This window comes from Colias philodice, chromosome 20 (assembly GCF_061535455.1).
Source record: "Colias philodice isolate Cphi_HAF_F1 chromosome 20, ilColPhil1 Martin Lab GWU primary, whole genome shotgun sequence".
Taxonomy (NCBI): Eukaryota; Metazoa; Arthropoda; class Insecta; order Lepidoptera; family Pieridae; genus Colias; species Colias philodice.
Window position 1 is genome coordinate 7,924,148 of NC_143105.1, and position 72,089 is coordinate 7,996,236.

A 72,089-nucleotide genomic window follows, 5' to 3' on the forward strand; every position below is an offset into this window, starting at 1 on the left:
TGTTTGAACGCGCTAATCTCGGGAACTACTAGTCCGATTTGAAAAATTAATTCGGTGTTAGATAGCACATTTATCAAGGTAGGCTATATTATAATATATATCATTACGCTAAGACCAACAGGAGTGGAGCAATGCGGGTGAAACCGCGGGGAACAGCTAGTTAAAGATAACCAGTCAAATCAAGATCAATTGAACAGTACAAAAACAACAAATCGCATTGGACAGTAATTAGAAAGTAGATACATTTTAATATTACACCGATTGTACGATATCGATATACGATTATCAGAAATCAGTCTCCTGGCAGGAAAGGGACACACACTGCTTATCATTAGATCAATCAATCATTACGATTAGATCTATTATTGATCATCAATATCTGGATTCATATGAATGATACGAAAAATATTATATACCTATCTAATTAAAGCATTGGTAAAATAATACTAAGGAAAATGTAAAACAAATTGGTATAAAATTTACTCCAAAATATACTTTTATGTTGGCACTATTATAACAATGAACTACACTTCATTCTTTTGCTCCAATTAATTAAAATGTGTCATAATTCATATTAATAATATTAACAATTAAAACAAAATTTCCAAGTTAACCCTTCCAGCGCTGTACCCCACCCGTCGGGTCGGATTTACCCGTCGCAAAGCCGAAGTACGGATCAGGCAAGCTTTGCGAACGCCGTCGCGTAACATTTACACTAATTGCGATACGATACATCGAACGAGGATTTGCCTATCTGACGCTAAGTCCCGGGTTTGAAATTAGCGTTTATTATTCAGTGGTAATTTAGAGCTATTTGGTATGTAAACAGTGATGCCGTGACAGCTGTAGCGCGGCTGTTGTAGTTAGTTTTAGTGGATATAAATTAAATTATTTTTAAATACATATGATTATGTTCAAATAAATAATTTATGATTTGATGTCTCACGGTATTCTCTATCATATTCTATATCAGGTTATTTTATCGATACGAATTTATTTCATTTCAATTATAGGTTCACATGTTTTTGTGGCAATAAAGATGTTTATTATGCTGAAACTACTTAGCAATTTAAAACAAATTTTTGTATAGGTAACGTATAGTATCAATTGATTCAACGTGAAAAATTATTGAACAAACCTAAACCAAAACTTTATCTAAATCTCAATCACTTCAACAATTTTCATCTGTTACAAGAAAAGAAATAACCCGCAATTAATCACGCATAACCTAAAACAATTTCCACCATCGCCCGGTCTATTAGACCGACTCCGTACATCTATCAATGTCGCAACTAATTCTCGGACACGATAAAGTTAAACACGGTGAACGTGACATCGAATGTTTTTCCCGCTGCGAATTATTTGGGATTGGACAAATAGTTCTCGAGTGGACGTGAGAGGGTTAGATAGCTTGCGGTTAATGCGATGAAATGGATTTTTTGTACCATGTTTACTGAGGGTTAAGTACTTTTTGTGATGTTTAATTTACGATCGGACATTGTAATAGGTTTATACTTACTTGTACTTTGTGTATTGTAATTTGTAAACACGGAACTTGAAGAAGATATTATTTAGTTTAGTTTTAAGTACCTATACAGGGTGTCCCACTGTTGGTATACTAAGCTCAAAGGAGGTTATAGTTTTGCATACGCTGAGTACGTAAAAAATACTTATAAAATTCCAGACACAGTTTTTTTTCAAATAGATGAATTCTTAAAACTCTATGTGTACACCCATAACAAGCAACCCGCCCAGCTTTGCTACCAGCACGTGACCTATCGATTAACATTATGTTCTCATAGACAAAATGCTCACATTAGCGAAGCGGTATATGCCGGCTGCGCGAAGCTAGAGAAGAAAACATGGATTTTCAGGAAAATATTAACAAAAATTTTTTGATGTAATTTTGTTGTTTAAGTATTTTTTACGTGATCAGTGTATGCAAAACTACAAGTCCCTTCGCGCTTAGTATACCAATAGTGGGACACCCTGTATATTTAACAATACGAACGCAAGTTATTAATGTTCATTCATCATCATCATTCTTCAAAAAGTAAATATATGGTCGAATCCATTCCATTTCATTTTCGAGTAGCAAATACTTCTCATAATTTTTATTGAAATTATAAAAGGGTCACAGTATTTCGAACAGTTTTACAATGAAAGCAATAATTCAACTTCAACTGATTTATGCCAAAATTGAAACGTTCTCAAACTAAATCAATGATTCCCATATTAACACGTGTATTAGCACATTAAATCCAAGATTCTCACACTTAAATCACTATAAGTACTCAAAATCGCATTTTAAAAGTACCAGCACGCGTGTTAAGCTCTTGTAATCATGCGTGATCAATTGAGTGTTATAGAAACCATTAAACATCGCTAAATACAAGTCAACACGCCCTGTAGTTTATATTTCAATTTGATTTTATAATTCCTCACTTTATACTAAAACCACCTCTATTCATATCTACCATAGGGTGTAAAATCCTATAGCTGAAATGGATATTTTCTTTATAACGACACGCGTCTTCACAGCTGAGTAGATTTGTGTCGTTTGTCATATTTATTGCAGCGTGAGAATAGGGTTGATAGTCGATCTCATAGCGCTTCTTTAATTATACAGGGTGATATTTGCATACGTGGGTTGGTAAGGCGTTTTGTTTGTGCTGTTGTTTACTGTGTGTTTTATTTATGTATGGTATTAGGGCGATATTGGAAACCGAATTGTGACTTCATTTGTGTAAAATTAATTTGAATGAAATTATTATCTAATGAACAGTGTTATTTGTTTATAATGTAGGTAGTATCTTAGGTAATCATGAATAAAATAAAATCAGAATTGGCAAATTTGAATCTGGACAATACCTAATATACGCTAGGAAGAACGCTACAGGCTACAGCTACAGACTATACGTTTGCACTTTGCAGATTCAGTAACATCGTATAGTTATACAGATTACAGTCATATATTTAAACAGTACCTACATAGTAAAACATCTATAAAAAAATATGTATATTCAATGTTTATAATTTTTAAATGCCATTTTAGTGTTTTGAAGCACTTTTCGTATCAATAAAAATTGCAATCCAACTTAATTCTTCTTTACCCGCGTAAATTCTACCTAAACATACCAACAATGCCTTTACAACACGATTATTTTCTAAATAATATCGTCACTCCCCCAGGGTATCGATTGTAACGGGTCACTGTCCGATGTCAGGATATTGAACTAATATTGCAGTTGAATAATCCAATTAGCGGAATGTCTGTCCTTTGATCTTGTCTTTGAATACAACCCTGATGTTGTAATTGTTTTATGTAATATGGGTGTAAATGTAGTAGAGTAATGTACAGTTATGGGCATAATTAAGAAGCTCTTGTGACTCGAATGATATGATTTATGACAATTGGATTAGTAAGTGTGTGTACTATTAATTATTAGTAAATAAGTAGTGGAGGTACTTTGCCAGCGTGATTGATTATGGCCTGTTACCTCATAGAGGCTCGTGTCCCAGCAGGAGGATCATATAATATGGGCTGATGATGAAGTAAGTAGCATTATTAAGCTGACACCAAATACTGGGCACTTTCTTGGTAGAGATGCTCCAACTTAGGACGCGTTGTCACTTACGATCAGGTTCACCTGATCGTAAGTGACAGCGGCCAAATATTAACCTATCTATAAATAAACAAAAATAAGTAGTATTATAATTGAAGACTTTTACAATACTTAACTTGGCAATTAATACGACCAACTTAATGGTGAAATAGTTGATTTTGGAAAATAAATAAGGATTGGCGAATCACCCTGCAAAAAATATATTTGACGCGCAAATTTTTCGGGCAAAAAAACATCACAGATTACTAACTCTAAAACTCATACAAAATACATAGTTCCATTAATGTTTCCTACATCCAAAGCTTTGGACATCATTAATCTTGGTGTATGTAAATTTCGACACAACGGGTCGAAACTGGTCATCCATTATTGTGTCTCCGGTCATCGCTCATGGAAACTTTGCACTTTTTAAACGTCACGTTAAGATTAAACTTTGTTATCGTTACTCTATTCTATTCGGATACATGACAAAACAGTTGAATATTTGCTGCAGTTTTTTTTTCTGGGCAGTTACTAATGTACAGATCGTTACTTTCTAATGCTTTAGGAGGAAAGATGCGTATAGGCCATCGTGGAATTTTAGCGATTGCAGTTGAAAATGTAATCTAAATACTTGCGCTTATACATACTGTGCAGTGCTAATATTGTAAAGTTTTAAGAACTATCAAAGGAATAGCCGCATAAAAAAAAAACGTTAAATGTTATAACATTTCAATAAAAAAGGAGTCTAGGTCTTAATAAGCAACAATAGAAGTCTCCGTATTATTGAATCATCTCATTCATACGATTGAAAATGCAAGAACACGTAAAGAAATCTCTGAATGGCCATTACTCTCGTAAATCGTCATGATATAAAACGCTTCGTCCGTTCCCTATTCCACAAAACGCTTGTCCATCCTGATGGATGCCCGCACGTTCAAAAACGCTCAAAAGATTCCACACAAATGAATATAGCGTAAATTTAAACCTTAGTACTACAATTTTAAAGTTTAAAGTCGTGTGCATCACATGAACAGTGAAACAGCAATCTTCGTGGTGAAAAATCAGATAAAGTTGTTAAAAAACGACAGCAATTACTTCAGAGCTATCTATTGGATTTTCGAGATAAAACAAGGATTTTATTTGTAATTCGAAAGCGTCAGATGTCAGGGTAATCCGCCAATTAAAATGGAATTCTATACGTCATTAAAATGCGGAAAAATTTAACAAAATTTGAGCCTAATTATGGGGTGTTTACCACAAATGATGTATGGATTACAGAGTTGTTTTGTTAGAATTTGAAATGTACTTTAATGTATTAAATTCAGATTTATGTGAATATCCTTATGGTATTCCTTCGGGACAAACTATCTGAGCAAGTTACGTTTTATGAGCGTAGAGATGTGACTAGCAATAACAATTTTTAAATATATTATACCCATATTGGTATTATATCAATAACAACTGTAGAGTGCGAATAAGAAAATGCAAATATGTACATATTTAATATTGAAAATATCAGTCTTTTTATTATATGAACAAGCTGTTATTTTTATTTAACGTTCTATTTTGACAATATACTCTAACCTATATGCAAATAATTATAAAAGATTTAATAGAGATTCTTAATGTTCTATCTGTGTAATATAACTTAGGTGATGGTTAATATTGAAATATTTATTTATCGAATCAAAAGTGATTCTTAAGGAAGTCTTATTGAACGTTGAAATATATTTTGAATATACGTTTGAATTTCTACAACTTTCGCAACAAGATAAGACCATGATAAATCACTACATAATATTATTATAAAACCAATTCGCTTTCACTGTCCCCGTGGATATAATATTATGTACATGCTTAATTATATTGCAGATATAGTGAGAGTATACAGAATGTACATATACGTACACGCATATCAAATAATGTAAAATATCTCACGCTACATAATATATTCGTATGAATTATGTACGTTAGCACTTTGAGAGCAATTACCAGGTTTCCATTACATAACTCAACGATCATTTCACTGAAGGTATGGTTGCTTAACATGGATTGAGTTGGGTATAATTTAATTTATTTAAAATTAAATTGTGAAATAAAGAGCAACTTGCTCTATGATATTTAGTAGACCAGATAATACGTAAAAGCGTGTTTACATGTTCAAGATGCTTTTGATACATTCAAATGTTTGTTCAATGATGTGGTTTACGAATCCACTTTTAGTACATTACATAATAATTGTCTGCTATCGGTATCGATATAATTAATTAATTTTATTAATCTCTGGTTTGTATGAAAGAAACAATTACATTTAGCTCAATATTTCACCCTGAACAGATATTATACAATTAAATTAAATTGTAATTCGATATAATAAACTTCAATGTATTTAATGCATGTCTCTATATGAATGAAAAATGAATACCTATATTTCCCTTGGTCATGGCATCACGCGTGAACGGGTGGACCGATTTCGATATTTTTTTTTAATTATATTCCTTGAAGTACGAGGATGGAGAAAGTTACATAAATTTTCTCTCTTATGGAGAGAAAACGTAAATATGTACCACGGGCGAAGCCGGGGTGGACCGCTAGTGATAAAAGAAGATAAATTGATAAAGCCCCTTCCACACTAACTTACCCGAATCTCTGTCCACTAACAACGGTCTACTGAATAATAATCAAAATCACATAAAATTTCAATAATGGCCGCGCTAACTGCGCTTACATGCAAATGAAACACGGTTACTTAGTGAAGTAAGTTTTAATTGTACTTGGGGTAAGAATGTATAAGGTTTTCATTGTGAGTTTAATGGGATTTTGAGTGGGGAAAATTCGTGCTATTTAACAGTTGTGCGTGATTTTTTGTTAAACTTTAGTACGTTACAATAACTTGAGGAATAGATTTTAATTAAAAAGAAAAATCAGTTGTAGTTAAATGTTGTTTTTAGTGGTATTTATTGTAAATTCATTATAATTATCGTAAAATGTTTTTTTTTTAATATGTATTACATGTTTTCTTCGAACAGGCTTTAAAATTCTAAGTAGTGACAGAATATAGATACCACTAGTAAACTTTAGAATAGTTATATTATATTGTAGGATTTATCCATGTAAATTGTAAACGCTTTATGGTAAAATAATATACAATGTAGTCAGATTTTACGGTTCGCGATAGTGAACTTAATCTAAGACAAACCACACGATCATAAAACTGAAATTATGTTCAGTGGCTGGAAACTATACTGAAATTAACTTACGAACTTTATATTAGTATTTTTAAATGTTATTAGTATCTAGAAAAGCAACATAGATAGATTATTTCCGTATAAGTAATATTTAATTTAAGAAAATTTTCTCAAAATTACAATTCTTACCTTAAAGTATTATTAATTGTCTACGAGACAAGTAAAGCCACAGACAATTGACCGCTATACAAGAATATTAATTCCATAACTGACGGTCCAATCTCAAAAACAGCATGTCCTATAATTATGGCCGTATTTAATCAAAGCTCTCAGCATACAAAGAGACATTCCTTAAGCTCATTCCAACTGTCATAGCGAAGTAATCCATTCATATATCCATAGCAAATCTGCTTTGCCGTCTGAAACAAAGCGAGCCTTCAGAATTCAGCCTAACTATTGTCCACTTAGCCGGAGGCAACAATAACTTGACCACCTATATCTGACCCCTGTCATTCAATTTATTACCTTCAGTAGTGTTACGTTCGCTCCGTAAAGTCCGGACCGGCTCATACCAGATTAGACTGGTTATATCCGCTCCGTACCAGATGTAAGGGGAATGTACCGGTTATATTATAGGGAATAGGAACAGAATGTGGTTTCCGTGGATGAGACATTTGATACGTTTCTGTATGGATGCTTGCTAATTGAAGTTATAATGCGGGTAACGCAGGGATTTTATGTGCTTATATTTAACATAGATATGTGTAGGTATATGATAGTTCAATACATTTGATGATTACTTAGTCGATATAAGCAAATATATTATTTTGTTATTGATACATTTAGTAGCTTAATATTATACCTTCTTGATTTATAACTGAAAATTGTTTTCAATTAAACCTTGTTTACTTTGTATTAAGTTAAATTATATATTTATCTGCTTTTGTATAATTAATGATTTACATTACCTTATTAATTTCCATAAAATGTAATAAATTTACTAGAATACTGTACCTAAATATTTGTAACAGTTTAATCACGTATTTTGTAACAAATCCCGTTTCTACGCAACGCGTTGTCACCGTAGAGCCTTCAGGCATAGGCTTAGCTCTCATTAGATATTAGTTAGGTGGAACAAATCTAGACAGGACAATACTGCAATAGGTAGAGACATTTAATTAACGTCACGCCCGGGGTTACATTCAGTGTATCGATTTGTGGTAATGTGGGTGAAATAGGGATGGTAAATATTGGAGATTTTGTATTATGATAGGTTTTTGTACCTACCTTTTGTCATAAATTGACCATCTTACTATTAATGCTTAGTATTATGTGAACTACAGTTTCGACTATATTAATCATGGGACGGTAGTTGCCACTAGAAGAGTAATATCTGAATATATTGAAGCTGAAAAGACAATAAAGGTTCAATTGTTTTAATGCAAGAAAAGAAATGGACATTTTGATATTTTTATTATTCTTTTTCGCACTGTATTCGACATTACATCATATTAAAATTATATATTAGGTAATCTTTACCCAGAATAATTAACATATAGGTGTCAAATTACACTACCAAACCTCACATGTACACTAAACACAAATACGCATACTACTTCCATACATCAAGTAGTGTCAATAAGTGTATACCTATAAAACTACCGTTCTTGCCCACAAACCGTACAATCCCGTAATCCTACCTAAATCACTATGGCCCATGTGTCTTGCGATGACACTTTTATGACCGTTCCCCGATGCTTGACGGTGTGAACACATAAAATATTAATACACAATTTGTCCGAGTGGCCGTCTGTTAATCTACTTTTATAGCGGGATTAATTATGAGGAATTTGGCGCTTTGGGAATTATTCTTAGGAGGAAGATGTTTGAATTAATAAAATAATTAATCAGAAAGATACAATATATTTTATTCTAAAAATCGCGAATTACGTAATTAATACTAATGTATGTACATATTATTTTATTTTAATATACATACATATTTTTTTAAATTATTATTTTATTGTGGGCGGTCGTTTATGACGTGTGGCTTTGCAAGACTGCTCGCTCTATATGGATCTCCGCCTAATGAAAATTTCAAACCTATTTTTTGTGTTGGTCATTTTTATAATAAAACATTCATTTTTTTATTTTAAAATTGTATATACAATCATAGCTCAAGAGTCTAGGGCAGGTTTATGTAGAACTAGAGGTCCGCCCCGGCTTCGCCCGTGGTACATCTTTATGTTTTCTCTACATAAGAGCCATCCTGGTACTTCAAGGAATATAATAAAAAAAGAATTATCGAAATCGGTCCACCCGTTCTCGAGTTATGCGCTTACCAACACATTTTGCGATTCATTTTTATATTATACTAGCGACCCGCCCCGGCTTCGCACGGGTGCAATGCTGATACTAAATACACTACAGAAAAATTGTGAACGTTGTATAGGTATAAAAATATAGCGGCCCGCTCCGACCTCCGGCATCGCACGGGTATAAAATACATAGCCGGGCGGCCGCAAACGCTACGTCCTGCAATTTTTAAATCTGTAATATCTTCGAAAATATTCACATAAATCATACGGTGTTTTTCAATATAGATCTATATGGCCAAAGGGCCATATAGATCTATATTAAATGAACAATGTATCCATGGTATTTAATTGGTTAAGGATTAATGCTGTATTGGTTAAAATCGCTTCGAAAATTAGCCATTATTTGTCGTAAAAAGTAAATGACAAAAAAAAGTTATTGTGGGTTATCCATAAGAGATAGACATATACCATCGCGGACTTTTCTGTAGACCTTTTCAATGTGTATAATACTTAGTACATTATTTTGATAAAACTCGTAGGGTTCAGCCTGCGTTTGCAATGTAAGCGGAATAAATGTAATTTTTTACGACATCACATTAGAAACCTCAAAAATAACAGTACTTCTCCACTACTTAATGGATCTTATTATACATATAAACCTTCCTCTTGAATCACTCTATCTATTAAAAAAAACCGCATCAAAATCCGTTGCGTAGTTTCAAAGATTTAAGCGTACAAAGGGACATAGGGACATAGGGACATAGGGACAGGGAAAGCGACTTTGTTTTATACTATGTAGTGAAGATAGAGAGCTCCTACAAGAATTTCGTTACAACTTATGTAATGGCGATTGATAATAATTTACAGGTTATTTTTAACCTGTAATGTATATTAACCCGTATAAATAAGAATGAAATAGATCATCAATACCTCCAAAGGTATTTGCACGCTTGTATCATTAAACCCCTACTTTACTCTAACACCATTACGCACTATACTATACATCTATCATACGTTCATTAATAACAAAATCCTAAACACAAGTAAAACATACATATCTCTATTGATCTCATTAGTGATAACGTGACTCATTACCGCGGCAAGTATGTACTAATTCATGCTATGTGCAGTGTGATTGCATTCGATACATTATTGAATAGATGGATAATGTAGGCTTGTAAGCTTGTATTTAGGTTAAGTGAAATCACATTAGGATTTTCAGTGGAATTTTACATGTAATCGATGCTATATAAATATTAATGCAAACATTCTTCTCATACGTGATGCTTCTTCACATATTATCACGATCATAATGCATATTTTATTTTACCCACGGAAGAAACCGCGAGAAAATTATGTATATGTGTTACTCTATTAATAGGATTATAACACTATTTACGTATTAAATCTTTTATCAGATGTGTTGAATGATAGTCATAGCGATAAGTGCACTTCTTAATTTTGCAGTGGACCGCCCGCGCCGGTAAGAGTTATTAATGTTAAAAATAAAATTTCTGTTATAAATTCAATAAACAGAATGCATTGTATTATGAAATAATAAATAAATAAAGCAAAAGTATCTCTTCTGTTGTTCTTAACAGTTCGTAATTCGTATCTTCAGACAAAACAATATTTCATGAAAGGATGTAGGTATATATGAAAAGGTATTGATTATTTTATCAGACCATAAAAAAATGCTATATCCATTGATAGCCTCAACAATCCTAAGCTTTTGTGTTAAAATGAGATTCAATCAAACACACGTGTAAACAGCAAACACCACTAATGAAATAGATTAGTTTCACCGATCGCATAGCAATTTGACGCGAATGCCGGCGGTGCAATTAGCATCGACATCTGCACGCATCGGTGACACAAGTAAAATTGTAACGCGGCTTTTGTTCTCATCTATACAATATTATAAAGGTGAAGAGTTTGTTTGTTTAAACGCGCTAATCTCGGGAACTACTGGTCCGATTTGAAAAATTATTTCGGTGTTGGATAGCCCATTTATCGAGGAATGCTATATATCATCACGCTAATACTAACAGGAGCGAAGCACTGCGGGTAAAACCAATGAGCACAGCTAGTCCAAAATAAAAAATACAAGAGCCGTTCCTAACACAAATGATAATATCTACGTTTATTCCATCAAGATCTTTCCAAAGGCCAGATAAAATTTTGCTACAAAACATTTACTTGGACTAAAAATTCAAAAATTTATAGATGCATTAATAGCATGCTAATCGTTTTATCAAGTTTTACATGTGCCATCAAAACACTGAGCGTAGGTACAATTTACATAAAATTATTCGAAACGACACTGGATTTGATGCGATGATTTAGTTAATCATTCGTTTTATAATTCCATAGAATTATAAAAGATAGGTCATATTATAGTATTTTAAATTGCATAGTAATGATAAAAAATTTACTATCTCTCACCTGCTTTACATAATTTGCACGGTTGTAGTAAAAAAAGCCTGAAATTCATGAAAATCTGGTCAATCCAAACAGTAATAATTATGCTAATTAATATAATTTTTACACACAATATGTTGCTATGTATGAAGAAAAATATTATTTTAGAGCAAAGAGTATGAATCTTAATATTATGTAATTAATTGTATCTATTTTCATATTCTCGGATAGAAAAACTCTTAATTCACCGCCCAATAATTTCAACATTCTAAAGTGTATTAAAACGATTTAAAGATTCAAAAATGCCACATCAGGGAGTCGTAGATCTCCAGCGGAACGAGTGGTGTGCGGTGTTTGCAGCAAATTTACAATGCTTTTAGTCACGGTACACTTGTTTAAGTCACACATTTGTAGATAATATTATGTAGACATGGTGTATTACATTATGTAGATATGTATAAATAAATAAGTATAGTTAACTTATATAAGTATGATTATATGAGGCAACTGCAGCCTTTTTTTATTTTTCCCGGCGTTATATTAATGGAAATCAGATGAAAAGATGTATACGTATTAGACGATAAGAAGAAAAATATTTAGACTTCTTCTAGAATCACTTTTAAAACAAACAAAAAAACTTTTGAAACATCATTACATATTTTTAACATTTACCATCGATTTGGAAAACAGTATCTACGGAGAAGAATCGGCAAAAAATATGAAATCAATTGTAGAGCTAGATTAAGTTAGACATACGATTATGAATTAACTAGCATTCCGTCCGCGACTTCGCCCGCATTTTTAAAGAAAAACCCGCATAGTTCTCGTTCCCGTGAGATTTTCGGGATAAAACCTATCCTATGTGTTAATCCAAGTTAGCCTCTATATGTGTGCTAAATTTCATTGTAATCGGTTCAGTAGTATTTGCGTGAAAGAGTTACAAACATACACATACACATCCATCCTCACAAACTTTCGCATTTATAATATTAGTAGGATAGGATATGATGCTCAGATTTTTTAACAAAGGCAACACAATTTTTATTTTTACAATTCAAACATACTTCGTAAAGATGTTTAACTTTATTCTAAAGAGATGTTAAAGCATTGAGAATTCAAATAAAATGCCGTTTATTCGTAACACATTAACTGCCATATCCAAAAAGCGTATTTCTCTTCAATTGAACGTAAGGAAAGGGGAAGTCTTAGATTTTCTTCTGCCATTAACATGTATATTGTCCTTAATTTATGGGACAAACCTATTTCATAGCTTGGAGAGCGTTTATTTGACATTTGTTTAGAAATATCTCGTAACACTTTCAATAAAGTGCGTTAAATTGTTTGCTAAATTTAAGTCAATGTAACTTTAGAGGGTGGTCTTATCAACATAATTTAAATAAAAATAGTCAATACTACAGTGTGACAATGTTTTTGTTTCGATTACCTACGCCAGTAAAAAACTGGACTGAGTGGTAATAGTGCAGATTGCCGAAAATATTTAAGATTTGTAATTGCGATTGATTAATTAATACATTTAATTGGGAAAATATACTGATTTCAATTCTAATACTGTGCATGGTTATAATATTACTTAAAAAAACGTTTTATTATATTCAGGAGCATTATTATCGCATGACTAACCACGAATAAGTAATTTGGCGTATTGAAAAAAATCACAAGAATTTTCCAAATATTTTGACATAGCATAAGGGACAAACAGGAAAAAGCTCGCGGCATCGCATTACCATCGCCAGCGAACCGTGCCGCACCCCCAAGCGCCCGCATGTAAATGGTATCGCGAATTTATTGTTATAACTCCAAGCTAAGTGATATCCAAGATTTCCTACCGAATATGCTTCAAGCGTTTTCCTTATAAAACTTCACCAGTGTCAAAGACCCGTGATAAACGATAAACCCCTACGAATCACGTAAGAAAGCAAGTGTCGAGAGCTCAAGTTAAAATGGCCGTTGTTATTACTTCTCAGACGTATTTTCCTCTGATTGCTTTTCATTTGGAAATTGAAGGTAATGTATTACTAAATGAAAACTGATTGCAAATGAAAGGAAATGAGCTGTGCTGAAGTTGATTTGGACTCTAGCTTTGTTAGTTTTAAGTAGGGAATTCAACAATTGAACTTGGTGCGAAAGAATATATTTATAGTAAGAGAGATGGAGAAAAAATTATTTATACATCCGTTTTCCCTACCAGTTTGGAGTTTATAAAATCGTATTTTAAATAGCTTCCAAATCCAGAAAAAAATTTCATCTACACTCATAAAAGAGCTTTTACAGATCGTATTGAGTTTGATACAATTAAAACAGTTATTAAGATGTAGTATTAATACATTATTTATTGTGTTACAATTAAAATTCAAGCCAGAAAAAAACAGATAACAGACTAATAGTCACCTTCTAACAATCAAAATACTCTATGGAACAATAAAACAGCTTTTCTTTAGTTACTATTTCAGTTGTTACCTCTCGGACTATAAAGTAAATTGACAAAATGCAATGCAAGACTGGCGCATAAGAAACAAAGGCTAATGATGATTTATGAAAGGGTCTGGCTGTTTCATATTGTTTTCTTATGATGAAGTGGCTTGAAAATGCATTATTCTTAAAACAATGAAGACAAATAATAAAATATCATATTTCCTTGGATACTTGCGTATTCACTTAGAATGGAAAGTTAGTTTATTTTTCATAAGTTGTTGTAAATAATAATTATACAATGTTAGCTTAATGTTTAAAAGACAAATTGTATTGAATTTTGTCTCAAAACCAAAAGCTTCTTATCACCGTAATTTAGACGTTTTTTGCTTATGAAGAGGAAATTCACCGTAAATACTCAGACTCGATTAGCTAAGAAATAATTATGTTCTGGTTGTAGGAATCACTGAAGGCAGATCAACAAAATAAAATAATGTGATAACAACGCGAGCGTAAGCTAGAGCAAAACACAATAAATAGAACACAATCAGTCCACAGTCGAAGTAATTTAATTTACACCCCTAATATAAAACATCTTCTCGATGACTTATCACTCGCACAAAACTCGAACGCGAATGAATATAAATGATATGAACATCCGAACCGCAGCCGGAAATGACCAAGGATTTGTCACTGTCAAATTTGAATACAGCGGATGGGAGAAAAACGAACGTCATCTGTTCTTGTGTGCAGATTTGTTGTGAATTGTGTTGAATTCGAGAAATGAGGGTAGATGCAATTGGAACTAGATGTAAGGCGTGATTAATTTTACAGTATTCAATGGAGTTGACAGCATTTATTTGCTGAGCAAAGTTCAACTGGCAAAATCCAGTAAGGTCTAAATCTAACTTTAAGAAAGACTTATTTTCTGTAGATAAGAAAATAATTAAAAAGTGCTTCTGATATATAAATAATAAAAATCGAATTAAAAATAATCTAGTTTAGTAAGATTAAAGATAGAGTTTCAGTGTAATTTAATCTATAATACAGGATGGCATTATGTAGAAAAATCTTCGTGTGTTTGTTGGTTGTTGTCTCAAACACAGCTTATAAAGCCTAAATTTATATAAACAAATATATCTTATCACGGCAAACAATACATTACCCGATTTTCCTTCATTTCAATACATTACCAAAAACACTATTTCATATCGATTTGAATTATAGCGTGTCTGAATAATTCGTACGATGTTAAAACGCATCTATTATTTAGCGAGCGAAGGCTTAGCGATAGATTTATGGTTTCCTTTCGTAGACATGTCGAATTCGATTTTTGAGTCGTTTTCGAATTCACGTGGTTAAGGCACCTGTGTTACTTCTTCGTGTTTTTTTTTGTGATTTATTTTTCTATGCTGTGCAACAATCCTCAAAAATTAATGTAAGTGTGCAGTAAGTGTGTGAGCTTTATGTAGAGTAAGCTTCAAGTAAGTAATAATAGTTTTAGCTTAAGATTCAGAAAACCGATTCGGAAACCCATTATAATTCTAAAGCGCGTCACACACGGTGAAGATACCATAATATTTTATGTTAAGATACTCTAATATAAAACGTTATAGTATCTTCACCGTGTGTGACGCGCTTAAGCCTTGTGTTTAACTTAATGTTTTCTAGTCGTTGTCATAATTTTTATTTTTCAAAAAGGATTGTTTGTAACTTTGTTAAATTGGGTGACAATAATTCAATAATAACATATCAAGTGTTGGAAATTATTTCACTGATACAACGCTATATTATTCTTAATGGACATAATATAATATTAATGCTTATATCAACCCGGTTCGGTTCTACAAAATATAATGAACACGCTCAGCTTGATCACCTATCTGGGCGCTATCTCTGTCCTATTTCGCGGTATAATTAATCAACTATACATTAAATAAACAGAATAATCCACGGACACTACCGTATCACGTACACGCATTAATCATGCGTCGGATTTTATGTAAATTCGCTTAAGTGCTGCTGATAAATGGATGGTCAAGTTACGATGCGGGTTGAGCGCGAAAAGTTTGATCTTGGCGAATTTTTGGATAAAAGATTCTTATGATATTATGAATAATCTGATAAAGCAAAGCCTGCATATTGAAGCAAAATATGTCTCATGTCTGAATGTAAATATTGTAAAATGATATTGTAAGTAATGCTTGTAAAATATACGTGTATTATTATAATTATAATTAATTGAGTTTTCCACAACTAAACTTATAATAGTTACTTATTATCTTGAATACTTTTGCCACAAGCAAGTTAATAGAGTGGTTTTAAAACAGCCACATCAACTAAGTTTACAACAATATTTGAGTGTGATTATTGCAATAGAATTGGTATTTATGTTAGGATATCTAAAGAAGAAAAACCTGCCATGGACTATGATTAAATATCATTATATCCAAACAAACACCTACCCATCTATTATTATCGGACTAACATAACGCACCTAACAAAAATTGGCCAAGTCCAAACTTAATCCAGCACCATACGCAATGTCCACTTGATTTCATTTTTCACTCTTAAAGTGTTTTGTTTCGCTGACAGGGGTCCGTGGTATTGAAAGAGAGTTTGTTTTTGTGCTGGACCCTCTTCAATGGATGCTGGATCCCGTTTGTTACATCATTAACTTGAATTATAAGGATTTACATGGGCATTAGTGTATTACGCAGGATAACAGAATGCAAAACGAATGCTGTGTATTCGACGTTTTCACAGGAAAAATTATACACATATTATATACAGTATGTACAGACGTACTGTATAAATTATATGTGTATAATTTTTTGAATAAATTGACTAGCATGGAATAAGTTTTTTATTAACTAGATTCATTATAATTTTCTAGTTAATAAAAAGTAAGTTCACAGTTAATATTGCTTATAAATTATATAGACATAAAACAATGCCTTTTTACTTTCTTCCAGGCGATCTCCAATAATAAAAATCATCCGTTCTTTCCTACCAGATAAAGTTAATGTTAAACTCCTAGATAAACTCAAGCTACAGATAATAATCAAAACAGCGTAACACATAATATATCTGTACAATTAGTGCAAGTAATTCCAAAGCGTCATAACTCCCTTGAATTAATGAAGGCACAACTTGGTAAATGTTCGTCTATTTTGCTGACCAGTACTAATGTGGCTAGTGCAGAATCTAATGGGTGTATTTGTCTTGTCTCAATCGTGATTTTGTAGGAATTATTATAGGAATGGAAGTGTTAAAGAGATGAGAGAATATTGCTCTATCGATTTCTTCGAAATATAGAGCAATATTGCTATTAAAAAACTTTCTGTAAACGTAATAAGTATTAAAAAAAACGTTTTTTATTATGTATTTTTATTATCGCATCTATCCCGTTAATGAATCGAACAATCTTTATCATCATTATTTCTGTATCATAAGCGATAGCCGAAAGCTTTATTACTTCATTACTTTATCAGGTAGAGTTACTAGTATTAGTAACTCTACCTGATAAAGTAATGAATCTAGTATTAGATCGCTATTTTTTTAGTCTTTAAGTAAGCTATACTTTTTCCATCAAAACCAATTGTGAAAATAAATCATCATCATCATTGGCCATTTGCGTCTATTTCAGACGATTATCGTAGTCAGTAAGGAGTCTATCTATTACACTTCTTATGATGGCTATGTAGCCCAATACGCGATGCACAGGTGCGCCCACATTTGGGACACCTGTGTTCTCCAGGGAGTTGAGCGGAGACGGGTAGTTGTGAAAATAAATATGATATAGAAAATGAAGACTTCCACGAAGATTTTTACATTAAAAAGTAATAAACTAATTAATCATATCCATTGATTAAAGTAATAAACTACGAAACCTTTCTAATTTACTATTCCACCCCTCCCCTAAATATTATGACATATTTTAATTACGTACCGCGAACGCCATTTTAATTTTAAAAGTAATCCGCTTTTAACGCCGCGAATAGGGCAGTCGAATTATAGAATAGTGATGTGCCGAAATTTAATATCCATCGACGTTATAAGTGAGATATGAATAAACAAACTATACTTTGATGGAACTAGGTTTAAAAATATTGAAGTGAAACTTCTTTATCGGGGTTGGAAAAAAAATTAGTGTAACATTTTTCCGTTACGCGTGACATTTTTCCGTTACGTCTCCATCTTTTTCTTATTTTTGCTAAAAGTAGAGTAGGGGCATAAAAATATGCTAAACATTGTTCTAAAAATATGAACAGACGTAAATTATATCATGTCAAGTGAACAATGATTATATCTACTCTACGTTTTGATTATTATAGCTTTTTTTAACGGAAATCATCTACATATTATATTGATATTTAATATTATGGCCTTATTTTATCGATATTGACAGTATTCCTAGTATGTACTAAATCTATTTTAAAATAAATTGATCGAGAAAACGAAGAAGTAGAGCTCTAATTTATTAATAAACAAAAATCGCACCTCAACTCTATCGATATCGATAATTCGAGCACATCACTAGCAACCGCGTTGACAACCACAATTAAAGCTGACTAATCTCGCGACAGGTTTCTTATTAACACCATTTGTTATATGGATTACGTAAGTTATCAGCGCATCTCTATTTGTGCCCTCGCCTTTATAATCTCTGCTAAGCCTAGTAAGGATTAAAATGTAAAAGAAATTTTTAGGTTGTTAAATAAAATAATGAAATGGGTAAGTCTAGATAAATATGTTCAAAGACAAAACATTATGCCAAAGAGATGCGGTATTAGACAACCTTATTGAATTTGCTCTACTCATAAAAATAATTTACGTCGGATGTAACGAAATCAAAGAAGTTATTAAACAGTCAACATAACATTGTTTTAATTTAATTTTAAGGAAAAAATATCCAGGTTTAATCTTAACAGTATAATTTGACGAATGAATTGTTTATTGCAGATAAACAAATGCGCCAAAGGCATAGATTCTACCAAAAATTGTACCCCATTTAGATTCTATTTCCACATTATTGGACACACAAAAAGTAAAAACGCACAATATCGATCCACTCAACAGATAACATGAAATAAGCAAAAGCGACCTCATAATACCAATAAAATATGTACTCGATTTATCACTTGTAAAGAAACTAGTTACCTTGATTATTAACTTCTGCACAGTATCTCATAACACAAAGGATTAATATTTTCAACCCTAAGTACTTAGATATACCATTGAATATGCAATTAACATACTGATGACAGGAACGTCCTAACAATGGTTTATAAATTGACATCATTTATATCTGCTTTACAGGCTTTTGTTGGTCTCCAATGTTTGCATGTTAATGGGGAATGAGATATTCATATAAGTACTTGGTATCATCTATCTTTGATAAACAAGAATTTGGTATGGTTTACAACTGTATATTTAAAGTTTAAGATGTAGGTACATTCATTATGTTTAGAGATCATTTTATTCTTTATTAAAAAAATGTGTATCTAGGACAGGGTCAGGTATAGAATCAAGTATCAACACAATATGTTGATCTCATTAAATGAATCGTATCATTTAAAATAATTAAACGTAATATAACATTGCCTATCAAAATAAAAACAACGTAAGTATAAGCGACGTTTAGGAATACCAAAGTGTTATTTCGAAATATTAAATGCTTATTTTACTTTTAAATATTACCAAAACATAGCGTATATAATTTATATTCAAACGTTACTCGAAACAAAGGAAGCGAAATAAATAAAAGCAAAATTTAATCTCTTACATTAAACAGAGCCGGAGGCAATACATTTACATATATTGCAAGATGGTTTCATTAACTCAATCACACCCGTATCTCTAAGTTGACCCCTGTTAATGGAGCTGATATTAAGATAGAGCTAATCCTAACATAACTTAGGATCAAGGCAGTTACAACCCACTGACCATTGTCCTGTTTAAATTAAGGGAACGCTTCGAACGAATTGAATTTCGCACCCTGCAGTGCAAATCCGACGCGATAAATTTGCTTCGTTGCGTACGTATTGCTCGTTGTTTATTGTGAGGCGCAAAATTTTACGAAGCAAAGCCGCAATGTAAAAGCAAATTCTAGTATTGTTGTGTACCGAAATGTTGTTTCGTATATTCGTAGAGATGCTATAATGATTGTGCATAAATTTCGCAAATTTCATAATGCGCTCGTAATAAGATTTTATCAACCTTAAATCAACGAGATAGAGTTTAAAATTCTGCAAAGTCGATGTGATTGTTACCCTATTTAATTGTTTTATGTCATCGTAAGATTTTATGTTCGTCTCTCTTTATGCAAACCGCTCCTTGGGGTGATGTTTTTGGTTTTTGGGCACTATTGAAACTTGGACAGTAATTTCGTTATTTCCCTAATAATACATTAAGGATATTATGCGTTAGGATTTACGTCCGTTTTAATGATCTAGCTGTTGTTACAGTTGGTGTATTTAAATTGTATCGTAATTCGTATACGGGTAACAATGACCAGGATAATAAATTAATACATAATTAATAAATAAAACAACAGTGTTTACAAAAATATTTATTGTGTAATAGCACGTACATAATAGTAATTATTAACACTATTCTGTGGTAATAGTAAACATTAAATTATTAAAATTAAAAAAAAATAAAAATAATTCAGTTAATTTTATTCAGCGTTAAAATAAAATCAGAACAAATGGTAAAAAATGCAAAAAGCCAACATCACGCGGTGTTCCCAGGCGGTCACCCATCCAAGTACTGACCGCGCCCGACGTTGCTTAACTTCGGTGATCGGACGAGAACCGGTGTATTCAACGTGGTATGGACGTTGGCGATGTTATGTCTGAAATAACATTACATAATGTTGACAACGTATTAAACTTACGACGTTAAAATAATTTAATAATTAAAATAAATCTAAAATAAAAACTTACGTTAAATAAAAAAAATGAATATATATAATAAAAAAGGACATAAAAAATAATATTATACAATAAACAAATAAACCACAAAAACATATCTCCGCCGTAACAGTGTATAACACTGCCGTGACCAGGATTCGAACCTGGGTTACTACGGCCACAACGTAGGGTCCTAACCACTAGACGATCACGGCTATCGGAGCGTTGGGTGCAGAGTTGAAATTATAGTACAGATTCTCATGACAACATATTTATATATTTTATAGAGTTGTAATGATACATAGAGAGTATGTATACTAGCTGCTCGCCCCGGATCCACGCGGATAGTTATTTTTTTAAGTTTTTTTGCACGCCTCATAAGCGAAGCGTTGAGGTGGGTACTACAGCTGTCACTTCGCGCAAAACATCTGATTTTTCAAACTTAAAATGTCTTTATGTATCATACATTGCACTTGTAAGATAATACATACACACACATATTAAGAAAAAACACTATTTTTAACGTTCATGATATTTTTGATGTCATTTTTGTTATTAAAAAACAGTTTAAAAAAGTTCTGTCTTGGACGTCCGTGTGTCTGTATGTGCGGATCCTTTTTCTTGTTAACACGATAGCGACCGAAATACTTTACTAATCGAGTCTTTTTTTTTCTCTTACGCTTGAGTATGCTCAGGAATAGAACCCTTTCAATTTTCAGGGTCTGATTCGATGTGGTTTAATTGTTATTAAATAAACAAAAATAATAATCAATACATATAATAAAATTCTAGAAAAGTGGTGTCTGTACAATGAAAATATGTAAAAAAAAATTAGCAGGGGTTATTACTAAATCGATCCCAAACCCAAAACTGTCGTTAAAAAAATTTTTGTCTGTTTGTCTGTTTGTCTGTTTGTCTGTTTGTCTGTATGTTTGAACACGCTAATCTCAGAAACGGCTTATCCGATTTAAATGCGGTTTTCACTAATATATTTTGGTAAGCTTCATTTAACATTTAGTGTTTATTTCATGTCAATCGGTTCATAAATAAAAAAGTTATGACCATTTAAGTAATCACAGCGAACATTTGCTAAGGCATTCTATACATGAATTACTTTATTACGTAAATTATACGCTAAAGTTATTCCTTGACATGTCCAGATGATCATATCGAAAGTTCCCAAGCGTGGGGGGGGGGGTGGTTATGCTGAGGGGGTAGTAGGGGGGTCAAAGGAACTTTATTTAGATTTTTGCTCATAAGTCTAAAACCTGCACGAATATAGCATTATGGTTACTTCTAGGTAAATTTTCTATATAAAAGGTCTTTGAAATTATGTCGTAGGTATTATATTTTTAACCCCCGACGCAAAAAGAGGGGTGTTATGTCCGCTATGTGTGTATTGCGTGTCTATCTGTGCCACCGTAGCTCGCTAACGGGTAATACGAATTAGATGTGTTTTTTTGTTACATTAGTTGTTTATTATATTATTTAGGGGTAAGTGGGAATGAAAAAAACGAATGTTAGTTGTTAATGTAGGTTGTAGGTTATACCCAAGTGATATATCAAATGAAAATAGACGACATGTCAGAAACAATTAGTCAAATTTTATCAAAATCGGTTCATCCATTTATTTGATATAGGGGTAAAAGTGGGAATAAATAAATGAATTTTATCAAATATACTCAAGTGACGTATCTAATAAAAGACATGACGTGTAAAGTACAATAAGACATATTTTATCAAAATTGGTTCATCCATTTATTGGATAAAAGTGGCAATAAAAGTTGTCAAATATACCTAAGTGGCATATCAAATGAAAGGGCATGACCTGACGTGAGAAGTATAATGAGGCATAGGTATTTAATCAAAATCGGTTCATCCATTTATTATATAGTAGAGGGGTAAAAGTGGGAATGAAAAAAACGAATGTTGTCTGTTATACCCAAGTGATATATCAAATGAAAAAAGACGACCTGTCAGTAACAACAAGTCAAATTATATCAAAATCGGTTCATCAATTTATTTGATATAGGGGTTAAAGTGGGTATAAATAAATAAATTTTATCAAATATACTCAAGTGACGTATCTAATGAAAGACATGACGTGTAAAGTACAATAAGACATAATATTTTATCAAAATTGGTTCATCCATTTATTGGATATAATATGTAGGTATAAAAGTGGGAATAAAAGTTGTCGAATATACCCAAGTGGCATATCAAATGAAAGGGCATGACCTGACGTGAGAAGTATAATGAGGCATATTTAATCAAAATCGGTTCATCCAATAATTATATGTAGGGCAAAAGTGGGAATGAGAAAAACGAATGCTGTCTGTTATACCCAAGTGATATATCAAATGAAAAAAGACGACCTGTCAGAAACAATTAAGTAGTCCAATGTTATCAAAATCGGTTCATCCATTTATTTGATATAGGGGTAAAAGTGGGAATAAATAAATAAATTTTATCAAATATACTCAAGTGACTTATCTAATGAAAGACATGACGTGTAGTACAATAAGAGTACAATAAGACATATTTTATCAAAATTGGTTCATCCATTTATTGGATATAGGTATAAAAGTGGGAATAAAAGTTGTCAAATAATATACCCAAGTGGCATATCAAATGAAAGGGCATGACCTGACGTGAGAAGTATGATGAGGCAAATTCAATCAAAATCGGTTCATCCATTTATTGATTTATAGCGGTAAAAGTGGGAATGAATAATCGAATGTGGTCAAATAATATAATCAAGCGGCATATCAAATGACGTGTGAATTACAATTAGTCATGTTTTATCAAAATTGGTTAATCTGTTTATTACATATAGGGCACCTTGGGGTGATAGTGGGGATACTGTATAATCCAAATGGAGTACCAAACGAAAGGATATGACATGTACATAATATATAGGTATGATTAGACATGATTTAGAATTTAGATCAAAATCGGTTCTGCCATTTACTAGGGGTGAAAGGGAAAAGTTGAAAGTCTGTGAAAGTAGAAGGAATATGGGAGCGGGAGAATAACCACATCCTGGAAATTCTGAACTCTTCTGTACCTAAGTTTTATAGCTCAGTTTAGTAATAAATTTTACTAACAGTTCTTTTGTGTTATTATTTATTCTATTTCTTAACTTTATAATAATGTGTAAGTACTTATAATTTAGTTGTATATGATAGTACGTGTTTCAAGACGTGTTTACTTAATAATTGTGTGTTAAGTAGTAACTACTATGCAGTCACTATTCCACGCGGACGAAGTCGCGGGCACAGCTAGTTAATAAATATTTATAAAAAAAAAATTATGAGGCGTGCACTTTTGGATTTTCTTTTTTTAATTATTCAAGCGGGGACAAATCAATAAATCCGTTCAACCGTTTTAATGATTTATTTGTTCGTAGTTTTTATTATTATTATTGAGTGACTCAAATATTATCAATAGAATAAAAATAACGACAGAAATTTTTAAATATTAGGTAATTACTTAATTAAATTTACTTCCCTAATAACGAAATAATTGTAAAATAAAAAAGACGTGTGGCACTCGGGGACTACCGCGGTAAAGCTATTGCAATTTGCATGCTATGCCTTCAAGCCACACCTCCGCGCCCGTCAGAGTGGGGAGCGTGAGGTTTTTCGTTACGGAATTTCTGGATTCGGTCCCCGCGCTCAAGGCCCGCGATAGAAGCTATGCAATGGCTTAAAAAACAAATTGACAATACGTTTATTTCCATTCAATATTAAATACAAACAGAATTTTGGCGGCAAATTATTTGACACGCGACAGCACGTGCGTGCCACGAAGTGAAATTATCTTTTGGGTAATTCTATTTTCTCTACGAAATAGAATAAATAGTTTGTAATGCTGTGGCTTAATTTGGGGATTAAATTATTAACACAATGTTATTTATTTTGTTGTGTGTTGTTTTTGGTTTAATTTCGTTATTTTTAGGCACTGACTTTTAATAACTACGTTCATAAATCATAATACATATTATTGTATTGTTTCAACCATGTGCAGAATGATGTACGAAAGAGTATGAAAAACTAACAAAAATACCCGCTACGCTACCGTTGCGCATACCTTTTAAAATATGTTTAGCTAAAAATAAAAAGTATTGAGTAGACGTAGGTATAGAGTAGAGGATACTAACGAAAAAATTAATTATTCATTAAAATCGATTCTTCTCGAAAATATTAAAAACATAAAAGTAAATATTATGAAATTGTTTTCCCCATAAAAACTATCTTGCATACTCTATGTGATAAAATCGCAGGATAAATTAAAATCTTATATTTATTTACCTTTTAGGCCTAACCGATCGCGTGCGTACGGGGTAAATTGTACCCCAATTTATTTAAAGTTCGTTCATTAACAAAGAGTGTTCCCTTGTTAGGGACAATTTTATTTAGTGGGTAATTGACGATTTGATTATTACCAGTGAAATAAACATGAGGTTTGGTTGACATCAGTTGTCTGTAATTATGTAATTTTGATTATTATGATGCTTTCAAATAATTCTTGTTTTTGTTACGGGTTAAAGGTATCGTCCAATTACGGGATCGATCTACGCAACCAAATAAATTATCATTTCATTTCATTTATTGTCAACCATTATATTGGATAAAACGCTGTTTTGATGAACTTACAACATAATATAAAAAATGAAATTGTTAAAACAAAATATGCAAAAGGCCAACATCACGCGGTGTTCCCAGGCGGTCACCCATCCAAGTACTGACCGCGCCCGACGTTGCTTAATTTCGGTGATCGGACGAGAACCGATGTATTCAACGTGGTATGGACGTTGGCGAATGCAATACCATAATGTTGGGAGATAATGAGTAAAAAATAAAAATAGATTTCATAAGGAAAAAATAAGTACAGTATTGACAATACTTTATGGAAACCCATGTTGGCCCTTGGTAAATTTACATAATGTAATAATAATATAGAAAACAGAATAAAAAATATACAGTAATAATTACTTTATATTTAGCTTTATATTTATCCTTCTTATTGCTTTCATTATTATTTTCGTGTTTAAAATTTATAATATTTAAATTTTAAATATTCAATACAATAAAAATAATATAATAATCAAGCCGAAAATTTGCTTTTTAAATAACATATTCTTTTATCCTATATCACTACTATCTAAGTAATGGACTGAAATGACGCCACACCAAACTACCGCTATAAATAATACAAGAAAATTTATCGAAACCTATTGCTGTTTTATACCTATCACAGCGGGATGGTTATGGGCCAAAGTTGGGAAGTCAAAGCATAATTTACAAAAATAAACACACCTTCCACTGTCACATTCTGAACCATATCTTATACGGTAAAGATGCCAAAATTGAATAAAATATCGTCTAACTAGCGCAAGTTACGCTGGCTCCAATATAATGTGAGCCATTTATAACGTATTGTGTTTTGATTGCGCACGTCAGTTCGCAGACTAGTTGTATTCGATGGATGATACTCATACGAGAATAGGAAATGGTTATGTCTTGAGATCCGAGCTAAGTTTGAAATGTCCAAATAGCTGGCTGTTATCGTTCGCTACGTTTGCTCAGTTTATTGTCTTCAAGATGCCTTGAAGCGTAAAATCTATGGCTCATGGAGACACGAAATATTTTCAGCTGAATTTATTTGGTGGAAATCGAGGGAGTTTAGCTAGCGACGCTTTTGAGATGCTTTTATGACAGCGCAATGGAAAACTATAAACAATTTATAGATATCTATAGAAGATAAAACCTCCTTTTTAACTCTTTTTAAATCTTAATAAGGTATTTTAGAGAACATCTCTTCCTTTATTTCTCCCGCTTCATTTCAAAAATACTTTCTGTTTTTGACAGTTAATTTACAGTATACACGAAATCATCTTACAAACACAATATTAAAGATTGAGTGATAGTCCAGCTTAGCGGTCCCCTTATATTTTTTAGAACCGTATCAAATACATCATTCTGACGTCAACGGCATTATAAAACCACGGACAAAGGAGACAATTCAGTCTTGGATCTACCATATTTATTTGAGCGATTCTATTTTTGATATCGGTTGAATTTTGGCACCATGCTCTATACAAAACACCCCTCGAAGTGAGTGAGGCAAGTATCATTTTAGATCAAACACGCGATAACGGCTATAAGAACACCCCTATTATTTGATACAATAAAAGTGAAGTGTCGACATATTCCGCATTCTGCTGCGAAATTACTGCGAGAATGATTGACCAAACTGATGATTATCTTTCATTCGAAATCGACCCTTAAATGTTTGTGTGTAAGGTGTACATTACGTAAATAGTTGGCGAGATTGATGAGAGATTTTTGGGTGACAAGCTGTGAGCATGTGGCTATCGTACGCTGTGTAAAGGTCGGTAGGCAAGTAGATACGTACTAATGGTGATTGGGAAAAATATTGCTCCCGTACCAGTTCCAATGATTCGTGGTTATAACCTCATGAATATTGAAGATCTGTCTGCGATATTTTTATTTGATTACACTTTTACAGATCCACAATGCTTTGTGTTAATGGATCTCATAAAATATATACATATAGATTTCTCGGATGTTTATAGTAAATAAAATATATGATACCATTATCTTACTCGTGCCCTGAAGACAGATTCATAACAGTAATAATAAGTATAATAGAGTAAACATAAAATTTTCGAAACATATCTATATTTTACCCGTGTTAAAGCCACATTTTATCCAATGGTTAATTTAGTCACAATGACAATTCTAATATGCGCAATCCTCTTATATGACTCGAAATATTAATCGCTAAAGATTACCCCTGTAGTGAAAATTATTAATATTCAGTCGAGTAGCAGATAAGGGGTGAATACATTGAAAGAGTGTCGCGTCTCAGTCAGCAACGCGTGAACGATTCGGTAATTAATACCCCGAAATGGCTTTAGAGACCCCGCGATGCGTGGAAGGGTTAAGTTTGATTTTACAATTTATAAGCGGGCATATTTTTTATAATCTATATTTTCGTGCTATATTTTATGTTCTTTTGAATTGTTTGTGGTATATTTCTCCGTTGCCTCGTTTTTGCATCTTGTTGAATTTAATTTTTCACACAATATTTTGATAGCTTGATGATTACGTTTGTTATTAGCGATTGTTTTAAAATATAATATTGTCATCCATGAACTAAAAGGTACGTACTTAATAATTATTTATTTTTATTTTAGTTCACATATTTCAACATCTCATTAGCCATCATACTATTATCTGTATTAAGGCCCTTCGCTCATGGAGCTACTCAAAAATGAGTGAACTAATCAGTAATTACGATTACAAACCAGTTACAAATTGTATCTCGCATACAACGCTACTCAAGTTATAAGGTTTTAGTCACTTGTCAATGTTTGCTCGTTCATTTTTATCATAAAAAACAAAGAAACTCGGGAAACCAGTAGCTTGGAGACCGGCACGACGCGTCGCGCGTGATTGGTTGCTCACCAGTTAGTAACTAGTCGCGTCGTGTGCGAATCTCCATACATGTATGGGCTGTGACGCTCAGGCAATTCGTTAGTAATTTGAGTTTGTGACTAGTTCTTTTTGAGTAGCTCCATGAGCGAAGGGCCTAAGAATTTAAACCATAGATTCATTAAAAGTTAGAGCGTCCAACATATTAATTTTCCAAACCTTCAAAAAGTTTTAACAATTCAATATTTTCAACATAATATTAGTTAAAACTGAAACGTAATAAATAATCTTCCACACTTCCACACTGGAATTTGACACTACAGCACGGGGGTGAATAAATTATGGATTCCAATTCGAGTATTGTCAGAACCAATATCGTGAGCGAATGGTTTTGTAATGCTGCTGGTGATATTCTATTAAATATTGGGATAAACTTCAATTATTTATATAAATAAGCTGTAAGTATAATATTAAATTAACCTACATTTATTTAAAAAAATCTATTCAATAACTATCAGTCACTATCTATATTTTTTGCTTTTATTTTGGTAGTTTGTAATACTTGAAGCCTGAAGGAAGTAGATACCTAGGTAGGTAAATCTGTTTATATCACCTATGTTAACTAAAATACAATTATATTGTGAACTAGCTGTTGCCCGCGACTTCGTCCGCGATTAGGTCGTTTTTCGTCATTCGTCGTTTAAAAAAAATACGTGACACTTTATTTTTGAATGTTCTTAATTATTGTCTCTTATAAAATTTAACTACTTACATTAAAATTGAACACTCTGATAAGAAAATCTTAAAATCTGAAGAAAACATGAATGAATGTGATTTAAATTCTACATTACTTAGTATCAAAATATAATAATCTAAATTAAATGTAGATTAACAGTTTGAGCACACCATTATAGAATATGTACTTAAGTATTAAATTACGTTAGTTAACATAGTAACTTTACTAAAAACACGATGACTATCTTTCGCGCTCGGTACCACAAACTAAGCATGTTTGTGGTAAGTGGCCTGCGTGACGCGTCACTTGACCCCCTGCGAGTTCCCCTCCGTTGCTATGCGAAAATACATTCGTTGCTCTATTTTAGGAAAAATTTGTAATACTGTGGCCTGGGCGTTATAACACGTCCAGGGAGTTCCTGAGTGCCGATATCACCATCTTGAGGAAAAGCTTCTAATGTCGATTTAAAACTGCATACATACGAATTAACCTGTTCTAAAATTGTGAAATGAGTTCAGTTTTAAATTTGAGAAATATTGATTTCTTGTATTCCACTATTCGTTGTAGTCGAATACAAAATATACCTATTTAAACAAACTTAGGTTGGCCTACAGGCAAAAGGGATCCTATCAAATGGTAAAATTGACCTTGTATCTTAAAAGTAAGCATGAACGGACCTTCTGATAATTATTGAGCACCAAAGGATCATTTGAAACGCGCTACTATAAGAGCGAATATTGTCTAATAACAGTTTACATTGCACAGTATGTTCCTCTAAAAGTAGTGATTTCAAAGGTTCCGGTGTATCTTCAAATGAATGCCGACTCCTTACTACACTTTAAAGCATTACAAAAAGAACATACTACGCCTTTACAGAAGATGATCTGTAATCAATTGTGAGGTTATAAGCAAACCCACTTTTATATTTGTTAGATTGTTTACCTCAAGTCATTAAGACTATGACGAAATCTGTCTGCAGTAAGACGGGCCTCTCGCTATTCGTCCGTTTCCAGAGACCGAATAGTTTCAATTCTTAATCTTTCATTAAACAAACTTATTAATCGTTCTTGTCTCATATAATTGTAATATTCGCGTCCCTACTCTAGTCATTGCTTATACTCATGTTCATCTTCAAGAGATCGAATAATATTATGACGCACCCTATTATTTGTCAAACGGTCTTCATATTGAGTAAAGTTTCAGATTCTCGAGATAAAATATGACTGTCGTGAACAGTAGTGAGACGTAATTCCCTCTCAGTGAGGGTTTCGGTCTCACGGGATAGTACAATATGCCGTTTGCGATCAGCTGTGAGACGTCATACCCTCTCAGTGAAGGTTTCGGTCTCACGGGATAGTAGGGGAGACCGGGTTTGGTTGTCTCACGGGTTGGTTGTCACAGCGGTCTTAACACAAAACTGAACTATCGAATAAGTCTGTTGAACAGCGTGGCAAGAGCGATACAGTGACAACGCTGTCCCCACTTCGCGTCAGACCGCCCCGATCTGCCGTGAGGGCCTCACACGTGTTTATTGTTTTCGCACAGATTTTTTATGATATGAGGACCGAATATGCTCCTCATAACATCACTTTTTGTGAACGAAACGACAGCGCGGTTTAATTTAATGCCAACACCATTAGAAAAAAGGATTATTATTAATTGTGAAAAAATATCATGATTTAAGCGCATCACACACGGTGAAGATACTATAATATTTTATCTTAAGATACTGTTATATTTTATTACCCACAAAATTTCGCGTCATTTGTAAAAGGATGGCGGTTCTACAGGGGTCTTAGTACGCAATGACAAAAAGAAAAATGATGGTCCGAACGCTGATACCGGATGCGTTAAGATACTGTGATATAAAATATAACAGTATCTTAAGATAAAATATTATAGTATCTTCACCGTGTGTGACGCGCTTTACACTGTTAACACTCTTTTAACATAAAATATAAGTCTGTGAGTGTGTAAAAATAAATCCAGCTAATTACACATCAAACTTATGTTTATAATTAGGTATACGACATGAAAATATATTAATTACCAAGCAATAATAATACAGATAAGCAGTGGTGGCTCAGTGGTGAGACCTCGGACTTCGAATCGATAAGTCCGGGGTTCGAGACCAGGCGAGCGCGCAGGAAATAAATTGATTTTTCAATTTATCTGCGCATGTTGTAACATCACCACTGCTCGAACGGTGAAGGAAAACATCGTGAGGAAACCGACATGTCGAAGAATTAAAACAGTTCGATGACATGTGTCATCCGCCAACACGCACTTGGCCAGCGTGGTGGATTATGGCCTGTACCCTCATAGGAGGCCCGTGTCCCAGCAGTGGGAACGTATATGGGCTGATGATGATGAATAATACAGATAAATACTGAACATAAGTAGGTATAATAGATATTAAGTAGTATTAGTTAAAATATACTTTGACTGTTAGTCAAAGTTTATTTTTACTAACAACATGTAAATGAAGAAGAAATAATAATTACCAACGAACTAACCTTTTCTATAATACTTAACACGGCACATTTTTCAAATTATCTTGATCAACCCTGCTCAAAAATTTGAGGGTTTTGTTGGAACTTTAATATGTCAAAACTATGATATATCTAAACTACGATACAACTTGCTTGCGGAAATGCTCATTACAATTGTGAATCTAAAGAATAACTAACAACATACTATTCAATTTTATTGAGCTGATGAATATCTTTTGCCTGGAAGAAATCACCGTCGCCTAATAAATATACTGTGTTTTCTTATAAAACCGTTACATAATTTATTTTATCTACTTAAATAATGAAAATGATATTATTATATTTATAAAATATAAAGCATATTATGTAAAATGATTAAAAATGAATAAATGAAGCAACTACGATTCAAAGAAAACATCTTTTTCAGTGTTAAAATGCTCTTAGCAATCCTGGATGATGAACTGTATCATGTACTCTGATCCCAGTACGGTCGGTACCTCGATAGCCATAACGATAAATATTATAATCAGATAACCGCAAAGTCAAAATAAAAACATTACTTGTACAGTTGTTTGTGCAAAATTTACGTTTCATTTGGAATAACATTTTTTTCGGTACTAAAACGTAGTCGTTTGATATGTGGTTGGCTGCCCCTCCTCTCCTTCCTGAAAAATATCCTCCAAAATTTCCCGAGATACTTCCAATGATTGAACCATTGGACGTTGGACATTAACTTCAGTCAAAAATTGACGAAGCGGATGATTACTAATTTCCACTTAATCCTCGCTGCTACTATCTTTACCATCAAATCATCAATTTTCAAGTGGTGTTGTAAAAATATCAGCAGAAATCGTCTTCCAAAGGCGATATAATTTTATGAGCATTGAATCAGTAAATAACAAAATCAAAAGTTAACTGTAAATCTATAAAAAAAGCTACTTACAAATAAAATTTTATCAAAAACTACTGTTCCCAATGCACCTCAAAATAATAAAAGAATTCATCATTTTATTATTTCATTCTAAAAGTGTAATATAATACCTACCAACAAAAAACATGAATTGCTATCATTATAAAAAATAAATACCTATAAGTAACAACTTACTTTTTGTGGGAACGCATGATGGTGAAAATTCACAAAACACGAAGATTGCATTTGATATTTTTGGTTTTATGGCATTCAATTGCTTTATAAATATCACTACATAGTATAAAAAAAGTCGCTTTCTCTGTCCCTATGTCCCTTTGTATGCTTAAATCTTTAAAACTTCGCAACGGATTTTGATGCGGTTTTTTTAATAGATAGACTGATTCAAGAGGAAGGTTTTAGTATATAATTTATTAGGTTTTAGACAAAGCGGACGAACCCGCGGTCGGTAAGCTAGTAAATTTATAAAATACGAAGATTTTTAAAATTGTAACTAATGAACGCAATCAATATTAGATTAACTGTAGATAATGGTGTCTAGTTTTACTTAAAATAATAAACATCTACCCTCACTTTAAAAAATGTAGTATATTTATTATTTACACGAAATATACCTTATAGGGAAGGGAAGATATGGGCTAAAGAGTTAAATAAATAACAATAATTATATTTAAATTATTAATTAATTTCCAACTGTGTATTCGGTAGTGTTAACATCTAAATTGATTTGATTTTTACGAAATCTCATAGATGGCGCTGTTACAAAATTAACATTATACAACTTACATTCTTTAAACTATGTTTCTCTTCCCAAGTTACTTAAATGGCATAATTCTTATAGTGTCCATCTAAATATTGTCAAACAACATATTATATATGCGTCATTTGATTATTAATTTCCAATAGTTAACGTGTCTTTGATTTTTCTAACACTTCATAGATGGCGCTGTTTCAAATTTGTCTTTATACTGCTAAGATTCATTTAACTGTTTCTCTGCCCAAATTACGTAAATGACATAGTTTTTATTTTGTAAAGCTAGATAATAGCATGGCTTACTCGAAACCAACATTTAAACATGAGTCTTTAGATTGTACGCTGTCGTAGTACACGGAATATGTAAGAAAAATAAAGGCTCACAGCTCCTCCCCCGAAGGTGATATCATGATAATATGTTTAAACTATCCTCACCCGACCTCTTAGGAATATTCATGCAAAATTTGAAGTAAATCTATGCAGTACTTTTCGAGATTAGCTCGGTCAAACATACAGACAAACAGACAAACAGACAAACAGACAAACAGACAAACAGACAAAAATTCTAAAAACTATATTTTTGGCTTCTATATCGATTATAGATCATGGATTATGTATTCTTTTAAAAAAATATTCAATGTACAGTTTTGACTTTCCTACGATTTTATTATATGTAATAATATGTATAGATAAAGCTAGATAATAGCATGGCTTACTCGAAACCAACATTTAAACATGAGTCTTTAGATTGTACGCTGTCGTAGTACACGGAATATGTAAGAAAAATAAAGGCTCACAGCTCCTCCCCCGAAGGTGATATCATGATAATATGTTTAAACTATCCTCACCCGACCTCTTAGGAATATTCATGCAAAATTTGAAGTAAATCTATGCAGTACTTTTCGAGATTAGCTCGGTCAAACATACAGACAAACAGACAAACAGACAAACAGACAAACAGACAAACAGACAAAAATTCTAAAAACTATATTTTTGGCTTCTATATCGATTATAGATCATGGATTATGTATTCTTTTAAAAAAATATTCAATGTACAGTTTTGACTTTCCTACGATTTTATTATATGTATAGATGTAATAGACGAAACTCTAATCATAATGGGTGTTTATAGGTAAGCACTTTATATAATAATTATTGAATGATTATTATTTATTACAAATTGACACCATAATGTCCGATATGAGACACACCCATATTACAATCGCTATTCACATTAATAATTTACTGTCAGTGACGAACCGTTCATATTATTATCTGTAATTACATTATTGTTAATCAACATTGTTATCTTCCGCTAATTAGTTCCACGATATCGCTTAATTGCTTCTAATTAAGCAATCTTATCATGTTGCATTCTCTATTGTTGCATCTCTTTCGCACAAACTATAGAACGGTGTATCTATACTTTTCTTAGATTATATTATATGAAAATGTACTATAATTTCACACGAGTATTCGCCAACGTCCATACCACGTTGAATACACCGGTTCTCGTCCGATCACCGAAGTTAAGCAACGTCAGGCGCGGTCAGTACTTGGATGGGTGACCGCCTGGGAACACCGCGTGATGTTGGCTTTTTGTATATTTTTTTAATTTCTCATTGACATATTTTTTGTTTTTTATTTAAACTAAATATGTTAAGTACTTAGGTCTATAACGTGTTTTAAGTAAGTAATTAAATTTTCGTCAATTTTATCATTTTAAAATTTAAATAATCTACAGATTTATAACATGCGGAGAAAATATTAAAATAAACAGAAAATTTTAAGCATTCTAGTTTCTACCGATTAAAATACTTAGTTAAAATACCTATAAAAAATCACAACTTTCGCAAATTTCCCTAGAAAATGACTTTCTATAAAAAATAGAAGCTCCTGTCACTAAAAGTACGTCACTATTACCTAACGTAAAAATATAAAGCTAGGTGCGCACAAGCATCAAGTGGACCAAGCCTGCGATGCGGGCACATTGTCACTCCCGTCTCATCGATCAACTTCACATAATTCTACTCATCTGCATACTAAGTCTGGTGCGCATGGCTTTAATGAGCAAGGGTTTAACATTTTGGGTACAGTCGAGAGCATTTTCTTTTTTAGATTTTTTAGGAAACGTATAAATGTTTAAAAAAAATCTTGAAAAAATGAATTGGTGAATTTAACAAAAATAAAGTGTTGATTAAGTTTTTAATTAAGTATGTACCATGCAGATAATATTATACTGTATAGGTACATCATCCTGGTCAAGACTGAATATTGTTGTTTACTAAACATGTATCGCTAGTTTAAAAACTAGCATTTAATAAAGTAAGTGAATATTATTGAAACTTTTTATACTTAAGATTTTTGTTTTTAACTGTACCTGCAAGATTAAAATAGCAAGAAGTAATTGATCTCGAAATTATTAGTTATGCGGGCAATTATGATTCATAAAGAGATGGTCACTATCGCGTGCGAATATTTGAACACAAATTTAGGGGGTCATTTTGATTCATAAAACGTGTTTATGATTAGTTATATAAAATACACAACTCAAAGAGTAGAGATAAATAATTGTATTGAAGTCGTTAATACTTAATGTGGAGTCATTGAAATTGAAGTTATAAAAATCATATTAAGAATATTATTTAAAATATTATGGGTCATATCAGTAATCAGTCTTACATTAAGTATCAGTAAATAAAAGTTTGTAATTATTGATCGTTAAAAATGTATAAAGGCTAAATTTTATGTCTGCTATATTGCTGTACACATTTCGACAGGCGCTTTGATTTTAAAATTACTATTATAATTTGGTTTCTTTTTGGCTTTAGTAACAGTTATTCATAACTCATTCATCTCTCTAGATCAATTTTATGGTAAATTTGTGTTTCAAACTTGATCAGAAAACAAAGCATTTTAACACAAAATTATGAACAATAACATTTTTTCAAACTCACTAAATTCCTTCACGCCTTTAAAGACCTTGCGTATCAAACGGATGAGATTTCAAAAGCTATTAATTACGTTTTAAAGAAAATCAAAAAGGCTGAATGGCAGAATAATTAAATATGCATAGAAAGGGTTAGTGGGCAGATTCGGCACGCTCACAGTATTAATAACTTGATCCATCACCAGTTGACGGGTTAGGATGAATCAATGTCAGGGGTGTGAGCTTAGTCGAATGTTAAATTGTGGTATTACGAGTAATATATGAAAACATTAATGTGTTCTTTTTTTTAATCGAACTGGAGTTATTATGTACAAAAAGAGGAGATATATTTTCTTTCACGTATCCGGACACCAGTCAGTATTTAAGCTTTTATTTTTTTAACTATAAGTAACTTTAAAATGAAATATAAGAACAAGGCAATGTAGACGTTTTGTTCTTGGAAAATTTATGAAACTACTACATTATAAGGGCTTCTGAAATATTTAGATTTTACGTTATTGGCCCTTCGAATGTTCATAAACAAAATACACTTTAATATTCAAAGTGTATTTAAATATAGGGAACATTAATTATAAATAAAATTGGCAAAATGTTTAAAGAAAAAATAAAAAGTTTGAGAAGCGTATGTAATACAGATTTATTCCGAGCACCAGACAAAGGGTTAAGTTGGTAATTAACGACTTTCGCATCAATTGGTCAAAAGAAGGATTATGTTTTGTAATTTGATACATTATAATACGGACTTATAATTACTTATTTCGGAATTAAAATTTTAGGATTTGTGTTTATCTTGAGACTAAATAAGATAAACTTACACACATACTAATATGTATAGGTAATTGAATGAAAATAATTAAAATACCCAAATCAAGCCCAAAACTTTATTTTATTAATGAATTTGTATCTAGTAAAAAATCATAAATTATTCAGGCCGTAAATGTTTTTTATATACAACTTTTTTGTACTTAATTAATAATTATTATTTACGTATAATACCTATAATATTATATGTATTATTATTTCAGACATTCCATCGCCAACGTCCATACCACGTTGAATACACCGGTTCTCGTCCGATCACCGAAGTTAAGCAACGTCGGGCGCGGTCAGTACTTGGATGGGTGACCGCCTGGGAACACCGCGTGATGTTGGCTTTTTGCTTTTAATTCTTATTTATAACTCGTCATAGAAAATGTACAATAATTGATTTCTTATATTTTCTGTTAATTTTTCGTTTTACAATTTTATTGGCATCTAAAAGTGCCACCCACATAGATTAATGACATTTCCGGTAACAATGGGCTAAGTCGTTTTTGTGATCCCTTTTCGATTAAGCGTCAATTAAAAAGTTCCACAGTACTGAAGGGTTAACTTTATTTGCGTATAATTGGTCTTGTTCACTGAGTGTGAAACTATTTTGGGTTGACGATATGATTTTTGGTCGTCAGGCGATATAAATAAATATAAATGTCGTGTCATGAAATTGGAAGAAATTTATTTAGGTATGATTAGGCACTACGTCCGCGTCGTTGACCAGAAAATGTGTGTGTATCATTTAATTTGTGTATATCGTACAATACATAAATATAGACCGTACACAGTGTATGAGTGTCGTAATTTAATTTTTTTTTTTCAGCAAGTAATAATTTATCAGTGATAGGAAAAGGATAAGTTCTATCATATTCGAAATAATAGTTACTTTTTTATGTACCTACCTAAGTAAGTAAAACACAAAAAATAAAGAAAGAACAATCGTACACTTATCGTTTGGTCTAAACAAGAGCATTGATTAAAAAGATCTCAAATTTTTTACCTGATGTTTACCACAAAGGAAATCTTGTCGTAATTGATTCAGCACGCTCAAGGGTTTCGAATTGTCCGAGCACAAATTGAATTTTGTATTATTTGATTGCAGTTTTCTCAGCGAAAAGAAATTTGGTTCAGGCTGATGTCAATTTACTTATTTGCGGTTTTGGTAGCGTGAATGATTAAAATTTAATTCTTTTCATCTAAGGTACCTACGTACTTATAAAATTATATCTGTTAAATGTAAAATAAAGTGTTAATTATTAGAAATCAATTGTTTTATTTTCCCCAAAAAAAAAACGAATATTTTTTTTGAATGATTATTAAATCAAATGTTATGTGTTTTCTAAGGTAAATTCCAATAAATTAAAAATATAAAACAAAATTAAAAAGATTCCTTCGAGCAGGATTTGAACCAGCGACCTATGGATATCAATCGTTTTCATCTACAGTCCACCGCTCTACCAACTGAGCTATCGAAGGGTTATTGACTGTACTGAAATTATCAAATAGTTGCTATTTTATGTGTCGAATGATTTATTATACGCTCACGAGTGGCTGAATTGGTCAGGCATCCGCCCCGGAATGGCGCGAAAGGATGCGGGTTCGAGTCCCGCCTCGTGATCGAATTTTTTCTATTCTTTATAAATTTATATGATTTATTATAGTTTATCGTATCAAAAATATTCTGCTTTTATTTTACATCATAATATCAAATGGAATTTATTACAACCTAGTATAGTATGTATTATAGAGTATTTAGTATAGGTATTATCTGTGTAAGTATGATAATTAATAATCTATTTTATTTACATAACTAATATTTTAAAGACGAAACACATTTTTTCCCGTAACATTAACATTTTAAATATTTCCTTTTCAGTTTTCACCTTTACACAAGGCTTTTGGGATGTTTTCAAAGTAAACATCATTTTTTTTTATTTCAATAAAACCCATTGGAAAATCTCCATTCAGGTTCTCTAAATATCTAAGTGTAGGTACATAAAACAGTGTTGTAAAATTAACAACTAAAATATCTCAAGCTCAAACTCAAGACATAAAATCCGACTAAAAGGAAGATAATGCTAAGCGATTGCAATGCAATTTTATTATTAACTACTATACACAGTAATCAAAGTAATCAATAATTGGAACTGAATATAACTTGTGTATCTACTACATAATAATTATTACAAACAATGGACAATAAATAACAATCACAACTATCTTTATACTAAGTCTTTATACTAACACAAAATAATTATTTATAAGATCTGCTCTTGTTTGTACATCTTGGACTTCCATATTTGAATTATTTCCTTCATTGTTACTATTTGTAGGAATGTCCAAGTCAACCTCAGGAGGAACTTCTTCTATACTGTTACTCCTACAAATATTATGAAGCACTGCAGTGGCAATAACTATTGACTGGGCAACGGGCAATGAAACCCGCAGTGTGAGAGCCACAACAGGAAATCTTCTTTTCCACACTCCGAACGTCCTAGAATGTTTTGGTTAAAACATTAATTTAAACCAAATAATACTAATTATTATTAAGGTTGAAAGTGTGTAACAAACAGATAAACACAAACACTCCTTGGAATTGCTCAGTCAGGCAAAAAACAACATATGAATAAATTTAAATAATATATTTACCACCTTGTTCATAAATGTTCAAAAGTGCCGGAATAGCTATTAACTGTTTTGTCTCTTTCCTTCGACTATCAAATAACTGTTGATAAACAAAGACAAAACAGAATATAACTATTTCACTGATATTGAATGTTTATGAATAAGAATTACATGGAATATTACCTTTCAATTGTATTTCTGGTCCTAATGTGTGCTTCGTTGTACCTGTGTTCAGCTTCAGAACTAGGGTTCAAGAGTGGTGTGAGTAGGTAACTTCGATTTGGATAGGCACTATCTCCAAGTAACCAGCGGCCATCATACTGCCCTGCATCACACTGAGCTGTAAGAATGTTGAATTAAAATTAAATTGTTCATTAATCATTAACAAAATTTCTAGTAAACCATAATACAAAACCTCTCAGAATGGAATTATTGAAAATTGTTGCATCATGGGTGGAACCCGGCCAGCGAGCAACCACATTCATCAGTCTCAAATCTGCATCACAGACTCCTTGAATGTTTAATGAAAAGTAACCTTTCCGATTTCTAAATTCCTCACCTATTAATAAACCTGAAAATTTTTATATTAGTAGACAAGAAATTTACAAGCAATGATTAAACAAAATGCAGATAAAATTATAATTACATACATGGTGACTGTATACGTATGTGAGTGCAATCAATAGCTCCAAGAACTCTGGGAAACTCTGCAATATCATAAAATTTTTCTGCACTTCTTTGATGCACAAAAATGTATTTATCATATAAGTGGGCTATTGCATATGAAATATCCCGGACTATTCTGCCTGCTGTTGACTTTGATACTCCCACAAAGTCAGACACAGAAATCAGCATTGTGCCTAATGCATAAAACCTTAAGGTCAGCAGCAATTGATGCAGAGGTGAGACTCCATGATTTCTGGAATAGATATTGTTAAATTTAAGTAGGTATACGATTAATGGAGTTTTTAAGATATAGTTATTTTTACCCACCTTGAAGATTTTACACGGACAGCAGGCATAATTTCTGTCAACAGAGAGTTTACTGCTGATTTCGATAACCTAAACCTAAAGGTAAACTCTGCATCATCCAGACTCTGCATGTAATTCACCCTTTTCATTCTTCGCACAGAAGCACGACGTGACTGTTCACCAGCATCATTGTCGGTATCTGTATCCCAGTCTGATAATTGAGCTAGGACTTCCATATCACTGTCACTATCACTAGAACTCGAGAATATTGCCAAATCCATTACGTTTTACGAATAAAATCTACAGATTCAACCCTAGAATCTGAGGAAAGTCTAAGATCAAGATTAAGGATTGTTTACGCCGATCGATCGAAACGTCAAACGCGAGAGATATGTTATTGACACGCTCAAACTGCCATTTTCGAACAGAGGTCTATCTGTAATCTGTGATCCGTCCTCCCACAGATAGATTGGTTTTTGAGATTGCAATTTCGATCCACGGATTGTTTATTGGCACACTTAACTTAAAATCCGGATCACATTTTCGATCGAAAATCTGCAGATATTAGATTGGATTGAATATTAATTTCGGCCGTAAGGGTATCAGGTAAACAAAATGGCGTCTCCGAGATAACAAGATCAAGCTGTAGGCGAAATATTTCATCTCCACAGAACCACTAAATTATCTAAATAGAGATCGCTCCCCAATCAGGGATCATTGTGACGTGGGATTATGGTACTAGAAGGAATAATCTGTATTTTTGTATTAATAATACACAACTAATGACTGTAATAGCTGTGGTAATAGTCATTAGTTATTTTGCTATGAATAATTTACCTACTTTCCAACGAAAAGCTGTAGGTACATAAAATACTATAAAATTAAAATAAGACTATTTTTTTATTTTTTTTTACGTCGAGAAGCTAACATAATATTATGAATGAATAAATAAATTTTCAAACAAACAAAGTAATGTATAATAAACCTCCTATGTCACTTACCTCCAACCCAAGATGAAAACTTGTTTAAAAGAAATAAACAATTTTTATTTTTTTTTTTATTTTTTTTTTATGTCACAAACATTCCTAATAATTTCTGGCTATTTTGCTCTTTCAGTTTTCCAAGTAGAGCAAATTGCCAAACAATGCGTAAAAATATATTATTTAAGTAGAAGAACTTACCTATGCTTTATGAAAATTATAATTTACTAGCTTTCCGCCTGCGGCTTCGCCCGCGTTTTCAAAAAAAAACCCGCATAGTTCCCGTTCCCGTGGGATTTCCGGGATAAAACCTAGCCTATGTCACTCAGAAATGATGTAGCTTTCCAACAGTGAAAGAATTTTTCAAATCTGCCAAGTAGTTTCGGAGCCTATTCAATTCATACAAACAAACAAACAAACAAAAAATCAAACCTTTCCTCTTTATAATATTTGTATAGATGTATAGATGTATAGATTTGTTTCCTACATTTTGATGAACTAAACTTCATTAAACGCAATTAAATTAACCATTTGTTACTATTTGTCACATCTAGTAAACTCAAGTAGGTACACAGAAGCGGATGCTCGTCGCGCCTATACTGTCATGGCGTCCGGAAGTCCTCTCGCCATTTGATAAATAGTTGTTCTTCAGTTTTTCTCATGCAAATGAGGGGCTGGATGACGGATGGCATTTGTCACAATTGCTGGATTTAATTTGCGATTGCAGCGACGCGGATAATCTCGGTTGATTGTGAACACAATCAAGTTTTGTGCAGTATTAGGGAAATGTTTTTAAACAACGTAGGTACCTATATATTATATATGTAGGTAATAATATATTTGAAGGTAAAATAATGTTTTGGTGAAAGAAATCTGTTAAGTACCTATATTCTGATGGTACAGACAACGGCATGGTTGCATTTCCCGAGTTATTACGTGGGCTATTAATGCTATTACATATATTATTATGTACTAGCTTCCGTCGCGGCTTCGCCCGCGTGGTGTTTTTTCGCAATAAAAGGTAGCTTCTGTTCTTTCTCATTGTCTAAAGATTGTATGTGCCAAATTTCATCAAAATCGGTTAAGAGGTTTAAGTGGGAAAGCGTAACAGACAGACAGACAGAGTTATTAGGGAAGTAGGTATTTGAGATCTTGTATTCTTATTATTAATACGATTATCGCCAACGTCCACACCACGTTGAATACACCCGATCACCGAAGTTAAGCAACGTCGGGCGCGGTCCGTACTTGGATGGGTGACCGCCTGGGAACACCGCGTGATGTTGGCTTTTTGCTTACAATGTTAATTTTGCAACAAAACAAAATTCTACAAAACTTTTACATTCATTTTCATAATGTGCACTATTTATAGTACAGGAGTGAAATTGAACAAATTAATTTAATCTTAAGTGCGAGCATATTTCAGAACGCGGCGCGGCGAGTACACTCAATTAAAATTAATGATATTACCGGCACTAGCTTTAAATACTGTTAGATAATTGACGATGTTTCATGCAAGTATTGCATAGTAATATAAATCGCTAGTCATAGGACTAACGATGTACATCTGCCGTTTTGCATGCAAGTAACTGTTAATTAGTATATGGAAAAACAACAGATTCAATGATGTGTAAAATTATGAGTGAGATTATTAATTAACTACAATTATTTGATAAATTAAATAGGCATTCTAACTGCTTGATTTGACAGTAGCTGGATTTTGAAGTCCACGTGAAAAACAATAAATTTATAAGACTTTATAGAGTTAGGGTGCTATAAATAACAGTTTTATGAAATAAAGTAGGTAGGTACCTATTCTTTAGGTATTCAATTTTTAAAATAAAATTTTCTGAAGGCAAAAGCTAATTAAAAATGGATTCCAGAAGGTAATTCTTTACACATTTTCTATCTTTGATAGCTCTTTTAAGATTTGTCCATCGCCAACGTCCATACCACGTTGAATACACCGGTTCTCGTCCGATCACCGAAGTTAAGCAACGTCGGGCGCGGTCAGTACTTGGATGGGTGACCGCCTGGGAACACCGCGTGATGTTGGCTTTTTGTTATATATTTTGCTTTACTCATGTTAATAAAAATGTAATATCAGTTTGATTAAAAAAATCCACGCTAATATATAACAAAACATAACAAACATGTTATTATAACGTTCTATTTATAAGCTTTGCTCATACTATAATATACTTATTTGAACTTACATTAACTTATAAGTACAGTTAGTAGGTACAGTGATTATTTTTTGCCCGCACGTACGGACAGTCAAGGTGTGGCCATTAAAGTTCAAACGACAGATGTTTGTAGACCAGTATAGTTGCAAAGACACGCTTCACTTAACTATTAATTATTATTTTCTTTAAGCTTCTATGGAATTAAATAGTAAAATAACGGTTAAGTGTGTTTTCAAAGTGTTTTGCTTGTAGCAATGATTTTTGTTTGATAAATTAAAAAGCTTATAAGCTCACTTTTAATAACAGTCTTATTATTCTGTTGACTTCGTATGATAGGTTATTATTTTTTGAATGTTTTTTTCTGTGAAATCTTTACTCAAGTTTTGCTAGGAGGAACGGAAAAGAAAGAAAGTTTATTAAACAAATTACATAATATCACAAGCTTTTTATAACAATTACATAATTACATAATATAACAAGCTGTTGATTCTATTTTAATTTTAGCAGAAGACAATCGCCAACGTCCATACCACGTTGAATACACCGGTTCTCGTCCGATCACCGAAGTTAAGCAACGTCGGGCGCGGTCAGTACTTGGATGGGTGACCGCCTGGGAACACCGCGTGATGTTGGCCTTTTGCTTTTTGCGCTCAAGGTGTGCGATCTAAAGGTCAAATGCGGCAGATGTCTAGTGTCCAATAGTACTAGGTTTTACGCTTGACCTATCTTAGTATTTCTTGTACGGGTTACGCACGGGTACTTCTGATTTTTTAAAGCTGCACCTGGAATTATGAGTGTTGTGTTTTACTAGCAATTAGACATGCTTGACACATTTTATTGACAATAATCACGATTATAAATAACGAATAAAATGATGTAAGCACTAGATATTTCACCACGTCCATTCTCCACGTCTTCTCCACGTCATGATTAATAATTATAAGTAAGTAGTATTAGAATAAAATGTATTACGTAGTCTTCATGTTAGATCAAAAATCGAATGAAAAAATCGATAGAAACACAATTTTAAAATTGTTTTGAATATATATGATACAATGGCATTGACTATAGATTGTTTTTGGCTTCCATAACTCTTCGTTTATAGGGAGGTATTTGAATTCGTTTAATTTGTTTCTAAATTTCGATAACTCCATCGCCAACGTCCATACCACGTTGAATACACCGGTTCTCGTCCGATCACCGAAGTTAAGCAACGTCGGGCGCGGTCAGTACTTGGATGGGTGACCGCCTGGGAACACCGCGTGATGTTGGCTTTTTGCATTTTTTTTAATGCGCAATATGCAAGGCACGAGTCTAGTAAAAAAATAGTCTGTGGTGACCAGGTGTGTTTATGGTCGAAGAAGTACGGTAATGGTATGGATGAGTCATTGTTTTTTAATAAGTAAAAACGGTATGGTTGACTTATTGGAATCATGTTAATGTGGTGCGACGGAATTTCATACTTTTCAGTAGTTGGTATAAGTTTAGCGCTAATTAGAAAAACACATTTTTTATTCCTTCTTTCGATAATTCTTAGTCTATGATTAAAACGTTAAAAAGTTAACTATGTCATTCATGCTGTTCAATTCATGCTTATATTATTATCATAGAAAGTTACAATCCACATCTTTTTCTACAGTATAATAAATATTCATAGGCTCTTAATTACTGGCTATCAATTGCAAGATGGAAAAAAATTCACTCCATTTAGCCGGACGAATGGGTTTTAGGAATTTTTATTCGACAAAACTGTGGAGTCGCTGTAAAATTAAAATGGAAATTATTAAATAAACCTGCCCTATAGCTTTTGAATTTGTAATGTTTATGACTGTACTGATTATCTTATTAGATAACTAGCAATGCCCTGCGGTTTCATCCGCATAGATAGCGATATCGTTACAGTGAAAAGTCTACTATAGGTCGGACTATAGGTTTAAATTTTAATCACATGATAATCACCTTTACCCCGTCCCGCACTACGGCCTTTTTTTTTTTTGTTTTAGTGGGGAAATCTTTCATAGATACCCACGGCCTCCGGGGGAGGGGCCGTGGGTTATGTCGGATTCCTACCGACCAAAACCCCACTGTGTTCCGTCAAGACGCATATTGGTAGAATTCCTCCATGACCCCCGCACTACGGCTTGCTCGAACAGTATACCTACTATTTTCTGTAGATTGACACTTTTAAAAATTCGTTATATCTTTTGAATGGAATATCCAATTCTTTTCATTTAAAAAGTATTTTGCTGGTATTGAAACAGTCTATAATAAAACATCATTTAATGGGATAAGGATTAATATATGTGTATCGATAACATGGTTTGATTACTGTCGGCACTTCTATTTACTTTGAAAACGTAAAAAAGTTGTTGTAGTAACATAACTACTGAAGATGGACATATGGTATCGCGGACTTTCTTGTAGATATTGATCCATTCTATAATACCGTAGAACATTTTTTTGTTCTATCTTCAATAGATTCCGCAGCGCACGCGATGACAGATTTTTTATTGAGGATTTTTTTACACCTTGGGTTACATTATTGCATTTTTGGTAAGGATCTCTAATTTTTTTGAAAATGCAATATAGCCTATGTTGCTCAGTAAAGATGCAGCTTTCTAATGGTGAAAGAATTTTTGAAATCGGTCCAGTAGTTTTTGCGTGAAAACCATACATACATACATACATACATACTTACAAACTTTTCCTCTTTATAATATTAAGTATAGATATAGATAAAATACGGTCTTATTGTGTCAATCCGATTGGAAATTTATTTCGCTGGTTATACATATGGGTGATTATACAAAAATGGGGTAACTCGATGTCATCAGCCAATTTAAACAAAGTCTTATTATATTTTATTCAATTAACAATCTATTTTAAAACAATGAAGCGTCCTTTATTTGGTCACTCAATTTCACTTCTTTATTTAAAATACAAATGAATAAAAATAATAAATTAATACCTCAAATGTCAGTACTTTGGCATGTCACAACTCCGAAAACCAACAATCAAGTGACTATCGTTTAAACATTATCATCGATTTAAGAAAACTTACTAATTCACTACAATCTTTGATGTACATAGTGTTATATACTACAACTTTCATAACGCAATGTTTTCCATTTCATTTAAAAAATAAAATTAAACTTTGTCATCGTTTTCACTAGTCAGTCCGTTGTGTGTTTTTTAAATTCGAAATTCTCGCTAAATATCACCAAGTCGAGGTCAAATCCCTGTCTAAGTATTAATGTTGGTAATGAAGTTACTTGTGCACCGCATATTTTGACGGCCGTCTTAACTGTACCAGCGCTAGGGTTGTGTTTGTCCTCTAAAATCTTGCTGCGCCAGTCAACATTTCAGTCCTATGGTGAGTCGTTATTTTATTGTTAATCCGATTTTTATTTTCATTTATAAATGGTTAACTATGATTTGTAAAAGTATAGTTTGTTGATATCAGAAATTAGGCAAAAAAACCTAATTTGTGAGTATAACCTCATATTAAGTCCCTTTTCATCAATCCGCTGGCATCAGTCCTTTGTCAGATATCGCGCCAGAGGACTGACGCGGCCCCATAGTACTGATGATTCTATCATTTTTGAGAACTTTTATCTTGATTGCTATTGGTATAAGCATTTCTATATTATATTTCAGTTAAAAACATCATGCGCCACGCTAAAAAAAACTGAATTTGACTAGGGAAGAAACATTTAAAAAAGAGTAGCAAAGAAAAGAGCTATTGAAACAAACTACTAATAATTTTATAAAAAAGATCTTATTTTCTTTTAATTATTGATTTTGATGCTTTCAGGGCATAGCTTTTTATATTTATCAGATAAATACGTATACGTATAATACTTGAAGTAAAATTACCTCAAAATAACATAAAAGTTAATTAATATACTTAATAACATTATAAAAATGTCAAGGGGCTGTTATGAAAACTCAGATGAGACTTTCATTCGAGCTTTTGGTTTTTAATTTTATAATAATTAGTACTTTTAACATAAATATTGGTAGATTTTTAGGGCTGCGAACCTCAAAATGAAAAAACAGAACCCTTATAGGATCACTTTGTAGTCCGTTTGTCTGTTAAGACGTTTTTTTGGAACGCGTGGAGGTATCAATCTGAAATTTATATTGGATACTCAAGATTAAGAACCCTTGGGGCTGTAAAAAAATCAAACTTATAACGCAACGCAATCAAAAGATACCTACATCCGTTAATACTGCAAATTTCCACAAAATTCAATATTCGCAAGGGAATAAAAAAACACACAGGATGCTTGCCGTGTATACAGTCTACTATAGTTTACTTCTACTCGGTAAATAGCAACGTCTTATAACACAGATAAAGGAAAAATTGCTAAAAGTGTAAATTTTAAGTTACAAACATAACAAAAAATAGGTTTGTTAGGAGTCCAACTCGCACTTGGCCGTTTTTTTGTTTCTATTGTTTGTGAATTACTTAAAATATCAAGTAAAACTAATTCAAAGTAGTAAAAGTTAAGTAAGAGAGTAAGAATATTCACGTTGCGTTAAATGTCAGAAGGCTGTTTTGAAAATTGAGAGATTGTTTTTCCCAGTATCACATATTATTAATTATCATTTTTAAACATGTTAAGTACGTAAAAGACATGTGCCATTATTAAAACTGAGAGATTTGTAGTAATTTTCATTGAATTTCTTTAAGAATATTACAAGTTATAGTTTTTTATCAGTACCATGTTAGCCTCGTCAGTCCCCTGGAGGCCAAATCCAGAAAATTTAAAATATCTCACAATCTATTTAAAAAAGTGGCTGGCCCGATTTGGAACAATATATTCATTAGATTAGCTATCATATACACCCTAATTTGTAACAATCTGATATAAAAAATATAGTAAACAAAATATCCTCAAAAGTTACCCCATTTTTGTATAATGACCCATATATATTATACTTAGTTAATATTACTTGAAATAGAGCTGGAAAACCAATTGAATGTAAAAGCTATTTTAGATTTCAAAATTCTACTTAGTAATACATGGTAATACGAAAAATAAATTAGAGATACAAAACATTTCAAAAAGGCGTTCAAATCGCGCAGTCAGTTACTAATTTGTCTCAATTAAATTATAGAAATCAACACATTTTTTTTCTTTTACAATCTGCAGTCTACAATACATGTTTCCTCTTCCTCATCATTCTTCACTTTGTTAACCTACTTTAAAAAAATAATTTTAAAATCCAACCGACTCCATAGCACTCCAATGAAAGGGTGGTCCACATTGTCCTACGCAAATGACCCCAAATAATAATCATCTATTCACTGGACGATCTACTTTCCCATAGAAGATACGGGCATTATGATTTGCGACCGGATTTCAATGAAACGTGCTGAATTACACTTAATTAAGCAAGGAATGACCGGACAATATTTGGTATTTACATATAATTTTGGGTCGCAAATTAGACTGGTGCTGATGATGGCTTGTTTTGATTTAATGATGGGTAATAGAGATTGTATTTTCTTGTTGTGGAGTTTCTATGTGTATGTAGAAATAATTAAAGACTGTACACTGTACACTGAACATACCAAGAATTTAATTAAAAGCTCTTTTGTATAGATTAATCTACGTACTAAACGTTTGGAAACTAAAATATTACGTCAGAATAAACATTAAATGAATATAAGGTACCTAATATAAATTCTGTTACACTAAAGCTCCGCTTTCTATCGAGATTTTATAGAAGTGTTATCATCAACTCACATTTAATTTACCTATTTTATTCAATCTTTCTGGACAATGAAAAACATAGCACAGTCACAATATACTACTAAATACTAGAATAGACAATTATTATAATTATTACGGATAATAATTAGCTAAAGCGTCACACAATTTTTATGGACGCAATATAAAACAAAACAAGGGTAACCATTTGTAATAAATAGTGTGGATTAATAAACCTAGCTCGTAAACCTTTTACGATCCGGGCGGTACGTAAAAATATTTCGGAAGCGTCACAAGCGTGACGTCATTATCCTGCCTGACGTTTATTGGACGTCCGTTTCCTGTTTCATTTTACGCGTTTATCGATACTCATAATATTCGCGAGCGCTCTATTGTGATGATTTTTTGAGTGTCTATGTTTGATTTTATTTTATCTTTAACTTATTGATATATTTTTTTCTGTCTTCTAAATGGACATTCAGTATGTATTGAATGTTGTGTATAATGTTACTTTCAAATACGATTCTTTAAATAATTAAACACTAAGATAAGTATCGTTTCGAAGGTAATCGGAATAATTCAGTATTTTATTAAAATAACATATAACACCGTTTTAAATAATAAAGAAAAAATTCAACAAGAAAGAATACGATACGAGTATGCGATAAGATTAATTCATGACTCATAAAATTAAAAATACACATTTGAAATGGATATATACATAAACAACCTCCACAACCAAATACATAAGAAGATATATGTAAAAATGGATTCTGCATCAATTACAATCACCCCAAGCGATTTGTGTCACGCGTTCATATCATAAATGTCGGGACTGACGATCGCCGACGACTATTTATTGTCCACTTTATGACTATGTCCCAGTGTTGATTGAATGGTCGGAATCATGGTCACCCTAGCATTAATTGCGTCTACGTAATGATGATTGTTAATATGTAGATATAGCGGTTTGGATGTGGATTTTGAAGTGTTATTGACTAAGATATATTGGCGGTAATTCGTTCAGATACATTCACTCTGTTTGAACCACGATTTTTCAATAGATTTTTTCAAAACCTAATTCAACGAAAATTTACATGTCTAGAAATGCGAAAGTAACTCTGACTGTCAGTCTGTTTCTTCTTCACGCCTCAACCACTGAACTGATTTGGATGAAATTGACAGCTGGAGACCTGAGAAAGGACGTAGGATAGCAGATAGTTTAATCCCATCCGACGGGAACAGGAATTATGTGAATTTTTCTTTCACTATGCGGACGAAGCCGGGGGCTGAAACTTGAAAGCTAGTAAAAAAGACTTTTTATTTTGCGTTAAAGTGATAACTGGATACATTTTTTAATGGAAATTAAACACGTAAAAATAACAAGATCACTATAAGCTCTATAATTCTCACAAAATTACAAACAAACAAACACCGCAGAACTGAAATACGACTGCAATATCTTGATACTTTAAGAAAACGCGGACTAAGAAATACAACTATCGCTTAAACAAATGTGCTAAAAAGACAAACGTTTCCTTCCCTCAGGACACATGGTAATGGCGCCCGTACTACGTCAATTAGAGTGAAACTCGAACGAAGATTGGCATGAACATTTTGCTGTGTAAGCTGTTTTGTTTCAGCGTATTGAAGGCGTATTTGTCTTGGGTTTTATATTTGTATCGACATAAGTGAGAAGGTAAGGCTTGTTTAATTTGTTTTTCGTATAAAAAATAGTTTTTATAATCTTTTAATATAATAGTTTATCTAATTAAAACTATTAATTATTTATATTGTTTAAATGAATTATTTATGAATTTTTATGCCTGAATTATGTAACAGGTAATTGAAAATAGGTAGGTATAGTATGCTGCATGACTATGCTTTAATATTTATAAATTTAATATACATATATATATATAATTATTGATCTCATTAATTCATATAATCTAAAAGCACCTTTTGATTAATAACCAATTTCTGCAGTTAATTTTAAAAGCACCTTCTAAATGGAATAATAATAAATTACAGATTAATTATTTACAAAGTTCTTCTTCACAGTTTTCTCGAATTAATACAATAGAACTAATAGTAGGGGAATCATACCAAGACTAGACTTGTCTCCTAGGTATATTTACAGAAGAAACTTCATACATCTAGCGAGTTTATGCGACACGGAATCTGTTTTCCTTCAGCTTCGCATTTGGATAAATATGAACTGGAGTGACATTTAGCAGAAACTTTAAAATTACAGCACACTCAGGTTAAGTGAGAAGTAACAATATTGTTCTTGGTGCTTAAGTTTTGTAGGAATTAAAGTGCTTTTTTGCATTTGTTGTAACAGAGTTTAACTGATTAGTTGAAATTAATTTAAATTTACTTTTTCCTGAATTTATATTTTTGGTTTTATGGCATTCAAATATAAATTTAATTTATAAATTTATATTTACTTTTTCCTGTTCAGATAAAGTAGTTACATGATATTTTATAAAATTAAATTGTATATTGACATGAATTTAAAAGAGCAACTATGGAGTTTCTTGCCGGTTCTTCTCCGTAGATACTCCATAGAAAAAATATGTAATGACGATTCAAAAGTGCTTCTAGAATAAGTCTAATTGTAAATGTTTGACTTTGAGGTATGTATTTTCAATGTAATAAAACAAGTACCTAAATACTCTTTTACATAGGTAATTAATCTTCTTATATATAAAAATGAATCGCAAAATGTGTTGGTAAGCGCATAACTCGAGAACGGCTGAACCGATTTCGATAATTCTTTTTTTATTATATTCCTTGAAGTACGAGGATGGTTTTTATGTAGAGAAAACGTAAATATGTACCACGGGCGAAGCCGGGGCGGACCGCTAGTTTCAAATAATTATGCGAACATTTGTGTTAAGACAACTTTAGGGACTTAACCTTGTTGGTATTTAAGCATAATCTTTTTAAATCCCTCTTAATAATTGAACCTCTAGATATATTTTCCATTGGAATTAAACCAATTTGTTTAATAATGAAACAATTTTATGCTAATTACTTCGCATGAAAATAAAATATACGTATGGTACATAGGTATTCATAATAAAATATATTTATACTGTGATAATAGGTAGCAGAGAGGTTAAACTAATATATTTTTAACTGTAAAACACAGTAAAAATAACCAAGGATCGTTCATGAAAAAAAATGTACGACAGAGATACAAGAACATTAAAATTCAAACCAGTAATTAATTCACAATAAGTTCAATAACACACATTCAAAATTTCCATTAAAATATTCCAGTTTATCTATTATCTAAGATAAGAGAAAGCAGTTTATTTATTACTGCATTGTCTTACGGTCAAACAGCAGAATCAAAATACAAGCCAAAAGCCCATAATCCCGGCCCAGGTGACGTCAATTAATCACAATAGTTAATCCGAAACTAATTAAAGCATGCGTGCTCCAGTCCTACATAATGCCCTCCCGCGGGAGGGTTATCAAAATAATTACTAAGAAGCTGGCTTTAAACCCTTTACTGTTATTAATTGGTTTGATTTTGTGAAAATTGCGGAGGTCAATTTTGGATAGAAATAATTAGTTTCCGCTGTATTGCAAAAAATAAATTTCTTGAATAAAATTTTGATAAAAATGTGTGCGGTGAAAACAAAAGATTCGAGACGTCATCTACCATCATAAAAGTTGTAACTTTTTGCAGAATTAAACTAAACTAAGAAAAAATTATAAAATCTACTATTTTTACATCTTCTTATATATAAAAATAAATCGCAAAATGTGTTGGTAAGCGCATAAGTCGAGAACGGCTGAACCGATTTCGATAATTCTTTTTTTATTATATTCCTTGAAGTACGAGGATGGTTCTTATGTAGAGAAAACGTAAACATGTACCACGGGCGAAGCCGGGGCGGACCGCTAGTTACTTATAAAACCGGATGTCTGCATGACGTGTTTTTTAAATTCACTTATCTCCTCTTACAATAGACCTCTTTAGATTCATACAAAATTTGTTACAAAAAAAAACAATCCTTCTAACAAGTTGTCAAATCTCCTATCCATACATTTACTTTGACCCTATTCAATAATGTCAAAACAATAAGACTTCCACATCCAACGCTAACCACACTGGAAAGTTCAGTGGATAAAGAAGAAAGGGTACAAAGGGGACCCTACGTTACTCCAATGTACCCTAAATGTACCCTTAGCACTGACTTAACACCCTTTTGACACTTGACATCGGTGTCACACACATTGATTAAATGGCTGTGAATGCATCTTAGATTTGTGAAGTTATTATTTGGGTGAATATTTTCTTATCAATAACATATTTTATCGAGAACTTGCTAAACACAAAAACCTTCTTCTTGAAACGCTCTATCTATTAAAAAAAAATATCAAATCTGTTGCGTAATTTTAAAGATCTAAGCATACAGATACAGACGGCGGGATCCGAATTTGTTTTATCCTATGTTTAGTGATTGCTAACAGAAATGTTTGAAAGTTTGTAACACCGTTCTAGTGGCGTAAGTTTGAGTTTAATCTGGGCAGTTGCGGTTATGGTATTATAACATAATTCTCATTAATGGATATCAAATTATTGTGATCAAAATACAAAAATGAATGAAACATAAAAATAACATTCATGAAATTTAATGTACCTACATTGAACGTTTATAAAAAAAACTCTATTGCGTTGGGACAAATATTTATTTACAACCAGTATTACCTACCTATGTATAGGATATCTTAACCAGAATAATAATGAAATTACCAAATAACATTGTTGTTGTTTTCATCTCTTAATTCATCCGAAATGACGGTTACATTTATTTTTAATCCTTTCTTAAACATATTACAAAAAAAAAACATGTCTTTAAATCTAGGACATGTATAGGACTAGGAAGGAACATTAGAAACACAATAGAACATTATTATTACAACACTACCTGAATACAATACTTCCTTCACCCAAGTACCATCCACTTGACCTGGCCCATATCACCAAGATGCTGGGTGTATGCAAATTCTCTTGAGATGATCGAATGTGGGATCCCATTGTGAGTACCGTTTTGTGACGTCATCGTTTTGATTGAGTGGAGTGGAATATTGAATTGAGATGTAAGAAAATTTGGGGAATATTTTGTGCTCCATTTCTTCTGTGTTTCAAGTAGTTTGAATATAATAGTTATCTTCACTTGAACTATCAAACCTGAGTATCTTCGTAAAAATCACGTTTTCTGCGTAATATGTAGTCATAGGTTTTCTGTAAAAAATGCTACACGTTATCTACAAGAAAACTAATATGAAATCTTAAACCCATTGAGCCCCAAGCGGCCCGATCGGTAACAGACACAATAGATTTTCTATTGTGTCTGTGGTTCCGGGGCTTGAGTTATTACAGTTGCTCTTAAATTATGTTTTTACTAACGGAAAATGATTCAAAGTTTGAAATAACGTAGTTTGAAAAACATATTTTCATAATTTCAAAATTAAATATTTATTATAAACAGTCTATTTTCTTCTATTTAATTTCTTCTTCTTATTTAAGTTCTATTTAATTTTAAACAGTATAAAAATTTACTGCATTAATTTATATATTTTCTAGCATTAATCGCCCCATTGATTTTATAAATCGCCCGCATACTCAAATCCTTTTGATTTCTTCGCGAGATTAAGACGTCGAGTGCATACTTTGCATTATTGATAGTCTTTTGTTGAACGAACTTGAAGATCAAAGAGTTTTTATTAAAATAATAATAAAAAAAAAATCACTAGGAAAATCAGAGATAGCCCGATAAATTTGGTGTGAAGCTCTAGTAATTATTTTCCTATCTATAAAACAGTTTTACCTTTTATAATGGAAATTTAAAGTTAAACTGGTATACATTGATATTATTAGATACTAGCTGCTCATAACCTTCCTCGATAAATGAGCTTTCTAACACCGAAAGAATTTTTTAAATCGGATCAGTAGTTCCCGAGATTAGCGCGTTCAAACAAACAAACAATCAAACAAACAAAAACAACTCTTCAGCTTTAGGTAAACTAAACAAGTGTAGTTTTGATAAAAAGACTTATAATTTGGATAAAATATTTTAGGCTCTACGATTAAACATAGAAATGGACACACAAACATTCCAAATTAATTAAAATAACGTTCGAACAATCACAATTACAGAAAATATCACTTATCCTTGCAAGGAAGTGTATAACAATGTAATATTTCCGAGTATTATTATTTCATCTCCAATGTTTGTACCGGTGAGCGAATGTTTCGTATTTTTGTAGCAAATTGTTCCTCTGATCTTTATTAATATCTCAAGGCTGTTTGTTTTAGCTATTGTGTTATTGTAAACATGGGCTAAATGTTTGTTCCGTAATGGGGAAATATCACACGGTTTGTGATATAATATTTTGTATAAGAATTGTCATCGAACAGTTTTTTTTCAGAAGTATATTGAATAATGCAGTGTGTTTTTACTTGCTTAGAAAATTTCATTAAATTAAGTTCACATGAGAAAAATAGGAAATTACCAAATTTAATGAAATAAAAATAAATTATATCAGACGGAATACATCAAATTCATTATAATTGTTATACATTAAAGAATTCAAACAGTATATTAAAACAAATACCGTTGCTTGTCGTTGTTACTAACATGATAACAATATCCAAGTTCAATATATAAAAAATCCACACACACTTAAAGTGCAGCAAAACAAAATAAACGAATTTAAACTTCTATCATTGTATGTATTGATTCAATTTGTAATATAAAGACCTAGCATTAAATTTTTAAAGGGTTCGAGCACAACACCAAATGTATCTTAGGGTATAAACCCTATCGACATATTGTCAATACAAATTACACAAAGGAATCGACATTAATTTGACATACCATTAAAAATATTGCTTTTAAAATCACCAAGGAATGCATTCATGCGGCAGATATTACTTTTGCTGCCGGGTGTCGAAAATTTCACTGAACGCCGTCGTAAAATAACAATTTATGACAAGCCATATAACCCTGTAATGAATTAATTTAAAAATACAAGAAAATTTGCATAAGAGTCGCTCGTTGATCGATCGGTGTCGTAAAAATCGGTGATGTATCAAAAAAATTAATGACGCTCACATTAGTTGTGATTTTTGCGAGGTGACACGCGTTTTCATTGAAAAATATGTTAATGACAGTAAACATTAATTTGTAACGGTTGATTTGTTAATCGACGATTTGCATAATCATGACGCATAATAGAAAGATGACGATTTTACGACTAATGATGAAAGGGATGACGTTAACGAGTTTGATGTATCGGTAGTAAAAAGTAATGTTATTATAGCAGTATTTAAGCTAGCATCTGCTGAACTGTTAGATAAGGTAACAATTAGAGATGTAATTAAAAAATACTGTCTTCCCACGGTGTGAGCGTAAGGGGTAAATTTTAAAGTTGAAAATTCGCCTGGATTAGATATGGTTGGTGCGACAAAAAGGTTACAGAGCTTGCGTCAAGTTTGAGTGACAGTTGAAGAGTGTGGATAATTGAAACTCGTGCGAATTCATATTGACATCGATGCAGAAGCAAGAATGGTGTATCGAATTGATTAAGCTAATTAGACGCTGGTATACACATCAAAGAGTTAAAATCAATACACGTTTAGAGCTTTTGAATGGTTCAAAGAGCATCTTACACAAATTGAATTTTTTGTTGCGCTATTGTGAATTGTTGCAATTTTGTTTGTGAAATGCTTATTAAAAATATGCTGTTACTTGATATCGCTCATTTTAAATCTACTTTTTTTCTATTCAACAACGAAATTTCAGACTTTGTCAAACATACAGTCAGATAAATCATTTTTTTTATATTTAAATCAAACATTATTAAAGACGTCATTACCTACTTGATAAAATACAGGGACAAGATGATAATATTTCGTTAAACAGATAAACGTATGATAGATAATGTATTATTCTCCAAAGCGAGTCGGTTCATTTTCTTTCCATGTTATATTTTAAGCTTACCAATTGACCTATCATTAGTCGTTATAATACAATACACTTTAATTTACATTTAATACGCGAAATAAAGTGCCCTTAAAATGTACATTATGAAATTAAAATTACGACCAAACCATTTAATTTAATAAACCATTTATACCTTTTACAGTTCCTACAATGCCACTAAACAAAATTATATGTTTAATCACAATAATGAACAAAACAAACCATTATAATATTATAGAAAACGTAATTGTCCCATTGCAAATACGCTAGATGCAGTAAAACAATGTCATTGTTTCAACCCCAAGAGACATTTTAACACCAAGAAATGATGGTCGAGTTAAATTTTCATAAATTATAGGATTAGAGGGCAGTGACTGCTAATTACTTAATTATTAATTAGTCATCAATAATGTTTATTATGGCTAAGGTGTTTTATAGACTTTATATCCTTCGGGAATGGTGAATAATTTCGTTGTAGCATTTTTCGTTGCTTAGTCACTTAGTTCATTACTTGAGTCATGAATGAGTTGATATTATTATGTGTAACAAACAGTTTTGATTTTGGTTTCTGGATAATATAATATATCATTCTTAAAGGTTTTAAATTCTGCTACATGACCCATGTTCTTTTTATTGCCCATCATTCAAAGTGCCAACTGTAATATAGGAATTAAGACTGCTAATATTTGATGAAAAATAGATGATGTTATTTTTAACCTCAAGCTTCAAATACATGTGGAGTTTACTTAGTAATCAATCTGTGAAGTAAAACAAAGATGAAAACTCTCATAGATCGAGGCTCATAAATAAAATCAAATACTGATGATGATTTTCTCAAATCAATCTATCCCCTGTACAATACCATAACTAAACAATAAGAAATTAATATAATTAAGCATAAACTACATACAATAAACATTGTTCGAACCACAACCCAAACGGCAGAGGTTGTAAACCACTGACGATTTCATTACCCAGCAAAACATTACGTAAATACGAATTAAGTCCACCAGATGTCATTATGTCTGGTGTCGTTACTCCTTTTTATATCACTACCAAAGGTTGTTTATCCAGCCTTTAATATTGTCAGGTCTTTTATTGGTCGCGATTCTTGTTTTACTTTACGAGTTTTGTAATTTTGCGTTTTATATCACGTAAATAGGATTAAATTACTGAAAGGGTTCTTATTATAATGATTGCGATATGCTATATTTGTAAAAGTAACAATTAGCTTTTTTGAAAATAGGAACAAATATCTGAGATATCTAATTTGTGTTAAAAAAAGATCCCATTTAATTGAATAGATCAAAAAGCATCGAATTAACACAATTTCCACTTTCCAAAAACGCAATACAGATAAAAAATAACACAATTAATTACGTATTTGTTCCTAACGCTATACAGGCGTTTTGGCTCCCCTATAATTGGTTATCTCGCAACCAATCTTCAAGGGAAATGGTAATTATAGTAATTTGCCGCCCTTCTGGCAGGTTTTTTCCTTATTTATATTATGGCATTTTTACAATCATTGCCGTGGTTGAAATATTTGCATGGTCCTTGCGAATATCGTCACGTTGGTTGTATTTTATAAATTGTTTACTGTCATAAGACTTGTATTCATTATATATTAGTTTCCGCCAAGCCAGAGTAGTTTGTTTCTTGCAATAAAGTATCATTTCTCCTTCTTTTTAATAGATTAAAAAGATGGTAGTAATCTTCGGTTAGTCTGGAGCACAGAAACAAACATAAAAAGTTCCACATTAGAGAAAAACATTTCCTTAAGTCTTTTACCTAATGCAGTTAGTTGCGCTTTGCGTTATGTCCAGGGCAAATATTCAATTTTAAAGTAGGTAGAATACACGCCAAATTCCTCGTGAACTTTATCCTCCCATTTCTCTATAGAAATACTCATACACTTATAATTTAACTAAACAATATGAGTTAAATGGACCAATTTCTTTACGCATATCCAAATATTACTATCTTAATGCGTCTCTAACATTTGCACAATACATTTGTCGAGACCACGAGTTTATGGGAAACCATTCAACCCAAGAAATAGCCAATAATCTAATTTGCGTTACGAATCATCCCATCACACCGTAATGGGTTAAGCTTGTAACATTATGACGTCGTCCCAATGGTGTGGTAATTTGATTACTGAGTATACGGTGTGAAGTGTGCCTATTGGCCTGGGAAGTTTGTTTTGGTTATAGAATTTCTTATGTGCACTACCGTACTAGCAATAGTGATCTAGAATATAATATTATTAAAGTAGTTATAAGATTATGTAGTCAAAGTACAAAGTGTGATTTTAACAGATTCTACCTGGTTCGATTCTCGGGCGTGAGTCGTGACAAGCAAATTTTTGGAAATCTTTGAATGCAATTACCAAATTCCACCTGTATTATCATCCAAATTCACATACTTTACACGTTCTTACACATATAAGAGAAATAGTGGATAGTGTAGTTTCAGAATAAATTTAAGAATCACCAGTAAACTTTAGCACAAATACAATACATTGGCTATTGCTATTCTAAAACAGTATAATTAAAAAACAATCAATTATAACGAATAGCTGATAATGTCGTGACAAAGCAATCGTAATGCCCTATTACCATGGCTATCGAAATTAGGCGCATATGTTCCGTTTTGTTCCACTAATCGTACCTGCAGTAATCACGACATTTGTCACTATACTGTGCTAATGTTCTAGCTAGGATAACATTTTGTTGGGAATAGATTATATCTAAACTAGATTTCCGCCCGCGGCTTCGCCCGCGTTTGCAAAGGAAAACCCGCATAGTTCCCGTTCCCGTGGGATTTCCGGGATAAAAACTATCCTATGTGTTAATCCAAGTTACCCTCTATATGTGTGCTAAATTTCATTGTAATCAGTTCAGTAGTTTTTAAGTGAAAGAGTAACAAACATCCATACATTCATACATCCATACATCCATACATCCCTACAAACTTTCGCCTTTATAATATATATTAGATTAATGGGGTAAGTGTGAAAAGATTGTGTCGAAAACTTTTCTTTAAATAGGACCGTTTGGGACTCAGTTGGAAAGGATAGGGGCGTATTTTTATTTACTATCTGGAATCCTAAAAATCGTTACTTACATAAAAATAATATTATATCAATTATATGATTAGATCCAAACTAAATTATTTAAATGTGTATATTTGCAGTCACAAATAAAACTAGGTCGGTACATATTTAAAGTAATTTTGATTGCTATAAAACCACATTTGGAAGCAATCATTTGAGCTTAAGAATTACTTCTTAGGATTTTTAACCAAAAAATAATTTTATTGAACACATTATATTATAGATACTGATTCTCTACTGATTCTCTCTATCTGAAGAATCGCTTAGTGCTATAAAATAAATAACCATATATCGAGTAAGTGCTGCAATCAAATGCATGACGTAAATTATGCTATATTATAAAAGCGATCCCGAAATCTATTCAACAATAAACATGATGATATAACAAATAAAGGCCATCCATCGTTGGACATTACACGTGCGGGCAACGTTATCGTAAAATTTTACGAGATGATACTGTTTCCGATGTTGTGGTCTGCGGTGTAGGGAGATGCACTTTGGGAATCTATGATTATGTGTGATTTTTGAGTTTAAGACTGAAAGATGAAAATTCTGTCTCTTTCTTTTCCTTTATAAGTTTTTGTGTAGAGTGGAATATTAGAAGTAAAGGCTATAAAGTAATAATAAGTGCTGCATTGTTTATACTTTTATGTGGTGTCGCTTAGCACTGGCTGAAATGGTCATTCTTATATCGAGTACGATAAACGTAAAATGAAGTAAGTAGATTTAATATTGTAATCATATAATTTATTATGATATTCCTAGGAAATTTTAAGATGTATCAAAATTGTTTGTAAAAAGGAATAAAAAGCCAACATCACGCGGTGTTCCCAGGCGGTCACCCATCCAAGTACTGACCGCGCCCGACGTTGCTTAACTTCGGTGATCGGACGAGAACCGGTGTATTCAACGTGGTATGGACGTTGGCGATTATAATAGTCAAATAGTTGATTACAATGTACATTACCTTTTTTAATATGAATAACAACATCTTATATTGGAAATAATATTTCTTTCTTTCCTCCGTTCTTTAAAAGTATAGGTTGAATATAACTATAATACAAGAAAACTAAGAACAAAACAAAACAAACAATAAAAAGCTCCTCTGCAATCTATCGGAAACGTGAAAAAATCCCGCAAAAATGTGTGTTAACAAATAAGAGAGATTTACTTCAAGTGGCCGATAAGTTCTTTTACAGTTGCGACGTTAAATAAATATGGTAGAAACTCAATAAAAGTATATTGCCTAATCTCTATCCAATATTTTCTTACAATTTCGTTGAAGGTTTTCCGCAACTATGTGTGGAGCTTAATGTGGATATGACATTTATTTTTTAAGAAATTGAAATTTTGTCAATGGTTTTTCGAATGCGCGTAAGTTTCGTAAGTATCTACATAAACGATTAATATACTACTACATACTAGGTAATCAAAATTAAGGTAAGGTCAAAAAATTTGGAAATAGTTGTCCAAGATAAGTAGCCGAAATTTATTTCATACTGGTACATTCCATAGTCTCTTTAACAACGATATTATACTATCTAATACTTAATATTATATTTATGATTTTGTAATAAGAAAATAGTACACAGATTTCTTAATAGTTTCTACGTAAATATAACTTAAAGTTAAAATTCGATTACCATTCCAGATTTCAACCTTAATAACAGAAATAGCGTCTATTCCTTTATATTCTTTCGTTCACAAAAGCACCTCCGTAGATATCTGGATGGCACTAGCGTTATTGTTGGCGATGCTCCCTTATCTACGAATTATTTAGAACCTTTCGGCGAAATAAACACTTACGTTTTGTGGTGTGTGACGTGCTTGTATTTATAGATATGATATATTTATGTTGGGAAACTGAGACACAATCAAGTGTAGATAATAATTTAGTGTTATTTGTGATAAATATTCACATGGTGTACTGATTTAGTATGTGTTATATGATTTTCAGTATATTGCCTGATTGTAGTAGAGGTCATACAAATATCGAATCTTATTTTTTGAAGTGAAAACTTCTTTAGCGCCGTTGAGCACTTTTTCTGTAATGGGTATAAAATCTTATACTCGCGTCAGGACACGTGACCCAATCGAAAAAGCGTAAGACGGATGGAGAGAACTCAACGTTAATAATCAAGTTTTCACTTCTGCCGGCACTCCCGGAGTGCAACCCGTATTTTTTTTATGTTCTAGTAATGTATTTGGTTTCAATAATTCTTCCTTCATGTAGGTATATCATAATTGAACTTTTAATACGAAAGCATAACTTTACATCTTTACTTGTTCAGCTTTGCTGTATTGCAAATATATTGCATTTTCAGGAAATAGCAATAAAATTACTACTCAATAACTAAGCTATTATAAATATTAAAATGTATAATTTCAGAGGCTTTGCTCTTGTACCTAATACTAAATTACAGGCCTATCATTTCTACTCAGATGAATAATTATATTACAACACTCCCATACTAGATAATAGGAGTAATGTTAACATAATAGGAACGTGCTAAAAGCTGTCACTGAGCAGCGGTCAGTAATTGGATTTGAGAGTGGTCAGTGTGAAGCTGAACCATGGCATTGGTACATTGTAATATATTTAGCGATGTGAACAAGGTATACATGTAATTCCCATGAAAATTAGATCTCGAAGTCTTAATAAGACAGATGAAATATCTCTATATAGGTATGTGTATAAGCCTTTCTGTAATATTTTCCGAGTTTAGTGATCAGTTTTTTGTATTCGGAAAAATTACATAATATATTATAATTATGTATATAGATTTGTATTAATAACTTACTTTTATATCTGGCCTTTTGATCTTATAGAAATGGGATATTTTCTTCTTAAAGACATCGAATATTGTTTGTGTTATGTAAAGTTGTCGAATTGAAAGTTCTATGGCATCGTTATCTATTGTGATTTTTTAATATTATAGAGTATCTTGCCGGTTCTATTCCGTAAATAAGTGTTGTCTTGAACTAATTTCAAATTCAACACTAATTTCGTATGCAAGTCTTGAATTTTGTCTTTGCTAAAAACTGAGACGGCATTTGACTTGCATATTAGAAATTTCGGGTATATTTATATTCAGTACTCCGGTACGTACCTATAATAAGATGTTTCTCGAATATATTAAGCTATACTATTAACTTAATTTGGTTCAATATTTTACATATTTTACTAAACAATCAATCAGTCCACATATATCAGCAAATATCATACTTTATGGTTACAATAATAAGATTCAACCAATAAACGTCCACCTTACCATAACATGTGACGTATCTATTATCAGATCTTTATGACTTACATAGATGTTTTTTAATAAAAGAATATAGGTAGGAGCATTTAATCCCGCGGGAGTCGTAAATGTTTACGAGCTAGCCTCGTCGCGGTGTGAACCCGGCCTTATGACGCCCACGTCTGTCATCGACGGATTAGGCTGTGGACACACAAGTGTTTTAATAAATCATGGACACACTTTTAAGTAACTCTTGGCAACTGCTGACAAAGTAATGGCTTTCGAATATTTGAAAATACATATTCGATTCTTTGTTCCCAATTTCTAATAATTATTTTCTTAAAATATATTTGAGTCTTTTCTTTATGGTTAGAACATTTTCAAATTCCATTTATTTAATTACTAAATTATAATGTACTGAATTAATATCTTCAAGCGTAGAGTGAACAGGTACCTTCTAGGGAAGCGCGTTCCATCTTAGACCACATCTCAGCTTAACATCAGGCGAGATTGTGGTCAAGCGCTTCCCTATTACCAATAAAAAAAAAATATATATATTATTAGGCTGTATGAAAAATCCAAGACTATTTATTATATTTGTCAATTATGTCTGGCTCACATTAAATAGTCGATTCATTTGTAAATGTGTTTTTACTATTTCTATAGAAAAGTTTACATATTTCCTAACTCATTGTGCCTCAAACTTTAAGCAACAGGACAGGCCGTCTTCAATATTGCCACTTATTGTATTTTGTATTATTTACCCACATTTACGATCCGTATCGTTCATATTTTTGAGTGAGTCCAAACTACTTAAAATTTTATTACCCTATTTTCTACTTCCGCGGATTTTATCGTCGACTGTAAAACTGTTTGTTGTTTAATTAAATGAAATATTAATGGAGAAGCTTATACTTTGATAATATTAACCTTTAAATATAAATGCCGTTTAAAGATAATTTACGAGGATATTAAATAATTTGTTCAATAAGTAGTAATATTATAAATTTTATGCCACTGTTGTTCGATACGTAAAACTACTGAACTGTTAAAAAGTTTATGCAGATGATTAAGTTGTGATATATTAATTGAAAGAATAGTCCTGGTAATTTGTAATTTAAAAAGTTGAAGCAGTAAAATAATCTTAATTAGGTACATAGAGTATTTTTCATTTTCACGTTATTATGCAATACCTACTGTTTTACATGTTACATGTGTGTAATTTTATAAGTGGAATTGTTAGAATGTTTGTTCCTAATATTCGCAAAATTTCCAAATTACTTCTATATTACCTAATAATGGATTTCATGAGAAATGCAGTACCTACAATGTTTATCATCAAACCATTTATAAACCAAACAATTGAACATCATTACCAAGTTATATGTTTTGACACTCCATTGTGAGTAACTATACTAGACATTATCAATGGATTTTGACGTTTATCCTTTGATTGCATTTTACAGTTGACATCATCTTTATAGTTTAATGGGCTTTTATGTTTCGATAATATAAGTCTTCTTTTGTTGATTTATTAACTTAAACGTTTTTGCGTTGTATTTGGATAAAAAATCTGTACTGCTTTGAAATAGTAGTCAATGAATGCGATAGGTTGCGCATTCTGTATTTATTATTTATTCGTTTATTATATTTAATGCTAGAAACAATCTAAAAATGTTTTTAATTATTGCATGATCGTGCATATTATGGTATATATAGTATTTAGTTTGTCTTTTAGTATTTAATAAAGTATCATCGTATTTTTTATTTACACAAATCAATACTAATGTATCCTAATGAAGTTTTAGTAAGGTAACAAACTAATTAATTAAGCCAACATTTAACCCTTTAAAGTTATAATTATATTTGATGCAACTCCATGGCAACTCTATCCACGAGGCATGACATATTATGTCCGATCTGAAACCACATATTATCTCTACTTAATTAATAATTAAAATGATGTAAAAACCCACAGCATGTCAAAAGGACATGTAAATACCACTTAAGCAAGATAGTTGATTAGAAGTAATCAAATTAATTATTTTAACCCTTCCGTGCCGTAATTAATTGTACGATATATATCGTGTATAAAGACTTCACGTTGAGATGGACAATTATGATCATATGTCAAGATAATTTAATTTTTATGGAATTCAATGTATTTGATTAATGAAAGTGTTAATGTGCGAATTTTAATTTTAATATGGTTTTGTTTTGATTGACATAATCATGAATAAAAGTAAAAGTATTTTTCTGTATTTGTTTTTACACTTAAAGTGTTATGATATCAAGTCGAAGGCGCGCCAGGCATTATAGCTAATATACAGAGGTCATGTGATGGTGTGTAAATGATAAAGAATTATATTTACATTACTGTAAGCATAAGCCACGGCTCTGTTACGACATATTAATAACATATAGCTGAATTTCGAAATAGAAAAAAAAGCTTTGTTAGCAAGAACATAGTAGCCACAATTGAAATTAAATTCAGCATATAAACACAACCTCGAATACATAAAACTACGATGAAGTCAAGTGGCCAATACAAAATAAATTACTTACTCCAATAAATGTTAAAATAAAATGAGGTGTATCGCACTCAAAATCATCCGTGAATTCACGGATAATGTATTTGACAATATTAGTGTCCGGTTCAAGAGAAAGTGATAAAATTTGTTCCGGATCTAACGAGGGGTCAATTTTACAATACTATTGTCATTTTGTATCTGGCCAGGATTTGATATATTGTGTTGGACGAACACTTGGGTATTTTATTCATTATTCTTGACAGTATTTTATTCATTTGTGATGAAAATGTTACGTTAAAATACTACTTTAGGGGCAAATAAATAAATAAAATGCTTAAAATAATTTTTAGTAAGTTAATTACATGATAAATTCAAAAAGATGAGGTAGAGATAAGTTCTTAACGATAAGACCCTACTTATCATAATCATGTTCCAAAATTAATAATTTTTGCATATTAATGTAAAACTATCGCCTTTACAATATAAATAAATTATACTCAACGATTTATTTAAAGAGACTTAATAAATATTGTGACAATTGCTTCAATAATATAAAAAGCATTGTACAAACCGAATAAAAGCAAACAAAAGTAAATAATTAGATATTTATTTAAATTATATAACAATAAAAACAATCATTAATATCTATAATCGATGGGGTGTTAAATTTACAAAACCATAATGATACCACAGTATAAGAAAGATAACGGTTCCAAACAATCAATCAAAAAACGGTTCTTTTTGAACAATCGGTAAAATAAATGGGATTTTTACATCGGCATTGTAAGGGTTAAGTTAGTGGGAATGACACTAATACCTCACGCTTGGTTGATATTGGGGAGAAAATAGTTTTTTACGTAAATCTATTTTTTTTGCGTAATGCTCTTAGAAATTGTCATCCAAAGGAGTGTGGATGTGTTTATCGGATTATTGTATTTGAATCTTCATAAATGTATTACGGTGATTTGGGTGAATTTTGGTTCAATGTGTATAACTGTGTATCGTATTTTATCGTTTAGGGTCACGGGTTGATTATAATTCGGAAAATAGTGGCATTTTGTATGTCGTTTTTTTTTCTACACTCTAGTTCTGTTGAGGAGATGGATATTCGCAATCTGCAAGTATTTTATATTTTCCCAAAATATAAATTTTTTATACACATTTTTATGAATACAATGTCAATATTAATATTGAAAAATACAATACAATATAACACGTGATGTCAAATAAAAAAAATCAAAACGTACCACAACACTAACAGCCCTTGGCTCAAAGAATCGAATTAAAAAATAGGAAAAGGGGCGTCCATTTTGAAGTGGCAACAATTCACCGAATTTAAACCTCGTAATGTTAAATGGAGTGAAATCACGAGCCAGAACATGTGTACTTGCTTCTACGACTAATGGATTTAAAATTTATTGTATCACCACCCACTTTAAACATATTATTGTATGTAATATCACCCTTATTTGGCAGTAGGATGCGGTGTCAAGGAATCAATATTGCTTTAATACTTTCACTTTTGAAGAAGATAAATGTAAAAATATATTTTTTTTACAAATATTAACTATAACAGTAGTAAATATAATAATAGTAACTTTCCACCCACAGCTTTGCTAGCGTTCTCGATCGCAAAATTAAATGGTAAACCAGTTATTTTTTCTGTTCTTACTCTCTCTCTCTACATTTTTTAATATCGGTAGATTATGAATTTTTTTTCATTTCATTAACTACAAGACAGCAAGTTACAGTTGTACAAGCAGACAGTTGCAAATATCTAATCAATAATAAATAATGCTTTACTAGAGATAAAATTTCGACATATTTATAGTCTTTAAACATTCTAAATTTACAATTCTACAACAGACCGACAGCGACAGCATACATACTTACATAATCAAGTAAGAAACACGTACAAGTACCTAAATACATCTACATCATGATTTCATATATCACTTGCACATCCTGCAACATATAAACCCTTTTTCATCAACGTTCTTCGGAAGTTCAATCGGTAATATCGTAAAAGTTTACGAGAGACTTCCTACAATTAACGTCAGTCTGTCTTGACGACATGTTGCCGGGAATTTGCTTTATTATTGATGTTATTTTTATGTGTGTTTACTTATGTTTGCGAGAAGTATGTGAAAGTTTGAAGAATGTTTTGTAAATTTTTGCAGCCAGTCAAAAGTTTCAAGACAATTCGATATACATACAAGAACTACTCTATCATTGTCTGTCGTCTATAATTTTTATAACACAATATCTGCAAAAGTTTAAAAATACTGTATAAACGATCAAATTATAAAATTAGGGAACAATACTTGTTAATGTTACATTAATTATTTCCACAGATCATAACTTATTTTCAGAAGTTATAAGCAACAGTTCATTAATGTTAAGAATATTTTTGCAACAATAGTTTTAGCAATAGTTTGTTTAAAAACTTAATAATTATAACTTTAAATTTCGATATCTACATTTCACGTGAAAACAATTTAACCCTTTATTGCATTGGTGGGTATTTGGTACCGCAGAAATATAATCTTTAAACTGTTCTGTTGGTTCTGTCTTCGTTAAAAACTGCATTAGTCGCGTTTATCGGCGTCGTTAACTCGCGCTTAAACTGTTTACCTCAGTCTACGGTTGTAAAAGAGTTAAGTTTAACTATTTTCAGTGTTGTTGTGCCTTTGAGATTTGGGGAGCCGGTTGTAAGAGATATTTCACTTTAGTTCTACAAAAATTAATGGAAATGTAAAAAAGTTACAAAATATATAATACATCTGTACAGCCTACCAACATTTTTACATTTACAATTTGGAGCAATACCATCTTCATCTATAGATCTATTATCTATCTATATAGACTCATGTAGCACCAACTTAATTTTTTTTAACAGAAATGTAATTTTGTGTCCGGTAAAGACAGGCAAAATACCAGTTATCAACTTAATCGATGAAAACCTATTTGAGGCTCAATGTTCAATATCTACAAGCACAGTAAAATACCTATTAAAAATTATTGTTAAATTTACATTTCATTAAATAACCCGTGTTTGCAATATTTGAGAAGCGCTGCCGAATTTGTCACAATTTAATAGTAGAATCAACATCACAATACTCGCAGACGTTGCATTGCGGAAGCGAAGTTGTAAATTTTTACAACCCCCGGCTTGTTGGACCGACAGCACGCAGACGAAGGGTTGGAAAGGTTATTGGAAAAAAATATTGACAAAATCTATTCAATGAAAGAAAGTAGTATGGCATTAAAATGTATGTTTTCTTTTCAGTTTGAACATATTATATTACTTTTTTTATAACAAAATACAGTGCTCGTGGTTATTCATTATTTTTATTTATCTAACCAAAACTCCTTTAGAATTTATCAAAAAAGTAGTAAGAAAAAAAAACATAGTTCAAGTAGATAGAACTATATAAACCATGTATTATTTAATTTTAAGTTGACATTAGATTTATTTCTAAAATAACGTTTTTATTTTCTCCATCTTCATAACATTTATGTAAACCCTCACATAGTGAACGTCAGAACTGAACCTACATGTTAAATTACCATCTCAGTACTTGACTTCCAATTACCTTTGTTTATCCTATTACTGTTTCAGCCTACGAAGATCTACAAACAAGCCTTATTAAACAGACAGACGGAAGGCCTGCGGATGTGACGACGTAATCTAGATCGGATGTGCTATGCAAATGTACATGTTTATAAAGTACTGGATATGTTAGTGTTATTAAATGATATGCTCTGCTTAGTCTTGTGAGCTATTTCAAAATAAGCATTTTTGTTTTCAAGTTTGTTTTTCAATTTATAGAACGAAACATTGAAATTTTTACATGTATTATCACATGGTTATTTATCCCTATTTTTGCATATTCATTCTGTGAAACAATGCAGTAGTTTTTCATACAAGCAATCGCTAATCTTTCTACGTCTATTATTTTTTTCTAAGTGAAAGTTTCATTGTTAAAAGAGTAACTTATTATATATTTGTTCAGTTATATTTCAATTAGTTATAGTCCGTTAATTTAATTTTTAAAACGCATCAAAACCGAATACGTTACAGCGAGCAGTTAACTTTTATTATATGTATTATCATGGCTTGCGTTCACATCTCAATTCTAGACTATAGTATCTTTGTTATCCAGGATATACGCTTAGGTCAATTTCTCTCCAAAGTTATTTCTGATAACGTCAGCTTACGTTTCGACCAATACCGTGTTCTATTTGAGTGGTTTCTGTTTTGGGATTAAGTGCTAGGAGCAGGAATTATTTCCGACTATATAAATTATCCATACATACCTGTATGGTACGAAGTTAATCCTAAAAAATGTGTAAATGATTTCATGATCTTGCTGGATTTCTCGCTACTTTTATATCTCTGATATTGACCGGCCTAACTGTAAAAAAACTCAATATGTAGGTAAAATTAAAAGCTTTACATTTAAATTTCGTCACAACCTTCAAATATTTGTTTTGCTTTATATATGATTTTGTTTTTAATTATTCAAATATTAAGTAAGATTTTTGAATACATTTATTTTCAGATTTTCAAATAATGCTCTTGTTACATAGACCAATAGGTACTTCCACCAATATATCTTCCTAATAAGATTTCTATCCGATTCAAATGATTTGCGATTCACACGGCACAATCGACAAATTATCGTGTTTCAATACCATTCCCACGTCATTAGACACGTGTTGAGGGTAGTTTGTCCTCAGCAAATATTGTCTTTGAGGACACTCCAGCGTTTAAGGGTTGAGTGTTTGGTGACAAGAGGTGACTTGGGATGCTTCGGAAATTACATTGGTATGGTTTGAAGTGGGCCATATTTTGTGTGTCCGTTTGATAATGTATTGTATTTTGAGAAATTAAATTTTGGTTTATAGGTATTTGGAAAAGTATTTATGAAAGTTTGAAATTAAATTGTATTTATGAACGGTGTTGAACATTTTACAGCGAGCGTGATTCAAGGTAAACCGATACGGAGGTAATTTTCAGTATTGATTACATTTCTGCAATGTCTAAATGTGTATATACTAGTTATTAAAGAAAAGATGAAATTTATTTAATAACTATAATATACACATTTAGACATTGTAGTAAAATTATATATTTCAAATACATAGAATTTATAGTATACTTAAGCAGTGATAGTGCCTTTGTAATTTCGAACTTGGCACGAACGGTACTCACCCGAATCAACATTAAAAATATCCCACAAATCACCAATCAAATATCTAATTGCACTACAAACAACTTCGCCAAATCTCGATCGACAATACAAAAGTCGCTTGTTATCGTCCACTACAATACGTTACCAATAATCTCTCCCTATTAATTATAATTGACATATTTCGTACTTCATCAGCAATTTGTCGAATATATTCTGAATGGCCACGTGGCGTCGTGTTTGTTTTGATGTCCGGGGTACTTTCGACTGGCCGCTCTCATTAGAGGGTTAGGTAGACGGTCAGACGTGCTCTCGATTGGAAATATAGAAGTGTTTTATGAGCCCGATTATTAGAATATAAGTATAGTAGAGCAGGCATATAAGAGGTTTCATTGTAAAGATAGCATCAACATAGCGTATAAGAAAGACAAGAGAAAATAAACGAACCCAAACTCAAACATTTATTTATTCAATAAGACTTCTTCTAGAA

At 31.9% G+C, this 72,089-nt stretch overlaps 10 non-coding genes and 1 pseudogene across 10 annotated transcripts; 6 read left to right on the forward strand and 5 right to left on the reverse strand.

The window, feature by feature from the left end:
* Positions 1-20,695: 20,695 nt before the first annotated feature.
* On the reverse strand, positions 20,696-20,814 carry LOC149479568 (5S ribosomal RNA). Its single transcript, XR_016317290.1, has one exon. It is a non-coding gene; the product is annotated as a 5S ribosomal RNA (ribosomal RNA).
* Positions 20,815-21,025: 211 nt separating this feature from the next.
* On the reverse strand, positions 21,026-21,097 carry TRNAH-GUG (transfer RNA histidin (anticodon GUG)). Its single transcript has one exon. It is a non-coding gene; the product is annotated as a tRNA-His (tRNA).
* A 4,487-nt stretch (positions 21,098-25,584) lies between these two features.
* On the reverse strand, positions 25,585-25,703 carry LOC149479570 (5S ribosomal RNA). Its single transcript, XR_016317296.1, has one exon. It is a non-coding gene; the product is annotated as a 5S ribosomal RNA (ribosomal RNA).
* A 9,030-nt stretch (positions 25,704-34,733) lies between these two features.
* On the forward strand, positions 34,734-34,852 carry LOC149479571 (5S ribosomal RNA). Its single transcript, XR_016317295.1, has one exon. It is a non-coding gene; the product is annotated as a 5S ribosomal RNA (ribosomal RNA).
* A 2,388-nt stretch (positions 34,853-37,240) lies between these two features.
* LOC149479572 (5S ribosomal RNA) lies at positions 37,241-37,359 on the forward strand. Its single transcript, XR_016317291.1, has one exon. It is a non-coding gene; the product is annotated as a 5S ribosomal RNA (ribosomal RNA).
* Positions 37,360-38,406: 1,047 nt separating this feature from the next.
* TRNAY-GUA (transfer RNA tyrosine (anticodon GUA)) lies at positions 38,407-38,494 on the reverse strand. Its single transcript is given in 2 exon segments — positions 38,407-38,442; positions 38,458-38,494. It is a non-coding gene; the product is annotated as a tRNA-Tyr (tRNA).
* Positions 38,495-42,775: 4,281 nt separating this feature from the next.
* LOC149479574 (5S ribosomal RNA) lies at positions 42,776-42,884 on the forward strand (annotated as a pseudogene).
* A 650-nt stretch (positions 42,885-43,534) lies between these two features.
* Positions 43,535-43,653, forward strand: LOC149479575 (5S ribosomal RNA). Its single transcript, XR_016317292.1, has one exon. It is a non-coding gene; the product is annotated as a 5S ribosomal RNA (ribosomal RNA).
* Positions 43,654-44,297: 644 nt separating this feature from the next.
* LOC149479576 (5S ribosomal RNA) lies at positions 44,298-44,416 on the forward strand. The gene has a single exon (XR_016317302.1). It is a non-coding gene; the product is annotated as a 5S ribosomal RNA (ribosomal RNA).
* A 520-nt stretch (positions 44,417-44,936) lies between these two features.
* On the forward strand, positions 44,937-45,055 carry LOC149479577 (5S ribosomal RNA). The gene has a single exon (XR_016317293.1). It is a non-coding gene; the product is annotated as a 5S ribosomal RNA (ribosomal RNA).
* Positions 45,056-61,437: 16,382 nt separating this feature from the next.
* On the reverse strand, positions 61,438-61,556 carry LOC149479578 (5S ribosomal RNA). Its single transcript, XR_016317294.1, has one exon. It is a non-coding gene; the product is annotated as a 5S ribosomal RNA (ribosomal RNA).
* Between the last annotated feature and the right edge of the window lie 10,533 nt (positions 61,557-72,089).